This window comes from Cryptomeria japonica, chromosome 9 (genome assembly GCF_030272615.1).
Source record: "Cryptomeria japonica chromosome 9, Sugi_1.0, whole genome shotgun sequence".
NCBI lineage: Eukaryota > Viridiplantae > Streptophyta > Pinopsida > Cupressales > Cupressaceae > Cryptomeria > Cryptomeria japonica.
Genome location: NC_081413.1, coordinates 552,896,298 through 552,968,386, shown reverse-complemented (window position 1 = coordinate 552,968,386; position 72,089 = coordinate 552,896,298).

Here is a 72,089-nt window from a genome sequence, read left to right as displayed (position 1 = left end):
TGACTAAATACATGGTGTATTTTCAACCTTTTGAACACACTTAGACTTCTCAGGCCAATTTTCAACATTCTTTGGAGTGTTTGGAGGCCTAAGAATTAGTGAGTGATCCTCATTACCATCACCAAACTGATTTATAAAAAAATATTTTGAATTCCTCCTATGATGAAATACATTGCATGGGTAGAACACTGAACCACTCACTAACATCATCTTTCAAAGACCACACAAAAAGATTCATATCCACAACCTTTACATAGATTTGATAGTCCTCCATTGAATCACAAAGTGAATGCCTAATTGTTGATTCAAACTCCCTTCCATAGAATTTAGGCACATGCTCCCTAAGTTCACGAGGGAAATGATTTGGATAACCCTGAATGCTATTGAAATTTAGTGGGTTATATTTTTCCAAAGCTAATATACCTCGCTCTGTGGGTACATCAAGGGTTGTTCATTCTGCCCAGTTATATTTGAATCCCAACAGAGACACCGATGATACATCTTGATGTGCTTTCAAAAACATCTTATATAGGCTTTGTAGTTACTCATTCATGACTTTTTTTCCTTTTAGAACATGATACCTTAGCTATTACAATTCATAATCTGATTTCAAGTTTACTTAAGGTCTTATCACTATGAGCATATTTAAATGACAAGAATACTTAATTATGATATAATGAGTAAAATTTGTAATACAAAAACATACAAGTCTGCCTTTATTAACTCCCTTTCTCCTAGTGCTAACACTTCACCAAATAAGGGAACAAATTCATTCTTAAAACCTTTCACAAATAACCTACATATATAAAGCTTTCCTTCTTGAAGACAAAAATATGTAAAGTACCTAGAAGTATGTTGCAATTGTTGCAAATTCCCTTTGAGTGGAAACTTTGAGCACAAATTCTTCTTCACTCTTTTATTAGGTTCTTTTCACAAATAGAATCACCACCTCTCTTTATAGAGGGCTGAATTTTCAAGAAGCTAAAATCTCCCTAAAGATTACTTTCATTCTAGGGCTTCTCCAACAATAGAGTCACACATAGCTTCTTTAGATTTGTTGTAACAAAACCTCTTCTAAATTTTAAAACCTCAATACCAAAGAGTCTAGAATAAGAATTTGACAATACTTTCACTTCTTCCCCAACAAAGTTACCAATCTGTTGGTTCCCGAATCAACAAATCACTAAATCCTAGAAGTAAGCCACCTTTCCTGCTCAAATCTAGTGTAGGATTAAGCCAACAAATAGGAGATTAAACCCATATGCCCATTTCCCCTACAGTTTTGACAATACCAATGGATTCACTTAGATAACAGAAAGGGCATTGTGAAACAAATAATATTCTTGCAAAGTATGCTAAAGAAAATGAAAATTAACACAATATCAGTTTAGATCTTGGCTAATCATCAATTGTTTGCATAGAGAACACAATAAATATAAATAACTTATAAAACACAATTAAAATGATTTGTCAATTAATCTCAAGGTTAAAATTGATATCTATACATAAGCTTTCTAGACCAATGCCTTCTCAGGACTATAGAGTCAATTCATAACTAGCAAATGCATCACTCTAGCAATCAAAATCTTAACTAGTGGGTTATCAATATCATTTCCTTACAACAATACCCCTTATTATAAGATTTCTTGCAACCATATCCTTTAATCCTCTACATACTACTCACCATCCAAATGTTTTGTTCATAGCCATTTAATATTTTCCATGAAGTGAAGCAGAAAGCAAAACAAAAAACTGGAAGAAAGATTACAGAGATGAAATAAAAGACCCTCGATCAATTTTCTTTGAAGACATGGTGAATGTGCATTCAATAACATCTTAACAAAACATGAATTCCATTATGTACTCTAGTAAAGGACTTACTAGTTTAATGCTCACTTACATATCAAAATTTCATTATAAACCCTAAGTTACAACACATGTACAAAGAAGAACTTCTCTCCAACAAAATTACATTCAAGATCCTTTTAAATGATTGGAAATTACAATATAATCAGAAGATAAGAAAACCCTAAAGATTATCTGAAAAGAGACACTTGGCACTATCTTCTTGCTTGATTTGCAACATCTAGAATATTCTTCTTATGCACTCTTCTTGCCCTGCATCTACCTTTAACTTTGCAATTGAATATTTGTCTCATTCTTTCTTGCTTGTACTCCCCATGAACATATTCATCCTTTGTGAAAAACAATTTTAATGTTGCACTTTGCCTCTGAATGCTAAAACGAACCATTCCTGGGTGACAGTAATTCCATAAGCAATTAAAAATAATGCCACATCTACACATTTACCTCTATCATCAAATCCTAATAACTACTTTTACAAGGAAGGAGTAAGAGTCTTCTGTAAGTGGATTTTCAATTTTACTTTTACTGAGTGATTTTCATGAGTGGCAATGACTGCAATTTTTCCAAAATAGGCCATCACTTCAGCTCTATGCGTTAAAATAGTGAGAAGTAAGTGCACACCACCAATAAAACTCCTAGTTGCATCTCCTATGGTCAAGGGAGCTCTTAGACCAATTTTTTGAAATGAAGATAGCACATCAAAAGATAATGATATTTTCTCCTTTGACTGTTTGTAACAAATGCAGATTGAGAACTCTCATCTATTGAGAATATCTTTTTATTCTTTTGATTCAAATGTTTGAAACAATTTAGTTTCAGAGAAGCTTGTGTGCCCTCAACATTTGCATAAGGAGAAGAAAACCCTTTCATGTGTTCGTAGAAAACTTTTAGGTTTCCCTCGCCTATCAACACAAATGCAAAATACTGGAAGTGTATGTTGCAAGTTTATGGAGCACCAAAACTGCTTTGCACAAATTTTCCTTGATCATTCTTTTTTGACCTGTGCAGATGTGCAATAACCACATCAGTCAGTGCATTCATAAACTTATGAAAAATAAACTTTATAATAATAATAAAGTTTTTCCTGCGGCCAAAGTCAGATCATTCATAATTATTAATAAATGGTTCTCAAATTATTTAAAACATTAAATATTTTAAATAATCACATTTGAAACTTAGAAGAACTGGCAAATCTTTTAATTTTTCCTCATTTGCGTGAAGACTTCTGAGTTGCAAAATTTTAAACGATGAAGATAGGCTCCAAGGTAGATTGCAATAGGGATCAAACTTTGTCTTTGTCGCCAAACAAAAGGTGGATTGACACTTGAATTTTACAAAAAACTAAGGTGCCAACACATCCATCTTTTAATAAAATATTATCCATGGCTCACTAGACATTGCAGCAACAACAACTTAGAACCAAAATCTTGAAAAATAAATAAATATAAAATACATTATGTAACTATATAAAAGCTCCCATTGAAAGTGATACCGAGTTATATAGGGCATCATGACCAATATAGTAATCAAAACTCCTTCGAAACTGAACAAAGCTTCTCATGCACCATAAAATACTACTAAAACTCAAATGAACAACTATATTAGGTAATCCCAAAAACTCCTTTCTCACTTCAATTAACATACTAATGTAATAATGATCAACAATAAGGCCTACCAAAATTTACAAAATTTGCACATATGCAAGATTTGAAAGGAGAAATACATATTTAGTGCTCCAATCTCAATTAACTAAAAGATTCAACCTCACACTAGTATCATGCGGAACAAATATGATTAGGCATAACATATGGATTTTCAAGACTCAAACACCAGAATCAACGTTAGACATAATTTTTCAAACAAACGCATATAGGAGTAACCATAGATCAATAAGGAACCTCCAAGTAGCCATGCAAACTTGTAACTATCTTCATCTAAAACACCCAAAATTCAGTCGTATCTACATACCACATATTTTAGTTAACTTGTAAAACCTACAAAACCATCTTCGTAAAACTAAAATCCATTAAAAAATTTAGACATCCACATCTTACATGTCATCTAAGCAATGGAATAAGCATAGATCTACAAACCAATAGCTAAAAAATAAGAGAAACTACAAAACTAATAGAAAAAGCAAGTTGTCCAGGTACTTGTAACATATGAAAAATATTAGCTCCACAACTCATGAAGAGTTCAACAACTTATCTTCATGTTCTTTCATGTAACCAAGGGCTACAACCACAAATCTAACATAAGCACTCCAATTTTGTCCAAATAGATGTACTGTTTCTCCATGTAACAAGGAAATCATAAGTACCCATCTACTGTGAACACCTTCTCACTTGACATTACCACAAGGTAAAGGAACAAAACCACCAAATAAGAGGATACACACATATTATCAAGCAAGAGTTATAGGTTATCAAATAATAGCCAACTCCATGAAAATCCACAATCATGAGCTTACAATGCCCAACATATATCACATTGACAATATTTGAGGCTTCCAATCTCACAAATCTGCAAAATAAAGCTAACTCACAAAACATTCATTGCATCCCCAAAGGCCTCCAATAACCTTTAATTCCTTATAATATATTCCTTCAAGCTTTTTAAGCTAAGAAATAGAAAATAGAGAAATACCCTGAACCAATTATCCTTTAGCTTTGATACCACATGCTGAGAAATATACAGGCTCAATACCAAAGGTTGTAAAATTTAATCTCTATCCACATAATCAATCAAAGGATGAGATACAAGGCTTGAAGTACTCCAACATGAAAATTTGAAGCTAATATGAAAATATGAAATTAAGTTGCCTTAATGTGAAATAAACATGCTTAGATCCTTCTTCTTTATGATGCCAACACTCAACCTATATATCATGCTTATTAACACCACCTTATGTGAACATATAATAATAATAAATAATGAATAACATTACCATAAGATAGAAACAAAGAGACACAAATCAACAACATACAATCATCACATAACATAGGATTTACATGGAGAATACCTTGCACAATAAAACTATCTAGAAGAGTGACCAAGTATGAATTATCAACAAATAAATGTGATTACAATGCATTCACTTCCATTCTCCTATTTGCCTCCAATAAAATGTGTGTAGTGCCAAATTTTACTCCTTTAATTATGAGTCCAATTTCACACTCTCCCTATCATTTATTTTAATTTTCCCATTCCTCTAAGTTTCTTTGTACCTATTCTTTCCTTGAATTAATCCTCAATTCAAGAATATGAGTCTTATTTTACTTTAAAACTTCACCACATTCCGCTTTAGACCCTTATTTTAAGTATGCCCTTTCTTCTATATCATTTTAAGTCTATATGGGGTCCTATCTCATTTTAAAGTTCAAAGCACTTTTTCCCCCACTTAAATATCGTCATTTCTCATACAAATTACAAATTCAATATCAGGGCCCCAATATCTTGCATCCCTTAAAATTTGGGCCTATTTTCTCAAGACTATGTGGCTTCACCACATAGTTCAATGCTTTTTGGCTAAATTTTTGAAAGGATAATGTGTTAGCCTTTACATTTCTAGATCTATTCTCAAAGTTGGGATATGACCATTTTAAGTCACCCAAAAAGTGAATTTACCTTGAGAACCCTATATAAGACATCACTTCCTAATTCATTTCATCGTATCTCATTCTTACCTTTCAAGGGAAAATATTATTCATCAAGAGTAGATTTGATTTTAAGGAGCAACAAGCTATAGCAACTCATCTTCAATTATGTTTTCATGATGGGTTTTATGATAATTTATTATGTTATTATATCAACACATGTCTAGGATATATCCTAAGAGCATTGCATCATCAATATTGTGCTCTCACACAATGAGTTACCTCCTTTAGAAATTCAAAATCAATATTATTCCCTCATGTTTGTTGTGCTCATCAATAGTATTTCCATAAGACACACTCTAGTTGATAATGGACTAGGTCTTAATGTTTGTATCACTAAATTGTTGCATAAAATCAATGTGGATGCTTCTCTTATTCAATATAAATCTATCCCTACTTGTGGCTTTGATAATATTGGTAAGAAGGCATTAGATATAATTACATTTTCTATTAAAGCAGGTCGTATGATTCTACCAAGGCTTATTTATGTCATGCCCTATACTCCCACATACAACCTTCTTCTAGGTAGACCTTTGATTCATGCTATGAAAGTAGTCCCTTCTACTCTTCATAACAATCTCAAGTTTATCTACAAAAACAAGATGTATACCTTATAGGGTGATAAGAATTTATAGAGTTGTTTGTTAATGGAAACAAGATCTCAATCTCCTTCAATTTCTTCAATTCTTTCTCCAATACAAACAAATGCACCATATCCTACTAGAGATACTCCTCCACTTGGAGAGGTACTCTTAGAGGATAATTGGGGGTCATTAGACTTTACACCCCCCTTTTGTGGAGAATATAAAGTCTATGAATTCAAGACTCAAGCCTTGAAGGAGCCTAATGTGCCATTTGTTCAATCCATTCCAACTTCTTCTAACACATGTCTTGATGATGATTGGGGCTCTTTAGATTTTAACCAAATTGAAACTAAGAGTGAGTCTTTTGATATGCTAATGACAATGAAAGGAGGGTGATAGATCTCAACATACGAAGAGATGGTTAACTCCAACACATTCAAACTAAGATACCCAAGCCTGATTGTACTTCATTACTTAAATTGTATAGATTATAAACATTTCAATGGATGACAAATAATTTCCATATAGACAAAAGATATCACTAATTTAACATATGAAAAATTAGCAACGCTAACTTGGAAGTACATCTAGAACATCCGAGCTAAATGCGTTCTTTATTATCTTCATGAAAATATACAATCTCAAGAAGAGCATTCTTACAATGTGTATTTACGCAAAAGTCATCAAAGTGTCTCTCTAGAAATAATTTCTCTAGTGTTTTCCCCTTTGTCTGAGTCCCTTTACAAATGAAATAGACTTGTATTTATAGGCTTTAGAGGACAACTACTTTGTAACCACTTAGAATGACAAACTTAGGTGCTCACTTAGGATAACTACCCTAGGTACCCAATTAGAATAACTACCTAATTGACCACTTATAATAACTACCTTTAAGGGACAAGTTAGGATTTACCTAACTTTTACAAAAATAAAGCCCAAAATCTAACTTTAGTTACAATGAATGACATAAGTCACTTTTACAAAAAGATAATTTCGGACTTGTAACTTTGATGAAAACCAAGTTGTGAGTTATGCTGCTTGATACTTCTCCATCTTCATCTACTTCATTTGAACCTATAATCATTTCACCATCTAGTTGATAGCTTGGTATCTTGATTGTTGACATAGAGAGGTAGTCATTCACCTTTCAAGAACACACATCTCAACTTCATTAGCTCAACTTTGTTTTCTTTCCATGGATTCATAGTATTCCCAAGTGTTTGAAAAAGTTTGTCTTGTCTATCTCTTTTACCTCCATTTGTTCTTTGCAATGACAATTCTTGTCTTTCATGAATATACCATTCTTTTGAATAGGTGGAGGTTTGTATGATGCATGATAAATTGTCACACACTCATCTTTGTTGGCATCTTTGTGAAATATCTTATGAGTATTCTCAATAATGCCCATATTCTTCTCTGGACCATTTTCTTCATCCTATATTGGTAGGGGTCACACAATGTAGAAGTGATATCTTTATGATCAATAATTATTGGGTCTCCCTATTAACATCTTGAGGAATCATTTGTTCACCAATGACATTTGGGGAGATTCATTTCAACTTTATTTGTAAGTAATCCATCTACTAATAGTATTGGTGGCTGAAATAATACAATTAAATACATCAAGGACTGAGTTTATTTCAAAGAGCATTTCTTCTATTTCATGTAGCTTCCATCCTTTACTGTAGTTATTCATGATTGCGCTCCAAGTGATTAGATCTAGTTTGATATCTCCTCCATTAATTTCCAAACACAACCCAACATTTTCTTATAGGCTGCCAATATTTGAATAATGTGTATTCTATGAAATTTCAATCATGATAACAATCCCAAATTCTCATTTTCCATCTATTAACAATGGCTGAGCATTTTCCAAAGCGTTGAAAAGGTCATTCTTCCCATATCAGAATGCCATGAACATATCTTTTGTGAGTAGGTTTTGGACGAGAAATCACACAATTTGCATACATGTCTACACTGGTATTATATGGTATTATAGACAACAATGTCTAATAAAAAAAACCTCAATTCTGTTATGCTTTGATGGTGCTCCTTATATAGCCCAAGTATATTTCATTTTCTTAAAGTTTTTAAACTGTTTCAATAAATCCATTACATGCATATACGATTGTGATATTTGGCGGAAATCTGCCTTCTTTATTTGATATGCAGAGGCTAAGTCAGTTTTAACTGGTTGCACTTATATTTCTCTGCGTAGGCATTAGCATTTTTAAATTTATGACTCGGCAAAATAAGTTACGCCTTTACTTGGTCTTTCGCATCGTTGTTTTGAGAATGAATGCCAACTTCATCCGCATTTTGATTGTTTTGGGCAACTGCATGAAGTGAGCGATGGGTGCATCTTCATCGGTGGTTGGAGCCTTATCAGCAATTTGGTTTACTCGGGCAACAAAAATTAAAGGCCGATATCCACATTTTGAAAACTTAAACAAATTAATTAAATGGTTGATGGAGAGGATCTAGTAGTTGAGCATCTTAACTTTGTGCTTTTCAAAATCTTACATGAAAATTTCAAATCACTCCAATTTTTTATAGGAGTTTACTTGGCAAGTCCCTTGCTTATAACTAAGGTTTCAATGCCACATCATCAAATATGATGCCACATTAGCATGCTTCTTGCCAAGGTGTCCAAAACAGCCCCAAAAAAGGTGAGAGCAATAGTTGTGCATAGGGGTCCCCATACTTGTACAACTGATGTGGCATCAAATAATTGGTTGCTTTTTACAATTAAGGGTACTATAGACGTCTAAAAATGGTCAACGCTTGCGGAGTCATACTTTAACATTTGCGCATTGCCTTATTTTAGGGTTCTTGCGTCGCATTAACATTTCTTCTATGTTGCGCACTTGGTCTTTATCATTTGCGATCATCGAGTCCTTCTTCTGCATTCCTCATTTTTCTCACTTTTGAATTAGGTCTTGTCGATAGCAATCTTCAGTCATGATTTTGGTCGATCTTTGTCCTTGTCAATCTCGTCATTTTGCGATCAATTCGTCATCGATCCTTGTCCTTGTCAATCTTGTCATTTTGCGATCGATTCGTCATCGATCCTTGTCCTTTTCAATCATGTCAATTTGGATCGATTAGTCATTTTTCCTCGTCAATTGGCGCCTATCAATTTGATCTCCTTGTCAATCTTGGTCAATTTGTCATTGATTTTTGTCAACCAATCTCAATCATTTATCAACATTGGTCCTTTGCCAATCAAAATCATGATCAAACCTACATTAATTTCTAGGGTTTTATGATTTGTTCATTTAATCCTTTTTCTTCTTCTTTGTGGGTTAAATAAATCTATTTATTTAGTCCTAGGTCTCTTTTCATGAATTAATTAATGGATGAAAACCTATTAATTAATTCACCTAATTTCTATTTCATCTTTTTCCTCAATTTTCTAATTTGCTAATTTCTCCTAATTCCTAATTTCTATTTCTCCTATTTTCTTTAATTTTTCTAATATTTCCCCTAATTTCATTCCTTCATTTTCTCCTATGTTTATGCTTCCACTTGCCATAATTTGTCATGCATTTTGCATAGCAACTTGTCATAATTTGTCATACTCCTTACATAGCAAATTGTCATTTGTCATAATTTTGCCATTCTTGATTTGAATTTCCTTTCAAATCTCTTCATGCTAATCTTGTCCTCTCTCCAATTTGTCTATAAATTGGATGATTTTCTTCAATGAAAGAGGAATGAATCACATTTTCAGAATCAATCACATTTTCAATCAATCAACCATGCTTCTAGTATCCTTATGTTGCCATTTTTCTAGTCATCTTGCTTTCATACTATGCTTTTGCACTTGTAGGTGAGATCCACAAACACAATAATTTGAAGGAGAAAGAAGAACAATGGAGGAACAATGAAGGAGATACATGCTTTGGTTTGCATTTTATTTTAGTATTTCATCTTCATGCCTTTATTGATTGTATTAGGATTTCTTATCATTGCAATCTAGTTTTTTTGTGGTTGAGCTAGTTTACTATTGCTTTGATGCATCCCATTTTCCTAGTTATAGGTACATTTCATTCAATTGTGGGTATTAAAGTCACAACTATTGGTGCAATGTTGTCAAAAAAATTGGATATTAAATCAACAAGTATCGGTATTAAATCAACAACAACTATGACAACAATTGGAACACGCTCAACTATTGAGTCCTCTCCCTTGGTCATGTCTTCAAAATGCTTAACCTAACTTCCGAAATGATCGATGCATAATGTTTATGTCGGCTTTAAGGTGGTAGCTTTTAACACTATATCAAGCAATTAGTTTTCCTTTTGTTTGCATGTTAACACTCACAATTATCCCTTTCGCCAATGCATTGTTGATAACTTTGTGCACTTGCTAAATGAGAAAATAGGTGTAACTTTTGCTCAAATCAATGCCTTTCTGCAAAACTTGTGAGACTGTAGATAGTACTGTTATAACCAAAATCAAAAAATACAATTCCCTTGAAATTGAATGAAACCTTCATTCTAATTGCTCTTGTACATCCATTGATAAAAAAATGAAGTTATAATATCTCATCAATCAAGAGCCATTTTGAGCTAAAAATTCACCACTTTAGGTAAAATGCTATCAAGATAGCAAGAGAGCTAAAACAAAAGCTCAAAATTTTGAAAGTTTAAAATTGGGTCTAACACTAGCAAACTAAGGTTTTTCTTTGTAATCTTTCTTTTTTGGGTATGTGCAGGATCATGGTGTACCAAAATAGGCCCTTAAGTGGCAATGAAATTTGAGAAAATTAGAGTAATGCAACTTGACATGAAAAGCTGAATAAGTAGTGAACATTATTTTTAAAATATGTAAGAAAAGAATATATAGAAAATTGAATGTAGTTTCTAAGATACTAGTTGTTTTTTGGAAAGAAAAAATCCTATTTGATGAAAATTTCAAATTTCAATGCAGTGGTACTAAAATTTCAAGAAAAAATAAGAAGTACACGTATGTCTAACCACCCTAATCACAATCATATCATAATATTTTTTTATAATATTTATAATATAAGTATTAGACTCATGTCCGGATGTGACACATATTTTATTTTATTTTATTATAAAGTAGATAATTATTTATGATTTTTTTACTACAGCTTTTCAGAAATTCAGAAACTCCTATGTCTGACCACCTTAACTTGGTCAAAACATTATGAATGTTTTTTTTTAAATTTTTTTTGTGATAGTAGACGAAGCATAGGATGTGATGCATGTTTCAGATTCAAAAAATGTTATACCGTTTGAAAGTTATGAGTGTTTTTCAATCAGTATATCAATCAAGACTATTGTCAGAATTTAATTAGAAAATAAATAATAATTATTTATTAAAGTCAAAATAAGACAAGCCTTATATTGTTGGAAAGATGGGAACATCCTTAAAAAACCCTTTTTGTTTTATCAATTTTGGCTACAAAAAAAGTCGTCAGCCACCAGTGTAAAGTTTGAAAAATCAAGGAATACTGAAAAACACGTTTTTTCAGTTGCCTTTCCAGGCTTGTCACTTCCAAGCCAAATACCAAAGCATTCCCGAGCCGAAATTTGAAATTTTAAAATTAAAAATTTGATAACAAAAATCGTATATCCGATTTTAATCAGTAAATTCTCTAACTAGATTTGTTTATTAATATATTAATTTATAAATAAATTAGTATATGATATTAAGGAGAGGAAGAGGGAGAGGGGGGAGTGGGGGGAGAGAGAGAGAGAGAGAGAGAGAGAGAGAGAGAGATGGGGAGGGGGAAGGGAGAGATGGGTAGGGAGAGAGAGAGAGAGAGAGAGAGAGAGAGAGGGGGGGGGGGGGAGAGAGAGAGATTAAGACACCATAGGACCCAAAGTGACCTAATATGGTGTCATAACGGGTCGTATGGCATCCTAAGGGGTCATAAGGGTTCATGGGACACCATATGACCCCTTCAAACACCAAATTGTGTGTTATGGGTCATATGTTGTCCTAAGGGGTCGTAAGACACCATATGACCCAAAGCGACCCAATATGGTGTCATTAGGGGTTTAATGGTGTCCTAAGGGATCATATGACACAATATGACCCGCTAGAACATAATATGACCCATAACAACCAAATATGGTGTCTTAAGGGGTCATATGGTGTCCTAAGGGGTCGTAGGACACCATATGACCCCTTAGGACATCATATGACCCAAAGCGACCCAATATGGTGTCATAACGAGTCGTATGGTGTCCCAAGACACCATATGACCCCTATGGATACCATAGGACCCCTTAAGACACCAAATCATGTCGTTAGGGGTCATATGGTGTCCTAAGGGGTCATATGGTGTCCCATGGACCTTTATGACCTCTTAGGACACCATATGATCCCTAATGACACCATATTGGGTCGCTTTGGGTCATAATGTGTCCTAAGGGGTAATATTGTGTCCTACGACCCGTTAGGACACCATATGACCCCTAACAACATGATTTGGTTTCTTAAGGGGTCCTATGGTGTCATTAGGGGTCATATGGTGTCTTGGGACACCATATGACCCCTAATGACACCATATTGGGTTGCTTTGGGTCATATTGTGTCCTATGACCCCTTAGGACACAATATGACCCAAAGCGACCCAATATGGTGTCATTAGGGGTCATATGGTGTTCTAAGAGGTCATAAGGGTTCATGGGATACCATATAACCCCTTAGGACACCATATGACCCCTAACAACACAATTTGGTATCTTAAGGGGTCCTATGGTGTCCCAAGACACCATATGACTCCTATGGACACCATATGACCCCTAACGACACCATAGGACCCCTTAAGATACCAAATCATGTCATTAGGGGCCATATGGTGTCCTAAGGGGTCGTAGGACACAATATGACCCCTTAGGACACAATATGACCCAAAGCGACCCAATATGGTGTCATTAGGAGTCATATGGTGTCCCAAGACATCATATAACTCCTATAGACACCATATGACCCCTAACGACACCATAGGACCCCTTAAGACACCAAATCATGTCGTCAGGGGTCATATGGTGTCTCAAGGGGTCATATGGTGTCCCATGAACCCTTATGACCTCTTACGACACCATATGACCCCTAATGACACCATATTGGGTCGCTTTGGGTCATATTGTGTACTAAGGGGTCATATTGTGTCCTACGACCCCTTAGGACACCATATGACCCCTAACGACATGATTTGGTGTCTTAAGGGGTCCTTTGGTGTGGTTAAGGGTCATATGATGTGCGTAGGGGTTCATGGGACACCATATAACCCCTTAGGACACCATATGACCCCTAACGACACAATTTGGTGTCTTAAGGGGTCCTATGGTGTCCCAAGACACCATATGACCCCTATGGACACCATATGACCCCTAATGACACCATAGGACCCCTTAAGAAACCAAATCATGTCGTTAGGGGTCATATTGTGTCTTAAGACCCCTTAGGACACCATATGACCCCTAACGACATAATTTGGTGTCTTAAGGGGTCCTATGGTGTCCCAAGACACCATATGACCCCTAACGACACCATAGGACCCCTTAAGACACCAAATCATGTTGTTAGGGGTCATATGGTGTCCTAAAGGGTCATAGGACACAATATGACCCCTTAGGACACAATATGACCCAAAGCGACCCAATATGGTGTCATTAGGGGTCATATGGTGTCCCAAGACATCATTTGACCCCTAACGACACCATAGGACCCCTTAAGACACCAAATCGTGTCGTTAGGGGTCATATGGTGTCCCATGAACCCTTATGACCTCTTAGGACACCATATGACCCCTAATTACACCATATTGGGTTGCTTTGGGTCATATTGTGTCCTAAGGGGTCATATTGTGTCCTACGACCCCTTAGGACACCATATGACCCCTAATGAAATGATTTGGTGTCTTATGGTGTCGTTAGGGGTCATATGGTATCCATAGGGGTTCATGGGACACCATATAACCCCTTAGGACACCATATGACCCCTAACAACACAATTTGGTGTCTTAAGGGGTCTTATGGTGTCCCAAGACACCATATGACCCCTATGGACACCATATGACCCCTAACGACACCATAGGACCCCTTAAGACACCAAATCATGTCGTTAGGGGTCATATTGTGTCTTACGACCCCTTAGGACACCATATGAACCCCAATGACACAATTTGGTGTCTTAAGGGGTCCTATGGTGTCCCAAGACACCATATGACCCCTATGGACACCATATGACCCTTAACGACACCATAGGACCCCTAACGACACCAAATCATGTCGTTAGGGGTCATATGGTGTCCTAAGGGGTCGTAGGACACAATATGACCCCTTAGGACACAATATGACCCAAAGCGACCCAATATGGTGTCATTAGGGGTCATATGGTGTCCCAAGACATCATATGACCCTTATGGACACCATAAGACCCCTGACGACACCATAGGACCCCTTAAGACACCAAATCATGTCGTTAGGGGTCATATGGTGTCCTAAGGGGTCATATGGTCTCCCATGAACCCTTATGACCTCTTAGGACACCATATGAACCCCAATGACACCATATTGGGTCGCTTTGGGTCATATGGTGTCTTACAACCCCTTAGGACAACAGATGACCTATAATGACATAATTTGGTGTCTTTAGGGGTCATATGGTGTCCTAGGACACCATATGACGCCTATGGACACCATATGACCCCTAATGACACAATATGGTGTCATAAGGGGTCGTATGTTGTCCTTAGGGGTCATATGGTGTCCTAAGAGGTCATAAGGGTTATGGGACACCATATTACCCTCTCCCCCCCCCCCTCTCTCTCTCTCTCTCTCTCTCTCTCTCTCTCTCTCTCTCTCTCCTCGTCTCCCTCCCTCTCTCTCTCTCTCTCTAAAATATGACTAATAAAATCCAATATCCGATTTAATCGGATATCGGATTTTTGCCATGTGGTAGTTTAGCAAATAAATGGCGGCAACGGGAAAATTTTTGGGGACCACAAATTTTTGTACTAAAATCGGATATCCGATTTTAGTACCAAAAAAAAGAAAAAAAGGGTTTGTGGGCCATTTTGTAGATTCCAACGGCCCACAGTCTGCATATTCTGTTTTCTATCAAGGATCACGGGTTTTCAGACAGCTAGAGACAAATTTGTGCTTTTGGGAGATTCTTAAAGTGAAAACTTACATTGTCAATCACGAAGGAGCATATGGGTGGAGGGAAATTGGGAGTAGTAGTCGTCGGAAGTCTAAACGCAAAAGAAAAATTTCAAATGACCAAATTGAAGTGTATAGAGAAAGAGATAGAGAATGTCATAGGAGGAGAAGGCAAGGTATGTTAAATATTGCTAATGTTACTTCAACTGAAGAGGAAATTTTATTTGAAAATGTGCCACAAGTTATTGAAAATGAAAATGTAGATTTTGAAAGTGAAAATATTGAAAATGTTGAAAGTGATAATGAAAATGCTCAACATTTGGAAAATTTTGACATAGGAGGTGAAAATGTGAAAACTTTAACATTGAAGGTGGAATTGCTCAACCAAGTGAACCATATGTAACACCTAATTACTTTAGAAATGAAGACCCTCTCATGGATGAAAGACAAATTCCAAATCCAAGACCTTCAAGAACCCCAAAATGGTTATTTGAAATCGATGAGAACATTATTGTGAATCTTGAAGGCAAGAGGTCAACAAGAACTGTTCGGTTGTGGGATACACAACTTTTCAACTAAAATTTTAGCAATAAGACATTGACTGAGCAATGCCAACTCTTTGTTCAATTGCTAAAGATAAGGCCATTGATAAACAAATTGAAGATTCATATGAACAAGAAGATGGAGAGAAATTCTATTATTGCAAAAAATCTATTTGATGCTCTCAATTCTATTGGAAAGAATACCAAAGAAATAAATAAGAGAGTCGCTCGAAGAGTGATTACAACCTCCTTAGTAAGACATCAATTGAGGAAGGCTCGTCAAATGAGACAAACTTGTGTTGATTTTAACATAAACCGTAAAACTTTGGATAGAGCACTTGCACGAAGACAAAGACTTGATGATCCACTTCAACAAGATACATGGGCTTTTGGTGGGAGGCTTCCACGTGTTGATAGAAAGTTGACTGACAATGTGAAGGAGGAGATTCAACAATTTTGGCACTCTAATTCTAGAGTGTCACCCAATGTAAAGGACGTTTTGAAATTAATAATCGACAACCGAGACCGCACAGCACATCCCAAACATTTCTTGGAATCAAACCAAACAATGTTGTACAAAAGATTTTGTGAAGTACATCCAACTTTGAAAATATCACAAAGGGCCTTTGAATCTTTGAAACCATTTTATTGTGTTCCTCTTAAGATTCATAATACTTGTTGTTGTAAGTACCATGTGGAGTTTTCCATGTACCATGAACTTTTATATCATATTCGTTCTACGATGCATACTAATGAGATGTTGCAGGAGTGTGGTGCAATGCTATTTCCGAGATCATCAAGAGACTTGCAAGATCTATTTTTATGCCCTAGAGATGATGGCTTTTATTTCTATAGAAATGATTGTTTGAATGACAAGTGCTCAGAATGTGGTGGGTTGTCAAAGTTTGTTTCATGTTTTCATGAGGGCAGCGAACATGAGTTTGGAAAGAATTATGTTGAGAAAAAAAGATATGAGATAGTGAAATATACTTTGAAGAGTGGAGGTGAAGGTTCTAGATGCGAATTAGTCTCAAGAGAAGTGAGTATTGCTGATTTTATTTTGGATTTTAAGGAAAATATTTTCTACAAGTATGCAAGGCACACCCATTGGTCTTAATGGTTGGATCAACAATTCAGAATGTGTAAGAACTCTTTCCGGATTGGAACTATTCTATCAGTGGTTGATTTTACAGAGAACTATACATTTCAACCATAGAATGAGCTACCGTCTCAGTACTACAATTCAGTCCAGATTACTATTTTTGTTCACATTACATATATACATGCTCCTGATAGTATAGAAGAGGACAGGAAGATAATCAGGGAGTATCATTTTTATATGAGTGATGATAGATCACACTCCTCCGAGTATGTACAACATTCTTTCGAGATTTTTTTGAGTTCTTGCACGAGAAAGATATTGCAATTGAATGACATATAGTATGGTCAGATAACTGTACGGGTCAATTCAAGAATGCCCGTATGTTTTATTGGTTGAGTAGAATGCATGTGGAGAGGACCTCATATTTGGTGTTTTTTTGACGCAAGGCATGGGAAGGGAGAGCATGATGGAGCAGGTGCATGTTTGAAGAGAGCTCTAGTTAAGGAGCGATTGAGGATTTCAGGTGAAAATTTCTCTGATGCACGTTCTATTATTGATTGGTGTAGTTCAACATTGTCACATGGAGGTACTCTTGATTCAGCAGTGAGCAGATTCTTTTGGTTGGTTGAGGAGGGAATAGTGGGAGATAGATTGGATTGTCAAACAATTAAAGATTCTTCAAAGATGCATTCATTTCTCAGCTCAGATGCAAGTACATGGACCATTTGGACATGAGCGTTGGCTTGTTTTTGTCAGAGTTGTGTTCGGTGTGATTGGGATCAGTGCAAGTCAAGTGAGTGGGTTGATACGTGGGTTCCCTAGTATCTAACTCCTTTATCTCAAACAATATCCTTGTCAAACGATGACATGGAAAGTTCACTTGAGTATGATCGTCTATCAAATCTTGTATAGCCAGGACATGTTTTTGTAGTTGTTGCACCGCAAGGGAATGAAGAGAGATCAGAATATTGGTTGGCACGATGTGTATAGGGAAAACAAAAGCTAACACAACCAGTGACAAATGATGATGGGTTCACATATCCTACAGGTTCAGTTGTTGTTGTGGGAACTTGGTTGTGAACATACATGATTAGAAAGAATGGCATACCTGCATTTGAATACTATGAGAGACACAAAACCATTATAATGTATTCACACCTTATTATAGCTAGAAATGTCAATTTGTTGAAGCATCAAGCAAAACCGAAGACCAAAGAGCTATGGGCAGTGACCACTGTTGATCATGAAGCAATACTGGATACTCTTAAACAAAGAGATGACCCTTCAGGCACACTTGAGTAGTAGGTCTTTAATGGTGCCTTATTTTTTATCATGCATTTCATTTCAAACAATGATCATTAAACCTTAATGATCAAGTTTGTTACGTGTATATTAAGGATGTGTTGAAAATGAAGGTCTATTGATGAACGTTTTTTTTTGGCAACACGGTTTTTGCATGCACATAGCGGGTACACGATATAATCGGAAGGGACGTATTTTGCAACATGACTTATTATCATGTATTTGATGAGCTTTACAATTTTTGTTATTAGAGAACACTATCTGACAATTTTTGATGATATAATTATCGCAAAACCTTTATGCTCATGTAGGTATTTTTTGATGATATACAATAGTACATCACATTAAGATTTTTGATGATATATAGGTTCATGCTAGATCATTCGCCGTTGACTGGTAAGTTTCATAATTATACAATCTTGTGCATCTTAAAAATGTTTAAAATGATCTATTTATAATTTGCCAAACTAATTTGTATTAAGTGTTATAATTTGTTTCTTGTAGCACATTCATTCCGCATAAAAAGGTTACTTATTTTGGTCTTTATTTATATGCAGGCATTTGAATCTTGGTGATGGTACATATTCTTTTGTGCATTAATGAGATAAAATTTTGTGCATAAACATTAAGTCAAGTGAATGTATTGCTATTTAGAAATGACTATATCTACCATCATCTTCAACCATGAAGAGAAATGCAGTGAGAAGGGCTTTAATCAACATGTGTCTTTCTTCAAAGTTATGCTTGTATACTTTGTAGAGAAACTGGTAAGTTTCGTAATTATGCAATCTTGTGCATCTTAAAAATGTTTGAAATGATCTATTTATAATTTGCCAAACTAATTTGTATTAACTATTATAATTTGTTTCTTGTAGCACATTCATTCCGCATAAAAAGTTTACTTATTTTGGTCTTCATTTATATGCAGGCATTGCTGTATGTAAGCTTTTCTCTTAGGACATGAGGATGTCTGATGTAGATGAAGTGGGATGTTGTAATTGTATATGGATGTGAATTGATGTAACATTGTTATGATGATATACAATGTCCATGAGCAAATTGGTTTAGTTATATTGATGATAATGTCCATGTATCTATACATGAGTACATTGGTGTAGTTGTATTGATAATGAAAAAAAAATCATGTTTGCATATCCCTTCATGGATGTCACATGCAAGTATAATGGTAATTATGTGTATACAATACATGGAAATATTCATGATCATTATGTGTCTACAGTGTAATGCTTGTTTATATATAATTTTAGCACTTAGGGCGCTTAAGGGACGATGCCGGTAGGGTATGACCCCGAACGTTTGATCGAGTGGGGGGGCAAAATAGGAGCATGCGTAGGGTAATAATGCCTAATTGGACATGTCAGAGCTGATAGTTCATCATCGCGACGAGCAGAACGAGAAATCGACCATGCGACAACATTCGATTGAGTGAGACTGACGATTTTTTTGCCAACAGAAAAATTTCTGCCCTAATAAAACCGTAGGGAAACTTGAAAAACTGAGATAGGCTTTTGTAGGGACCCCTCTTGTGGCCCCATAGGTTCAAATGGATCCTTCGTAGGTGCCACAAATTCTGAGTTAGGGCCTGTCAAAGTTTGACAATTTTGAGCACTTAGGGTGCTCAAGGGACAATGCCGGTAGGGTATGACCACGAGCGTTCGATCGAGTGGGGGGGGGGGGGGGGAAATAGGAGCATGCGTAGGGTAATAATACCTAACTAGACATGTAAGAGCTGACGGTTCGTCATCGCGACGAGCAGAATGAGAAATCGGCCACGCGACAACATTCCATTAAGTGAGACTAACGATTTTTTTGCCAACAGAAAAATTGCTTCCCTAATAAAACCTTAGGGAAACTTGAAAAACCGAGATATACTTTTGTAGGGACCCCTCTTGTGGCCATGTAGGTTCAAACAGATCATTCGCAAGTGCCACGGATTCTGAGTTAGGGCTCGTCAAAGTTTGACAATTTTGAGCACTTAGGGTGTTCAAGGGACGACGCCGGTAAGGTATGACCGCGAACGTTCGATCGAGTGGGGGGGAAAAATAGGAGCATGTGTAGGGTAATAATGCCTAACTGGACATGTCGGAGCCGACGGTTCATCATCGCGATGAGCAGAACGAGAAATCGGCCACGCGACAACATTCGATTGAGTGAGATTGACGATTTTTTCACCAACAGAAAAATTGCTGCCCTAATAAAACCGTAGGGAAACTTGAAAAACCGAGATAGGTTTTTGTAGGGACCCCTCTTGTGGCCCCGTAGGTTCAAACAGATTGTTCGCAGGTGCCACAAATTTTGAGTTCGGGCCTGTCAAAGTTTGACAATTTCAAGCACTTAGGGCACTCAAGGGACGACACCGATAGGGTATGACCCCGAATGTTCGATCAAGTGGGGGGGCAAAATAGGAAAATGCGTAGGGTAATAATGCCTAGCTGGACATATTGGAGTTGAAGGTTCTTCATTGCGACGAGCAGAACGAGAAATCGATGACGCGACGACATTTGATTGAGTGAGACTGATGATTTTTTCGCCAATAGAAAAATTGCTGCCCTAATAAAACCGTAGGGCAAATTGAAAAACCGAGATAGGCTTCTGTAGGGACCCCTCTCATGGCCTCGTAGGTTCAATGGATTGTTCACAAGTGCCACGGATTTCGAGTTAGGGCCCGTCAAAGTTTGACAATTTTGAGCACTTAGGGCGCTCAAGGGATGATGCCGGTAGGGTATGACCCCAAGCATTCGATCGAGTTGGGGGGAAAAATAGGAGCATGTGTAGGGTAATAATGCCTAACTAGACATGCTAGAGCTGACAGTTCATCATTGCGAAGATCATAATGAGAAATCGGCCACGTGACAACATTCCATTGAGACTGACGATTTTTTTGCCAACAGAAAAATTGCTGCCCTAATAAAACCGTAGGGAAACTTGAAAAATCGAGATAGGATTTTGTAGGGACCCCTCTCATGGCCCCGTAGGTTAAAATAGATCATTTGTAGGTGCCACAGATTTTGAGTTAGGGCCCGTCAAAGTTTGACAATTTTGAGCACTTAGGGTGCTCAAGGGACGACGCTGATAGGGTATGACCCCGAGCGTTTGATCGAGTGGGGGGGCAAAATAAGAGCATGCGTAGGGTAATAATGCCTAACTGGACATGTCAGAGCCAAAGGTTCATCATTGTGACGAGCAGAATGAGAAATCGGCCACGCGACAACATTCCATTGAGTGAGACTGACGATTTTTTTGCCAACAACAAAATTGCCGCCCTCATAAAACCGTAGGGCAACTTGAAAAACCGAGATAGGATTTTGTGGGGACCCCTCTCGTGGCCCCGTAGGTTCAAATGGATTGTTCGCAGGTGCCACAGATTCTGAGTTAGGGCCTGTTAAAGTTTGACAATTTTGAGCACTTAGGGCGCTCAAGGGATGACGCCGGTAGGGTATGACCCCGAGCGTTCGGTCGAGTGGGGGGGCAAAATAGGAGAATGCGTAGGGTAATAATGCCTAACTGGACATTTCAGAGCTGATGGTTCATCATTGTGACGAGAAGAACAAGAAATCGGCCATGCGACAACATTCGATTGAGTGAGACTGATGATTTTTTCGCCAACAGAAAAATTGCTGCCCTAAAAAAACCGTAGGGCAACTTGAAAAACCAAGATAGGCTTTTGTAGGGACCACTCTCATGGCTCCTTCGGTTCAAACAAATTGTTTGTAGGTGCCATAGATTCCGAGTTAGGGCCTCTCAAAGTTTGATAATTTTGAGCACTTAGGGCGGTCAAGGGACGATGTCGGTAGGGTATGACCCTGAGCGTTCGATCAAGTGGGGGGGAAAAATAGGAGCATGCGTAGGGTAATAATGCCTAACTGAACATGTCGGAGCTGACGGTTCATCTTCGCGATGAGCAGAACAAGAAATCGGCCACGCGACAACATTCGATTGAGTGAGACTGATGATTTTTTTGCCAACAGAAAAATTGCTGCCCTAATAAAACTGTAGGGCAACTTGAAAAATCGAGATAAGCTTTTGTAAGGAACCCTCTCGTGGCCCCGTAGGTTCAAACGAATTGTTTGCAAGTGTCATGGATTCTGAGTTAGGGCCTGTCAAAGTTTGACAATTTTGAGCACTTAGGGTGCTCAAGGGACGACGCCAGTAGGGTATGACCCTGAGCGTTCGATCGAGTGGGGGGGGGGGGGAATAGGAGCATGCATAGGGTAATAATGCCTAACTGGACATGTTAGAGCTGACAATTCGTCATCACGACGAGCAGAACGAGAAATTGGCCACGTGACAACATTCCATTGAGTGAGACTAACGATTTTTTCGCCAACCGAAAAGTTACTGCCCTAATAAAACCTTGAGCGTTCGACTGAGGTGGGGGGTAAAATAGGACCATGCATAGGGTAATAATGAATTGTATGAAGTATTGTTCATTAAATGAATTGTATTGTATTGTTCATTAAATGAATTGTATTTATCATGAATTGTATTGTATTGTTCATTAAATGAATTGTATTTATCATGAATTGTATTGTATTGTTCATTAAATGAATTGTATTGTTCATGAATTGTATTGTTCATTATAAAAACAACACTTACGATGAAATGAAATGAATTGTATTGTTCATTAAATAGACATTATTAACCATTGTTAATTATTGGAATGAAGATTAAAGATTTCCATGATAACACCACGCACATATGAGCAACAATTTATATGATCGAATATCAACTTCTATATATATAAAAATGTCAAATGATTACCAATGTATGTCCATACATAAATATGGCATAAACACCAACTGAAACAAAATGTATGTCTAAATACGTTGTATGTCCATATACAAAATATACATGCCAACTAGACATGTAAGCATCCCAAAACTATCTATAACATCCTAAGCTGCTGATGGATCATCAAAATTGATCCTCTTTGCCGCACTGCTCGGCTCTGAAGGATCCTGCACAAGAAAAACAAACCACGATTAATATTAGTTATATTATATAATTCACATTTGAAAAGTTAACCTAAAAATGAACTATAATTGAACTATTCATGTTTACCTCATCTCCACATTTTCTCTTCAGCTTTGTAGGACTCTTGATGTATGTCTTCGGTAGAGGAGGTATGTTTTGAATATTTTCATACACAGCCTACATATGTTCAGAAACATGACATTGATACAAGTTAGCATATAATTGTCACTGATAATAAAAAATTATATCTACTAATCAAAAAATAATATAAACACACATCTACTCGAGGCATCTCTTCTTCTTCTTCAGGTATACTAGGTGTAGTCATCAAGGATGTGAAGCCAAGAATTCTCTGTATATATGCACAACAAGTATATGAAACTATCAATCTATGTCTAGACATGTATAATCACTATAAGTTATTTAAACTATTCATTCAATCATATTTGCATTCAATTACCTTTCCCTTGTCTCCAACTGCACTACCATATCCTAAATCACACTACCCCGCACTCGTGTTGCTTGTGCCCTACAAGAGTAAAATAAGATATACATGCAAGTTACTACATAATCTAATTAATAGCAATATAATTGATGAGCATGTGCAATAATATATGTACCGTCAAGCTATCAAGGCCAAATGAAATGGTTGACAAGGTGCCCTCCTGAATCTGTCTCAACTCCTCCTCAGTCATCAACTGTTAAATAGACCATGTAAATAAAAATTAGTACTTAATATTATCTAGATTATAAATATTCATTTAAATTATAACATGAACTGTGAAAATACAAATCTTACCACTACATCATAAATGTATGATGACGGTGCCTCCTTGCCTTTAGCATGTGAGGACTCCCCAGGGTATCCTCCAGTCTGTGTCATAACATCTGGTGCATCATGTATCTCATGCACCCCATAATCTGCACTATCTGCAGGAGGATCAATGGGTTGTCCAACTGGAGCCAAGCATACATGCCCACACATGACACAACTATGGGGTACACATATGTGTGGAGCCGAGGATGACATGTCAACACCACTGGATGCATTGCTACCATCAAAAGTAGGCTGAGCTACTGACCCATCCTGAGAAACCAAAAGGCTACTCAAAGAGTGAATAGCCGATATGGTCCGTGAAGCTGCCTCACAAATGATATCAGGATGCTGCACTGCAGGTGGGGGATCAATAGGAGGAGGGGGAACATATGGGCCCTGGACTACTTTGACTGCCCCAGGTCTATTTTGGGGCATACCTAAACCTACACCCTGGAAAGGTTGGATGTCAAAGTAGTTCACATGTTTGTGTAAAACAAACTCAACATACAATTTTTTTATGAAATAGAAGGGGATATCAAGATTGTTGTTGGGTGGTTTGTTGAAAACCATCCACCAACAATCCCAAAAGTTTAATAGAAAGTTTTGTTTTTTTGGGATCTACGGGCTGATCAGTACGGGGATTGACAAACAATGAGGCGATTTCGGCTTTGGATATCTTGAGATCCTTGATATCCTTATACGACAAGCCATTTGCATATTTTTCCCTCATAGAATCTCGCCACAAAAGGGTGGCATTGTGCTCCTCAGTCATGGTTTCCATACTTTTTATGATCAACATGAGAGGATCAAACATTGGGTTTAGACGAGGGATCCTACAATATACTTTTGCAATCCCCCTCAATTCATTCAAATTTTGTGCAATCAAATCCTGAATTGAGGGGGGGTTTAGCAAATGAGGGTTTGGTTGTTGCAGTTGTGGTTGGTTAGTGTTTTCATTGTTATCCCCAATTTTTAACCTAATTGAATGTAAACAATTAAATTTAGTTAACAAATTTAAACAATTAGGTATTTGCTTTAGAAAAACCTAGTTTTCATGAAAAAAACCACATTTTCAATGAAAAATCAAATAAACATTAACAAAAAATACAAAAAATGAATGAAAATGATTGAAAACGATAAAATTCTTACCTCTCAATCTATTTTTTAGCAATTTTTTGCCAAAACACTGTATATCAGGTGCATCGGATATCAGATTTTGATGAAATCGCGCAGCCCGTGAGTTAAAAATGACTCACGGGCTGTCACTGTCGTATTATATATTATATAATACGTATTGTATTATATTATATATTATAATATATAATATAATATAATATGATATTATAATATATAATATAATATAATATGATATTATAATATATAATATAATATAATATGATATTATATTATATATAATATAATATAATATAATATAATATAATATAATATAATATAATATAATATAATATTGTATTATATAATATATTATTATAATATAATATAATATAATATAATATAATATAATATAATATAATATAATATAATATAATAATATATTATTATATTATAATATAATATAATATAATAATATATTATTATATTATATAATACGTATTGTATTATATTATATTATATTATATATAATATAATATTGTATTATATAATACGTATTATATAATATATTATTATATTATAATATAATATAATAATATATATATAATACGTATTATATTATATAATATATTATTACATTATATATATTATATAATATAATAATATATTATATATTATATAATATAATAATATATTATATATTATATAATATGCAACATATAATATATTTTTTAAATTAAAATTACAAATAAAAATCAGATATCCAATTTGCATAGGTAATTACTAGGCCAAGGTGTACTAACACCTAGGCCAAGCAAAAAGTCAACACGGATTTTTGCATTTTTAGGCGAGTGAAGTAGGCTATTTTTTTCACATCGCCACTTTTTTGGCCCCCCTTGATCCTGCACTAACCCTTTTCTAACATGACTTGTAGTAAGCGATTTCTTGCTAGACCAAGAAGTCATATCTCTTCTCTTTCTCTCTTCTCATATGGTTCATAGCAAATAGTTCCTTGGTAGACCTAGATGCCATATATCTTCTTTTCTATTCAATTGGTGTACATCCTTTTTATTTCTATAAGTCCACTTGTACTCTTGCAATAACACATTGAGAATTAGCAGTTGAGACATTTTGACGTCAAGGTGTCTTCAACTAGTTGACTTGGAAAGGTCTTTTGTTTGATTTAGTACTAATGTTGTTTTCTTTGTGTATATTTAAAGGTTATTTGCATTGATTAATATGATCCTATGATTGAGGGCTTGATCATCCCTCAAACTTAGCGATATCCTATCCATAGCTTGTCTTGCTCTTAGATGTTCTCAGATGCTCTTTCTTCATTTCTACTTTACTGTAAGTATGAGTGTAAGTTCATACTCCCACTAAAGTGGGGGATAAATGTAGCATACTCAAGCGTACTCATTTTATTATGAGTCTAATCTCACACTCTTAGCAATTTTTATTTTCCCATTTCTCTAAGTATTTTGGGATCTATTCTTACATTGAATTAATTCGCAATTCAAGAAAATGAGTCATATTTTACTTTTTAAAAATTCAACACGTTCCTCTTTGGGCCCTTATTTTAAGAACCTCCTTTCGTCAATGTCATTTTAAGTCTATAAGGGTGCTATCACATTTTTAAATTCAAAACAACTTTCCCCTACTTAATGTTGCAGATATGGAGCAATATGTTGTCATTTATGTCTTGACCCATATGGAACAATGTGTTGCATGTTGTGGTTGTTGCATATTTGGAGTTTTGTGGTGTTATAAGTGTGTTGTCATTGATGTCAATGTATGATAACATTCGAATGTACTTGTTTGGATGCCCAAAAGGGGAGGTTTTTTTATAAAGGGGAAAAATCTGCATAAGATTATTATATCTAAGAGGACAGTGTAGAGTTGAATTGAAGAGTTGTAATATCTTTACCCTTGATGTTCATGGTTGGATGTTAAGTGTGTTGATATGTTATTCATGGTTGGATGTCAAAAGTGTTGATATGTAATTCATAGTTGGATGTCAAAATAATATGTTGGATGTCAAATATGCTAATAATGTCAAAATGTGGTTCATGGTTGGATGTCAAATATTCCCTAGTTGATAGAATATTGCAATGAAACAACTCAAGTATCTTGTGCCAATTTGTGGTGTCTTTGGCTCAAAATATTGTATCTCATTTCTGTTCCTTTGAAGATATGGTCTTGCATAATGGAAGTAAGATAGAGGTGCATGCGTTGTTTGCATGTTTCCCATTTTAGGTCACAAAAGTCAACACAATTATTTCGAGGGCATGCAAATTAAAGATAGTGTTGTTGCTTATCAGGATGGGTTAGATAAATGTTTCACACTTCTCTACAATCCAATATTTTCTCTTGCAGTTTTGGAGAATTGACCATATTTTTTTAACTCTACTTCTTCTTAAGTCTCAAATGTTTAGGTGTATCACAAGTATGAGATTACTTCTTAAATCTCAAGATTCGTTTCCTAGAACTTAACTATGCTATTGAGTTCAATATAGTTTTTCTTGTGCCAACTCATTTATTCATGATACTGTGAAGAATATTAAAAGAGCATTTTGACCCTCATATGATGTTTGTATATGCTCTGCACATTAGTTTTTGATCTCTTTGGTATTTCTTGTGCTTTGCATTGAATGTATGGAAGGTTAAGTTGTTGTCTAGACAACCTAGAATATTTGCATCTATGTTTTGAGGTTTGCGACAACATAGTGATGCTATCTCAACCCATATTTTTATTAATTAATAAAGTTATTTAATTTCATATTTTTTAAATTATTTATGGCCATTTTAGTCTTGAATTGATCTATTATTTAAAAATATTAAATGTCAAACCCCAAATGGATAAGATGATAAGAAAATACTAAATGATTTCTTATACAGGTCACTTAGGTAGTAGAGACTAATATTTAGACCTAATTTTGAAAAACAAGTTGCTTGTTGAGAATTTTGTTGAATTTACACATGTGAAAAATTGGGATCATGGAGGCTACATGCCTTACAAGGGGACATTTATCATGGGTAGAAGAGTCGAACTAGTACATAATTTCTATTTATTTATTTAATGTTTTTCCCTTGTTGCATGAGTTTGGGTAGTTAGGAAAACAACTATCTTTGGCCACGTAAGTGGAAGCATTGAGGGGAGTCTCTTAGTTCAAAACATCACTCTTTCTCTTAAAGATGCACAAGAGAAACTAGATTGCATGCTCAAGTCACTATGTTTGTGCCAAGAGAATAGAGCAAACAAAGAGTTTCATTAGTTAAAAAAATGGTTGATTACAAAGAGAGGGGGGCTCTGCACCTGGAAGGGGAAAAATGAAGATATTTGATTCAAGGGACACCCAAGCAAGACAATTGGGAATGCTTGGCCTTTTCTTACCATCTCTTCATGCACAAAACATCTGGATGACTTAAATCACACACACTAAGCTTTGACTTCTAGGCTTAAAAGTATTAAAAACTCAGAATTGACTGACATTCTATAGACTTAATATGTTGCTTAGTGTGCATGGTTTAAGATTAACCCAAACATGAAGTAATGAGAAATCAACCTCTCTAAAGTGGGTAGGAAAAGAACAACAAAGGAAAGGAGAGGAAGAATCAATCTGCATAGACACATAGGTCACATTATTTTAGCTACATGAGTCATTATTATATGTGGGAAGATGTTCTTGATAAATAATTGCTAGCGATGATCTCGCTTTGGAGGGAATCTTACCTCAAAAGGAGATCTCGATTGAAGATGGTGGCTATAGAGATCGAGTATGCTTGCACTCATTCCACAATTCTTTTAATGTTACCTTAGTAGATTGTTAAACTCATTGAATCTATCCTTAAATGATTTGGTTAATATAGGAGTAAATAGGATTTGAAAAGAATAAATATTGGGCATGAAATGGGGTAGTTGACAATAATTTGGCCTTATAATCGCCAATTGCATTTGCATGGACATTCCAAAAGTTTTCCACACTACAGGCATCTAAAAATGGTCAATTCTTGTGATGCCATACTCTAACATGTCTATGCGACCTTATTTTAGGGTTTTCGCATCAATTGACATTTATTCTATGTCGTGAACATGATCTTTATCATTTGTTGACACTTTTTCATTCTTCTATGCTTTCTTCCTCTTTAAATTGCATTTCTCGTATTTTTAATTAGTTCTTGTTGAGATCATCATGACTTTCAATCTTTGGTCATTATCAATCATTTTGTCTTGTAGAAAGGAAGACTAGTTGAAGATTCATCATGGATTTCTCAGGATGAGGTGGACCGTCTTTGTTTTCCTTTAGCCCCAACAAAGTGAGGGACTCACTTTTCAATCAACCCCAAATTTTTGATGTAGGAGCATCCCTTGTTCTTGGCAATATTGCATCAACCAAAAACATTTTCTTTTTAGTTTGTTCCTATTTTGCAGTTCAACATTTCATTTTGTGTTTCTTTGAATTTTCTCATTGGATCTTGCAGAGTTGGATTTCGATCGTGGAAATGTTCATCTACCTTATCCTTGGTCTATGGGATATTTGGATCTTTTCTCGACAAGTTATCACTTTTGAAATCTGAGACAATTTTCTGGCTTAGAACACCAGAATTGCTTGGACCTATTTGATATTGGCAAATCTTGCGGATCTCTTATGTATCTTTTGGTGCTTCAGTAAGTTGTTTCCAACATTCCTTGGTATGTCGCCGATCTTCCACTAGGTCCGCACTTCATCCTTTGGATTTTTCTAGAGGGATATCTTTGGCAGATGCCAACCTTGTTGTTTTACACATTTCATCTTGTTCATCGGCATTTATTTCATCTTGGGTCAACACAGATCTTCCTTGATCATATAAATCAATGTAATTAAGCATTTAGTAAGAGGTTTTGAGAACATAAAAGATAGATCTAAGGAACAGGAGTTTTAGAGTTGTCTTGCATTCTTGGTTGAGCTGGATGTTGCATAACATGCATGTTTTGTACTCAATCTTGTGAGCCGAATGTTGTAGTCTGCATGTTGCCTGCAGTTTGTAATCAATTTCTTTGATTTAATAAATCTAATTCTGTATTGCCTCCATATTGTGTTGATTGTGTTGTGTTTATTACTGCATGATCTAGATTGTTCTCCTTGAGGATCCTCGTAACCGTGACTGCACCAGTGCTCTGGAAGCTATAGTGATGGATACTCTTGTTCTGCTGAAAGCAACCAAACAACAGATGTCTTTCCTAGGTGAAATTTTAGAAAAAAAATGTCTACTCATGGTGATGGAGTCAAAGCATCCCCTAATTCTGTATGTGATAGAGAGGGTTCAGAGTACTGAGTTCTTGCGAGCGACCCACAAATACAAAGTAAACTCGAGCATAATGACAATGTTCTTGGTGATTTGCATCCAAATGGGTATTTGCAAGCCTAACATGAAGAAAATGTGGCAAATGCTTTTTCGACATTCCCTTCTTAGAGAAATAGATGTAGTTCTGGACAATATTGATGAGTAGAAGTACATTTCGCTGGCTTACCAATATTAAATGTCTCGGGATGCTGGGGGATGTGAGGACATTTTCAATTGTGCAAATGATAGAGCTGGGAAACTTCAATCGTAGTTGTATGGAGAAGAATCAAAACTTGGCATTTTTTCTCTTTGTGACAGACAGTCTGGCCAGGCTAGAGACTTATGATTTGGGGAAGTTCACGAGGGAGGAAGGCCTACAGGGTCGTAGGGATATTGGGGTAGATGAAAATGGTGTGATTGAGGCAGGGAATGACTGGGGCCTAGGCAAAGGGGAATTATGGATTCCAAATGACATGAGACTCACCAATGAGATAGCTGTAGGGGAGGCACATGTGGGATGTGGTCGAGACTGCCTGATCATTGCTTAGGCAGTTGCAACACAGAGTTTGTATGAAAATATCTCAAGCTCTTTGGAGAGTGAGTGACCTCGCTTTCCTTTTCTTTGGCAAATAGATCCTTTTTTTTTTGGTTTGTTTTGTTATAGGTTTGTGTCTAATACTTTATAAGCAGTTGCAGAGAATGTATGGTGAAGATGTTGAAATGTGGCGACTGATCAGCAAAGTACTGTACACTCAGCACATATCCTCGTCGGGGTCGAGGGCCGAGCTGGGCCCTGGGCAGGGGTTCGGGGGCGGGAGCCCCCGAGAAATTTTTTTTTTGGGAATTTTTTTTGATGAAAACCGACATTGTAATAAAACCCTAAAAAGGCCGACTTTGTTTTTGCCCTAAAAACGCATGTTATAAGCGGCTGGGATGCTTAAGGCATTGAAAGGTTGATGTACTATTTTTGCTGGATAATAAGAAAGATTGGATGACTGTGTATGGTGGATGTAACCCATTCTGGGTGAACCACGTTAAATCTCTGTGTTATCTATGTCCTGTTTTATTTCTTTATCTTTTGTATTTAAATCTGCATATAATTGTTAGTTCATATTTGCTTCGGATCTGCTTGAAACCCTAACAATTGGTATCAGAGTGAGTTTTTCTGTAAATTGGTAGGACTTTCAGATTTGAGTGGGAGCAATGGAGGATTCCAAATTCAAGGTCAAAAAGTTTAACGGCCAAAATTATCAGTTATGGAAAATGCAGATGGAGGATTACCTGTATCAAAAGGATTTGTGGTGGCCATTAGAAGGAAAGGCAAAGAAAGCGACCACAATATCAGATGAAAAATGGGACATTTTAGATAGAAAGGCACTAGGATCCATTCGATTGTGCCTTGCACCATCTGTAGCTTTCAATATAACAGAAGCAAAATTGACTATAGATTTGATGGTGACATTGGCTAAGTTGTATGAGAAACCCTCAGCTTTGAATAAGGTATTTCTTATGAAGCGTTTGTTTAATTTGAAAATGAGTGAGGGAGGATCTATAGCGGAGCACTTAAATGAATTTAATACAATTACCAGTCAATTGTCTTCGGTAAAAATTACCTTTGCAGAAGAGGTTAGGGCTCTCTTGATTTTATGTTCTTTGCCAAAAAGCTGGAATAGCTTGGTTATGGCTATAAGTAACTCTATCTCTGGTAAAAATACTTTAGTATTTGATGATATTGTTGGTGTTATCCTAAGCAAGGAAATGCGAAGGAAAAGCACAGGTGAGACTCCAACATCATCGGGTAGTGTTTTGAATGTGGAGAACAGAGGAAGATCAAAGGAAAGAGGAAAATGCCCTTGGAATGAGAAGTCATGAGGGAAGTCAAAGAAAGGACACTCTCAATCTAGAGGAAAGAAAGATTGCTGGTACTGCGGAAAGCCTGGTCATCTAAAGAAAGACTGTTGGTCTCGGAAAAACAAAGGAGACAAAAATGAAAATGATAGTAAGGAAGCTAATATTGCAAGTAATACTTTACAAGATGCTTTAATCTTATATTTGGATAATGTTAATGATTCCTGGGTAATAGATTATGGGGCTTCATTTCATGCTACACCCCATAGAAAATATTTTCTAGATTATGTTCAAGGTGATTTTGGACAGGTATATTTGGGTGATGATGAGCCCTGTCAAATTGTTGGAAAAGGAAAGATAAAGATCAAGTTGCAGAATGGTAATGACTGGTTTCTGTAGGAGGGAAGACATGTTCCTAACTTAAGAAGAAATTTAATTTCTGCAGGGCAACTAGGTAGTGAACGTTGCATAGTTACCTTCTCAGACAGTATGTGGAAGGTCAGTAAAGGATCATTAGTAGTAGCTAAAGGTACGAAGGTAGGCACATTATATTTGTGTACTGGTAACACTTACTCTACCTTAGCTGCTACAGATAAAGTTACTATAGGGATATCAACAATAGATGTTGCAAGAACAGATTTGATAATGTGGCACCATAGGCTTGGGCACATGAGTGAGAAAGGGATGAAAATCCTTCACTCCAAAAATCTATTGCCAGGACTAAAGAAGATTGATTTAGAGTTCTGTGAAAACTGTGTTTATGGAAAACAGAAAAGAGTTAGATTTCTCAAGGTTGGGAAAGAGAAGAAGAGTGAGAAGTTAGAGTTTGTGCATTCAGATGTATGGGGAATGACTCAAGTATCATCTCTTGGTGGCTCTTGTTATTATGTTATTTTTATTGATGACTCAACTAGAAAAACATGGGTATATTTCCTAACGAAAAAATCAGATGTTTTTGAAACTTTTAAGAAATGGAAAGCTTTGGTTGAGAATGAGACAGGAAAAAGGTTGAAGTGTCTCAGATCGGATAATGAAGGTGAGTATTGCAGCAAGGCATTTGAAGATTACTGCTCCTTAAATGGGATTAGAAAGCAGAAGACAGTTCCAGGAACTCCATAGGAAAATGGTGTGTCAGAGAGAATGAATAGGACTATCATGGAACGCGCGAGGAGCATGAGATTGCATACTAGATTGCCCTTACATTTTTGGGCAGATGCTTTGCATACTGCTGTCTATTTGATAAATAGAGGACCTTCAAGGACTGGTAAAAAGGTAAATTATTCTTTTCTGAAAACCTTTGGTTGTGAAGCTTTTGTCCATGTTGATAAAGAAAACAGAACCAAGCTTGATGCTAAATCTCAGAAATGTACCTTCATTGGATATGGGATAGATGAATATGGCTATCGGTTATGGGATTTTGAAAATAAGAAAATAACTAGAAGTAGAGATGTTATATTCAATGAGAAGGTTATGTATAAAGAACAAATGCAGGAAAAGAAGCATGAACAAGACAAGCAAGAATATGTGGTGTTGGATGAGATTCCTGGAAATGAATTGCCACAGGTACTTGATGCTCAGTAACAACAGAATGTTCCACAAACTCCTGCAAGTGTTAAACATTCTACGAGGTCAAGTAGACCCCTTGAAAGATTTTCTCCTTCTTTGTATTCTATATTATTAACTAATTCTGGTGAACCAGAAGAATATGAAGAAGCAATGCAGGTAGATGCCAAACAACAGTGGGAGCTAGGCATGAAAGAGGAGATGGACTCCTTGATGAAAAATAAGACTTGGGACTTAGTCCCTTTACCTGCAGAAAAAAGAGCCTTGCCTAACAAATGGGTTTATCAGCTGAAGGAGGAGGAAGGAGGTTAGAAAAGATATAAGGCTAGACTTGTGGTAAAAGGTTTTGCATAGAAAAATGGTGTAGATTATGATGAAATATTTTCTCCAGTTGTAAAATGACTTCAATTAGAACTATACTTAGTCTTGTGGCTGCAGATGATTTACATCTTGAACAATTAGATGTGAAAACAACTTTTCTCCATGGAGATTTGGAGGAGGAAATTTACATGTTGCAACCATAGGGATATGAGGTCAAAGGTAAGGAGAACTTGGTGTGCAGGTTGAAGAAAAGTCTGTATGGCCTAAAGCAAGCACCTCGACAATGGTATTTAAAATTTGATAGTTTCATGGCTGAACACGGTTATCATAGATGTCATTCTGATCATTGTGTATATTTTAAGAGTTTTGAAAATGGCAATTATATTATCCTATTGCTTAATGTTGATGACATGCTTGTTGCTGGGTCTAACATGCAACATATAAATGATCTTAAACAGAAATTAGCCAGGTCATTTGCTATGAAGGATTTGGGTGCAACTTATCAAATTCTCGATATGAGGATTACACAGGACAGGAAAAATAGAACCTTGAATTTGTCCCAAAGTGAGTATATAAAGAAGGTGTTGAAAAGATTTAACATGCAGGATGCAAAAGCAGTTAGTACACCTTTGTCTAGTCATTTCAAATTGACTAAGGAGATGTGCCCAAAGGCACAGGAAGAGGTTAATAAAATGTCTAACATCCCGTATTAATCAGCTGTTGGTAGTCTGATGTATGCAATGGTATGCACAAGGCCAGATATTGCACATGCAATGGGAGTTGTGAGCAGGTTTATGAGTAATTCGGGTATGGAACATCGGAATGCTGTGAAATGGATTCTTCGGTATTTGAAAGGAACTACTACGAAGGCATTATGTTTCAAAGGATCTAATGCTGCTCTGAATGGATTTGTTGACTCTGATCTGACAGGTGATATTGATTCACAGAGGAGTACTACAAGGTATGTTTTTACTATAGGGGGAACTGTAGTCAGTTGGATTTCTAGGCTGCAAAAGGTTGTTGCACTTTCAACCACTGAAGCTAAGTATGTTGCTGCTACAGAAGGCAACAAGGAGATGATTTGGTTGCAATATTTTCTGGAGGAATTGGGCCAGACACAAGAGGATAGCCCATTGTATACTAATAGCCAGAGTGCCATTCATCTTTCAAAGAACTTTGCTTTTCATTCAAGGACAAAGCACATTCAGCTCAGGTACTACTTCATCCCGACTATTTTGGAGGAGGGTCAGTTACGGCTTGAGAAGATTCACACAAGTGAGAATCTTGCCGATATGTTCACAAAGGCAGTTCCACAGAAGAAGCCGATTTCTTCATCAGTTTCTGTTGGTCTTCTTGATTTATAATTGTGGAATTTATACCAGTCGAGTCCTAGTTTTTTATCTAGTGGATGTTGCATGTACAGTGGTGTCATGTAGTATGAGTCTCCAAGTGGGAGATTGTTCGGTGTGGAGCCTGATCAGTCTCCAAGTGGGAGATTGTTGAAATGTGGCGACTGATCAACAAAGCACTGTACACTCAGCACGTATCCTCGTCGGGGTCCGGGGTCGGGCCGAGCCCCAGGCAGGGGTTCAGGGGTGGCAGCCCCCGAGAAAAATGAGGGTTCGGGGGCAGGAACCCCCGAGAAAATTTTTTTCTGGGAATTTTTTTGATGAAAATCGACATTGTAATAAAACCCTAAAAAGGTCGACTTTGTTTTTGCCCTAAAAATGCATGTTATAAGCGGCTGGGATACTTAAGGCATTGAAAGGTTGATGTACTATTTTTGCTGGATAATAAGAAAGATTGGACGACTGTGTATGGTGGACGTAACCCATTCTAGGTGAACCACGTTAAATCTCTATGTTATCTGTGTCTTTTTTTATTTCTTTATCTTTTGTATTTAAATTTGCATATAATTGTTAGTTCATATTTGCTTCGGATCTGCTTGAAACCCTAACAAAAGATAGGTAGAAGTTTAGTCATATGTAGAAGGTCTAGCTTTCTTTGTGCCCAAATTTTGCTGTTAAATGGGCAGAGAATGTCAAGCAGACATAGACTGCCTCTTTGGTCATTTTTGGCTCTATGTCTGCATTTTGGGTAGGAGGGCAATGACACACAGTCACCTCCTGTAAATGTACAAACTTTATTATCAATACAAGTGCTGGCCTATCCAACTATTTACTAACTAAAAATAAAATCATATCTTAAATACATCTATTTAAACAACATTGAGAAATATCATTCATAAATTATTTTATTTATTTAAGAGTTATTTTATTTAATTTACATTATTTATTGTAGAGTCATTTTTATCAATAATTATTTTATTTTACTTTGAAATTATTTTATTTACCTAATTATAACATAAATCAAAATTATTAAAGATATTACAAGAATTAATAAAATGTCTCTTTTATATATTGAAAAACCAATAAAAATTAATATATTATATTTGTTATTTAAAATATGATTAGCTTTATAAAAATCAATATATTAAATTTATTAAAAAAATAAAATAACTTAAATATAATTAAAAATAATATTTAACTAAAATAATATGAAAAACCATTGAAAATCACAAACCTTAAGAAATTTTAAAAATAATGGAAATCCTCCTCAATGTAACAATTGAGGGGTGAATTATTTAATTACATTCTTTGAAGTCTGTATTCAACTTTTTTAACTCTTATTCATAATCCATAAATTGGACAATTATTACATTACATTTTTTCAACTCCATACTCAATTTTTTTAAAAACTCTTTTTCATAATCCAATTACTGTACAATCATTTCCTTTGAAATTATCGGGAAACGAATCTTTTAAAGTTGAGGATCAACCTGTCAAGCAAATCTCCTTTAGCTCTATTAGATCAGCAAAGCTTAATGGCCATTTTTCTAACCTAGAACAATCCTCCAAATCTAGCTTTTTTAAATTTTTGAGCTGACCAAAGTTTGAAGGCAACTTTGCTGATCCAGAACAACCGCTCAATTTTAACACTCTTAAATTTTTGAGGTGGCCAAAGTCTGAAGGCAACTCTTTTAACCCAAAACAGTTGTACAATTGTAACTCTTCTAAATTTTTGAGGTGGCCAAAGTCTGAAGGCAACACTTTTAACTCAGAACAATTGTACAATTGTAACTCTTCTAAATTTTTGAGGTGACCAAAGTCTAAAGGCAACACTTTTAACCTAGAACAACTGTACAATTGTAACTCTTCTAAATTTTTGAGGTGGCCAAAGTCTGAAGGCACCGCTTTTAACTTAGAATAGTTGTACAATTGCAACTCTTCTAAATTTTTGAGGTGGCCAAAGTCTGATGGCAACGCTTGTAACCCAGAACAGTTGTACAATTGTAACTCTTCTAACTCTTTGAGCTAGCCAAAGTTTGAAGGAAATGAACAAAGATGTCAAATTGCTAAGTTTGTCAAAGTTTGAAGGCAACTCTTTCAATTCAGTGCATCCATTTAGTCTCATCTATTTTAGATTCCCGAGATCTCCCAATTTGGAAGGAAGTTCCTTTAACTATGGCAGTTCCATAATCTTAAGTCTTCTAACTTTGTTAGCATTTCCATTTCGTCTGACAACCTTTGCATATTTTTGAAACCATACAAGTCTAATGTTACAAGCAAAGAAGCTAGAGTGACTTCGGGAGAACTTTTAGAATGTTCAACTCCGTTCTCAGAATAATCCTTAATGTATGCAATGCGTAGGCTTGGAGGAAACTACATATTTGCACAATAATTATGAAAAAGGTTGTCAGTTGTTGTTATATAATCTAATTGAAATGATAAATATGCTTTGAACAAGGTAGATCTTACCTCATACAAACTCATGCCTTGCATCAATGGGCCATTGTAGTAGATGAGATGGTCAAGTTTGTCAAACTCCATTGGTAAATCAAGAACATCGACATCAATTCTAGGGTGTATGAGTAAGGAGAAAGAGAGAGAAAGAGAGATAAAGAAATAGAGTAGGAGAGATGGAGGGAGATATGAAGTTAATGAGAAAGGAATGGTATAAATAGCAATAGATAGAGAGAGATACAAAGAGGCAGATATAGATAAAGAGATATAGATAGAAAGAGATAGAGAGGAGTGAGTGGGATATATATATATATATATATATATATATATATATACAGAGAGAGAGAGAGAGAGAGAGAGAGAGAGAGAGAGAGAGAGAGAGAGAGGTTGGAAGAACTTAGGTAATAAAAATATATATTTAAAAATTTGTTTGTTTAATTTTATTTTTATATATATATATATGATTTTTTTTTTTGCTCGGTAAAAGGCCGAAGCCATATTTTATTAAATAATAAATAGAATTACATTCTCCGCTTAGTGCGGGTGCCGGTAGGAAAGAGGGGAGAGGAGAAAACCTTCGGCCTTGCCCAGGATATTAAGTCCAGTCAAGTAATGGTACTAAATCTCTGCAACATTTAAACATTACATAATTTCCTTCTCAAGCCCCTCATCTTGGGCTAAACAGGCCCATCATAGGGATTTTCTACATTCTGCCTCCAATCTTTGTAAAAACTTGCCTCCTTTATCTAAGTTCACAGACTTCTAGCTAGCCCTATAACCTGCAAAATAGATTCTCAACACAACCTTGCTGCATACCAGTTCATGATTTGTTAGTGCCGAAAAAAAGGACTACTTTTATATCAACAAGCTTATAGTATACTTTCCACTACTGCTAATGCAACCAAGACATCTTTTATATTGAGACAACAAAGAGTTCCTATACTATCGACTACAAGACGAAAGATTACCCAGGTTACAATAACATTTTTGAGAAGTATACTTGCATATCACATAACCGATATTTCCATATGTCTTGTTATCCATGTTAGCACCTTATTTGCTACTTAAAATTATAATCAAAGAAGTCTCTTAATGTAAATGATTCAATAAAAACTAAACCAAATAGGCTAGTTCCATGGTACAGTCTGGAACATAGTGATACATACATACTTACCGCATTTACATACTGAAGATAAATATATCCAAGAGTAACCATAATTCATACCTGGCTATGTTAGGCCCACTATGGAAAGCTAATGTACTGAGAGGGGAGGGGTGAATCAGTACTTCAAAACTTTTCTTCAATAATAACTTTATTGCTTATGCATAAACAGAATAGTGCAGTAACATAATATAAAGCTAAAACAAATAGATAACAATCATACATGATTCACTCCATAACACATATATTTTGGTTACACAGAAACTCTTGGTTAGAGAGAAAAACTGCGGTGGGGATGGCACCCACAACTTCACTACTGCAATAATAAAGAGTGCTCAGTTAGAGCTACATGTTTAGCTATTTCTGATAGCTTACCCTGTTAGGAGTAACAAGATCTGTTAGATCTACCTTGCTAAAGGATTTTACAACACTTATTCTAAATGTTGCACCTTGTTAGAGGCTTTACAATTTATAGATTTGATTAGAGTCTTTTAGCCTGTTAAAGGTTTCTCTTACAACTTCAAAATATTACAATAAATCATTACAAATATCTGCAACTTTACATCTGAAATGTTATAGCAGATTCTATGTACTTAGAATAGATTACCTTGCTTACAACATACCTCGGTAACCCATATAGTAACTCGGTAAACCCTTCTATTTACTCTGTTCTTTGACTGTTCTTTTAAATCCTTCTCGGTGACCTCTGTGTCTCTATAGCAGTCTTCTTACACTCATGCACACACCTTTTTAATTCTTAACTCATGCTGTATAAATAGATCTCTTATGTCGGTGATCCATTCATTGCTTTGATCTTACAAACATGTTTTATCGAATGAATAACCATGCAAAATATTTCATTGGTTAGATGACCTCAAAATCATACACAATCTTTAAGTGCAATTTCCAATGTGATAACGGTTCTATGTGCCTCGATCTTGTAACACATTTTCATATGTATGTCCAGGTTCAGTGAATCTGGTAACACGTTTCACTCGGTGTATATCAACTCGGCGTGTCATCTTTGCAGCTCGGTAGACATGAAATGATACTCGGTGTAAACTACGCTCTGAGACTACTTTCTTCTGTAACCGACTAGACTGTGCATACCGACTGAATATCTCGGTAGTAGTAACCGACTAGAGTATATAGAATAACTTTGAACATAAAACTAATGGCAACTTGATAAGTAGTAACAGGCTAGTCATATCTGAGATGCTAATATAAGAAAACTATCATTAGAGTATATGCATTACTGTAAGAGATACCCTAATTGTGACATACGCTACTTCAGTATTGTGAGATTTTGCCAAGATCAAGAGCTCAATGAAAAGTACAATAGGGGTTAGTGCAGGATCATGGGGGGCCAAAAAGTGGCGATGTGAAAAAAATAGCCTTCTCCACTCACCTAAAAACGCAAAAATTCATGTTGACTTTTTTCTTGGCCTGGGTGTCAGTTACCTTGGCATGGTAATTACCTAGGCAAATCAGATATCCGATTTTTATTTGTAATTTTAAATTAAAAAATATATTATATAATATATAATGTAATATTATATATTACATGTTATATAATATATAATATATATTATATAATCTATATTATATAATTATATAGAACGAGGAACTAGGAGTTGGTTCTAAAAAGTTAGGGGTGGCGCCACGTTAGTCGAGAAGGAAGGCGAGCTATATATATATATATGTACATATGTACATATATACATATGTACATATATACATATGTACATATATACATATGTACATATATACATATGTACATATATACATATGTACATATATACATATGTACATATATACATATGTACATATATACATATGTACATATGTACATATGTGATTTCCACTACTCTAAACGATCTGTCCAATTGGGCGAGACTCTCTAGTCTATGACCGCTCCTTTATGGTACTAGTTGTTGTTTTATCGAATTTGCTTCATTAATAGGTTCGCGATTAGACTTTGATCGTTATGGTTTGGTGCCAAGATCCAGTCCTAGGTAAGCCGACTTACTTATAACAGCCGAAACCGTGACCATGAAAATGGCTCCTTCTTTAGTGAGATTATATGAACAAATGCCTGAACCAAAATATGTAATTGCTATGGGAGCTTGTACTATTGTTAGTGAATAGATTTGCTCTTTATTTTTAAATGATTAATCTTAAATTTTTTTACCTTATTCTAAGAACAAATGATTCACTGAATAGTTGGGTAAGTGTTGTTCAAATCACTTCCCTCTGAATTTTTGCATAGGTACAGCTCTCTATCTTGGTTTTTCATGGAATGTGTTTTGTTTTTATCTGAATGAAAGCTTTTAACCAGAAAGCGTGTAAGGCCACCTATTTCATTCTTGGATGAAAGGCTGAAATTTTCCACATGTCTCACAAACAATGTAAGTTATTTTCCTTAATTTTTCAATGCATGCAACAACAACAATTGAAACAAAGTTCAATATACTTTCTCCACCTAAATTAACAAAAGATGAACAGATTCAAGAAAAATAAATCCGCCCTCAATCATGAATCTTTTCTAGAGTAAACAACACATTCAAAGGAAAGAACATCAGAGGAAGAATGAAATACTGTAATGAAATGATCAATTACTGTTACTTGATCAGATGAACATATGCAAAGACATGTTATCTATTCAGATTCAAAATACACAGTTCTTCCTTCTCCCCCAAAACAATACGATCAGATTTCATATATATATCCTTATGCAACAATGACACAAAAATACATCTGCCAATCTTTTTCCATAACAGATCTCAACCATCTGATTCTTCCTTTGATTAAAAACAGAAAATGCCAAAGCAAAAATTTGAGTCAAAGCTCACAAAATTAGTTACTAAAATCTAACCCTTCTACCATCTGTTTTACTTAATTTATAGTTTAAACGGGAGCGCTCTCCCTAAAAACTCGACCACTCCCCGGTAAAACAGTTACAAAACCAACAAGAAGTATTTTGGGACAGATGTCCCGAAGTCTTTGCATAACTATGAGAAATGTTTTAAAAATAAAGGAAACTAGTCCTAAATTGGTGCATTATGTCATATTCCATCATTGTCATCTTCCCCATCTTCGCGGGTGTCATGAGAAGTTGTAAGTTCTTGAACCATGGATTGGCTTGAGACTTTCATTGCATTGAGTTTCACCTTTGCCACCTCTTTATTCCACCTATGTTGCACCATCTTCTCTGAGTGTTTCGGCAGCTGATCATTCCTAATGAAAATGATAGATTCGATCCTAGCCACCTTGGTTATATCCTCCGGTGTGAAGCTACCCTTGACTCTGATCTTCTCCATGTTCAACCGGAAAGATTTGATTTCTTCCTGTGTGCTTGAGCCGCAGATTCCTAACTCCCAGTCATGATCGGGATTAACCACCTTATTATCCTTGACTATACTACTTTGCAGATCCTGGAGTTCATAAATAGAGGTCCTTGCATCTATAATTATCGACTAGAAGGTAAGCACTCGCCAAATGATAGTTTTCTTCAGCACGAAAAGCTGACATTCATCGGCCACTAGCTTAATTGAATGTTCTGTCAGAAACCTGGTAGTCCCATATTCTTCTATTTTGGCAAACAGAGGTAGGATATTTTGCCATTTGTGCTCTTCTTTCTCCCATGACATGAGCTGGTTTTGAATTTCAGAAATAAGGCTTTGTATTTCATCACACAATCTTTGGGAGTCAGTAATGTACTTCTCACCGTCTTTGATTATTTGTTCAATCCACTTCTCAACTGCTTCAGTAGTGCTCTTAGCCCGTTGAACTTGGTTCATCAACCTCTTGTTTTCCGGAGAAGTTGGGTTGAAGTTCTCAGCAGCATGGGATATTAGAATTGCTCCAAGGCAACCGATACTATCGATGAACTGAGCCAAAACACTTGTGTGTCGTTTTAGTTCTCTTTTCTCCCGTCCATCCTTCTCTGACCTGGTAAACATTTTCTTTGCTGACACTTGGAAAAAATGGTTGTCTGTATCTCTGCTCATTTTTCCCAACTCTACTTTTGTGATCTCAAAATCATCAGGACCAGCCTCTCTATTTTCATCTTTCGGTTTGTATGATGCAATTTTGGCCATCCATTTTCCAGTTTCTTCATCATTGTTTAGGTGAGCGGTGGTCTTGAACCTTTTCGGCTTTGGATTCTTCTGTGTGTACTTAGCAACCATTTCCTGAATTGGAATGGTCACAAGAAGAAAGCTCCTTTTCTTGTTCACTGAGGTTGTTAACCATTTAGGAGTCACAGCGGAATGAGTAGCTCCTTCAATCATCTTTGGCGGTGGTGTCATAGCCACAGTCACTATTTGGGAGTCCAGAGCACAAGCAACTTCACCATCCAAATCTTCAATTTCAAAAATCTGAGCCTCAAGCGCACAACATCCTTTACTCCCATATCCTTGACCTGGTCCATCTTCCTCTGGGCGATACTTCGTGATCAAGTATGCCAAGGGGTACTAAAATCCAGAGTTGGACTAGATCTGCATCTAGGCTGAGGTGACTTGGTATCCTTACCTGCACAAACAAGAGCACTGTTAGAAGGACATTTTGGTGAAGATGGAGGATCCTTATTATTTCTTGCAGAAAGGGACTTGGCACCTGACTTTATTGCTTTCTTTTTAGCCACCCATGCCACGGTTCTTTCTAGAACTTGTTTGGTCCTCAATTGTATGTCATCATTTTCCTCCTCATCCCAATTAATTGGGAGCATTTCAGTCTCTGCATGAGCTAAATATCTTGGTTCAAACAATTCAAGATAATCCTCTTCAAGCCCTTTAGTGTCTAACTTTATTTGCAAAGAGACAACCTGTTCTAGCACCAGTCTCATGTTTTCCCTTTTTAAAACTTCAAGTTCATCTGTACAGTCTTCCCAGAAATCTTCTAACTGTGGCGTGGGAAGATAAGGCATTAGGCCAAGGCTCCGAGAAAATCCCTTATTGTCAAACCCTTTCCTTTCAGAATACAGAGAGAAATTAAAATTCCTAAGGTCTGCTCCTATACTTAGTGCATCAGACATTGAATTACAAGACAACACTCCCAATTGTATGGGAAAATGACCTTCCCACTTGTCCTTAGGCTGTGCCTTCTTGATCACAGAGGTTAGTTGCCTGCATACTTTTGTTAAAACAAAACAATCAAAATAGAAGTGAGGGAGTTTGAAGGGTTCCTCTTCAAAGCCTCCTACCCGTATATAGCAAAAGCGTGGGAACTAGATGTAAAAACTACTGAACTTCTTAATCAAGGTCTGTGCATCATCTGAAATCCATTTAGCTTTTGTACTCTTCAGTTCATGACACATATCACCCAGGAATGCATTGTGTATCCTTCTGAAATCTTGTAGGGCGTTGTCTTTTTGCAGCATAGGATAGAACTCATACACGGGAACATCTTCCTCAGTGAGCTGCTTTGGTACACCTCTTAACTCCTTAACACAAGCTAGACAATACAAGAGATATGAGGACATGAAGAAGTTTTGTTGAAACTACTTGGCTAGACTCAACTGCTCTCTCATTGAATCAACAATTAACTCTGCCCAATCCAAATATTGTTTTCCTTCCAGAACTAATTGCACATAGCAATAAATCCAATCATCAAAACTATAAGCTTCGATGGAACCTCCGGCTCGATGCAACAGAAGCATCACATCATGGATATGTGGCAACATGTGGTTCTTGTTAGGATTTTTGGGTAACCTAGAACCACCTCTCTGAGGGACCTTCAACCAGAACTTTGCCACATTATTTTGGTGTCGGGCTCTGTCTGCATTGAACTCACTGATTGACTGGGCAGGAGAAAAATTAAAAAATTGGTAATCCGGTATCTTAAAAATTGAAGCAATCACCTCACGATTAATGGCAAGTAGGGTTTCGCCAATATCTCTCTTAATAGTTTCAGATACTGGGTCGTATCTAGCAATACATTCCCGAACTAACTCTGGGCAAGGAATTGCTGGAGGAAAGGCTGTGGCTTCTAAAAGTCCACTACTCAAAATGTCTATACAAAAAGACTTATCAATACCCTTGAACACCCTTTCTTTCAACTCTTCAAGGCTCTCTCCTTTCAGGTCAGTATCACTAACTATGGCTTCTGTGGATGCCAAGCTAAAGACGTTTCCAAACAAATGCAGAGTGGACTTCATAACTTCAAAACAAGAAACCTAAATTTGATTCCAATGAAACCTTCTGTATGAGAGAAAATGCAAGGGAAAACACTGGAGAAAATAAGGAAAGACTCACCTTCACAGTGGTATAATTGGACGACGGCTAGCAGCAAGAAAGACTTCTATCCAGGGATAACATATACAAAAGTCCAGCAGCAAGTAATGAATGCAGAACACAAATAATTTTCATACCTTACTAGCAAAGGTAATGATATAGATACATTAACTGCAATGATTTCACAATTTCAGTCTGGACGTGGCAAGTTGGCGGATTAGACCTTCGCACGCATGCATTGAATGCATGGCGGCGTGCTTTAAGAAATTGCCAGTTCCCAAAATGTTTACTTACTTTGAAAAATCCAAAGAATGACATCACTTTAAGATATGGTTCTACCTCCCTGTATTTAGCAATGAATGCACTTCCCAAAACATTAGAAACTGCGGGACCCACCAATATTGAACCCATATGAACATCTTAAACCAACTTCTTGAGTGTTCAAGTAGTTCAAGATGTACGCCGCATCAAACTGTTGACCACTTGCTGTGTTGAACATATTTGACCCTTTGAACTCAGTTCAATAAGTTCAAATCAAATGCTATATCACCGAACAGGAGGAACTTTTGGAAGAGCCGCTGCAAAACACTTAGAGAAAATGTTAGTACGAGAAACTTTTTCTGAACACCTTGGAACCTATGGAACCTAATGAACCTATTGAACCCAGTTCAAAATGGTTCAACGTGTTCAAAGAGTTCAATCAATTGTCTGAACTTGACTTAAATGACTAGAAAAAGGATTTGAGGACACATTAAAGACTTGAACCAAGGTAATATAGCACGAATTAGGACTCCAACACAAAAAGGGAAAGATGACCCACTCTTGCCATGAAGAATAAATGATGCGGTACCAACTATTACAGGAGGAATGTTTGCCTGGGATAAAAGGATGGATGAGGGTTGAAAGCGGAGATGTTTATCGACAGGCACTTATTAGCCACCGTGGATTTTGGCCTAATCACAATAAGTATATAATGAATCGTCGTTTCATCCCTCTCCCGGTTAGTAAGGTCCATGGGTTCGAGGTACCATGAGCGGTTCAAGCGGGACAAGGGTCCCAATAAAGCTCAGACAATCCTCAATGGCTGGTGGAATTGAGAATGAGATGGCCCTACTATTCTATGGGGGTCGGAACCGGTCTTTCTTAAAGATTTGGATGTTAAAATGCAGCTTCTACAACATAACATTTCCCCCCCCTTTCTAGTTCGATAGAAGTGAGGCCCTATAGCCTATCCTTTTGGGGCATGGGAGTTATAGCGTATTTCTTGTTTCTCGACGTGTATGAAAGGCACCCCGCAAGCTTAATCTACGTGGGTTGAACTGTCTTCCCCTAAAAACTAACACCTTATGCGGGTTGAACTAGATCGATCATGCAGATGTGTTTCTGCCAGCTGACCACGCTGGCATTACTGAGGGTGAATTCTGTGCATGCTTTGCTCGGGTTCACAGTAAAAGACCTTCCATGAGGAGACCAAACCCACCCTAGATGGTGAACTAAGAGGAGAATAGACTTGCCGTGCCGATGAAGAGGAAATCCTCCCCTTCTTGCTGATGAATGCATGCAGATGAAGGGTTGGAAAATGGGTCACCTTACTTTCACCCACCCCATGATGTCCTCCCAGCTTACCATCAGGAGTGAGGAACCTCAACCAATTTACCCGAACTGGTGAACACTTTCTCAGGAAAAGAGATGGATAGGTAGAGCAGATATAAGAAACATACAAGCGGGAGAGGGGCGGATGGATGGACACCGATACAGATGGATATGGCCAGCTGACCACACATTGATACAGATGGATGCCTCCCACTACTGAATGGATCTGAGCACTCATCACTATTATTAGATGGATGGATATGGCCAGCCGGACAACTAATATAATAGGGGGGGATTCGATCCAGCGCAGGAGTCACTAGAGTTTCCCACCCCGGATTAATTAACCTGCCTTAATTAATTAGCTCGCTAGAATAAGCCTGTCTTGGATTAATTAACTTGCCCCAGATTAATTAACCCCCAGCCGAATAGTAGGGCGAGCAACTTTCCCCTTTTGTCCTCCCTCCCACCCCGTACAGTAATTAAGAAGCCTGCTAGAAATCAGTGAATTCTTGACTGGAACCTGCTAGTCTCTTATTATATTATATAATACGTATTATATAATATATTATTATATTATATTATATATATTATATAATATAATATAATAATATATTATATATTATATAATATAATATAGTAATATATTATATAATACGTATTATATAATATATAATTATATTTTATAATATAATACAATATGTATTATATAATATAATAATATATTATATAATATATTACTATATTATATATGTTATTTTAAAGTAATTTAAGTATAAAAATTGGATATCCAATTTTTTGAGACAAATATATTTCGATAGTGACAACCCGTGAGTCATTTTTAACTCACAGGCTGCATGATTTTATAAAAATACGATATCCGATTGTACCCGATATCCGGAGTTTTGGCAAAAAATGGCTAAAAAATAGATTGAAAGGTAAGAATTTTATTGTTTTCAATCATTTTCATTCATTTTTTGTATTTTTTGTTAATGTTTATTTGATTTTTCATTGAAAATATGGTTTTTTTCATGAAAACTAGGTTTTTTAAAATCAAATACAAAATTGTTTAAATTTTTTAACTAAATTCAATTGTTTACATTCAATTAGGTTAAAAATGGGGGAACAATGAAAACATTGATGAATCACAACTACAACAACCAAACCCTCCTTTGCCAAACCCACCCTCAATTCAGGATTTGATTGCACAAAATTTGAATGAATTGAGGGGGATTGCAGATGTATATCATAGGATCCCTCGTCTAAACCCAATGTTTGATCCTCTCATGTCGATCATAAAGAGTATGGAAACCATGACTGAGGAGCACAATGCCACCCTTTTGTGGCAAGATTCTATGAGGAAAAAATATGCGGATGGCTTGTCATATAAGGATATCAAGGATCTCGAGATATCCAAAGCCGCTATCGCCTCATTATTTGTGAATCCCTGCACTGGTCAACCTGTAGACCCCAGAAAAACAAAACTTTCTATTAAATGGTGCACAAATGATGGTATTGTGAAATTTTTTTGGGATCGTTGGTGGATGGTTTTCGACAAACCACCCAACAAAAATCTTGATGTCCCCTTCTATTTCATAAAAAAATTGTATGCTGAGTTTTTTTTACGCAAACATGTTAACTACTTTGACATCCAACTTTTCCAGGGTGTAGGTTTAGGTATGCCCCAAAATAGACCTGGGGAAGTCAGAGTAGTCCAGGGCCCATATGTCCCCCCTCCTCTTGTTGATCCCCCACCTGCAGTGCAACATCCTGATATCATTTGTGAGGCGGCTTCACAGACCATATCGGCTATTCACTCTTTGAGTAGCCTTTTGGTTTCTCAAGATGGGTTAGTAGCTCAGCCTACTTTTGATGGTAGCAGTACATCCGGTGGTGCTGACATGTCATCCTCGGCTCCACACATATGCGTGCCCCATAGTTGTGTCATGTGTGGGCATGTATGCTTGGGTCCAGTTGGACAACCTATTGATCCTTCTACGGACAGTGCAGATTATGAGGTGCATGAGATGCATGATGCACTAAATGTTATGACACAGACTAGAGGATACCCTGGGGAGTCCTCACATGCTAGAGGTGAGGAGGCACCGTCATCATACATTGATGATGTAGTGGTAAGATTTGTATTTCACAGTTCATGTTATATTTTAAATGAATATTTATAATCTAGATAATATTAAGTACTAATTTTTGTTTACATGGTCTATTTAACAGTTGATGACCAAGGAGGAGTTGAGACAGATTTAGGAGGGCACCTTGTCAACCATTTCATTTGGCCTTGATAGCTTGACGGTACATATATTATTGCACCTAGTCGTTTGTATTTTATTGTACATACATGCTAATCATTTATATTGGTATTAATTAGATTATGTAGTAACTTGCATGTATATCTTATTTTACTCTTGTAGGGCACAAGCAACATGAGTGCGGGGCATTGTGATTTAGGATCTAGTAGTGCAGTTGGAGACAAGGGAAAGGTAATTGAATGCAAATATGATTGAATGAATAGTTTAAATAACTTATAGTGATTATACACGTCTAGACATAGATTGATAGTTTCATATACTTGTTGTGTATATATACAGAGAATTCTTGGCTTCACATCCTTGATGACTACACCCAGTATACCTGAAGATGAAGAAGACGAAGAGATGCCTCGAGTAGATGTATTTATTTTATTTTGTGATTAGTAGATATAATTTGTTATTATCAGTGACAATTATATGCTAACTTGTATCAATGTCATGTTTCTAAACATATGTAGGTTGTGTATGAAAATATTGAAAACATACCTCCTCTACCAAAGACATACATCAAGAGTCCTACAAAGCTGAAGAGAAAACGTGGAGATGAGGTAAACATGAATAGTTCAATTATAGTTCATTTTTATGCTAACTTTTCGAATGTGAATTATATAATATAACTAATATTAATCATGGTTTGTTTTCTTGTGCAGGATCCTTCAGAGCCGAGCAATGCGGCAAAGAGGATCATTTGTGATGATCCATCAACAACTTAGGATGTTATAGATAGTTTTGGGATGCTTACATGTCTAGTTGGCATGCATATTTTGTATATGGACATACATTCACGTATTTAGACATACATTTTGTTTCAGTTGGCGTTTATGCCATATTTGTGTATGGACATACATTTGTAATCATTTGACATTTTTATATATACAGAAGTTGATATTTGATCATATAAATTGTTTCTCATCTGTGCGTGGTGCTATCATGGAAATCTTTAATCTTCATTCCAATAATTAACAATGGTTAATAATGGTTATTTAATGAACAATACAATTCATTTCATTTCATCGTAAGTGTTGCTTGTATAATAAACAATATAATTCAATTAATGAACAATACAATACAATTCATTTAATGAACAATACAATTAATTTAATCAACAATAGAATACAATTCATGAACAATACAATTCATTTAATGAATAATACAATACAATTCATGAATGTAATACAATTCATTTAATGAATAATACAATACAATTCATTTAATGAACAATACTTGATATAATTCATTATTACCCTATGCATGGTCCTATTTTTCCCCCCACCTCGGTCGAACGCTCGGGGTTTTATTAGGGCACCAATTTTTCGATTGGCGAAAAAATCGTCAGTCTAACTCAATCGAATGTTGTCACGTGGCCAATTTCTCGTTCAGCTCATCGCGATGACGAATCGTCAGCTTTGACATGTCCAGTGAGGAATTATTACCCTATACATGCTCCTATTTTTCCCCTCCACTCGGTCGAACACTCGGGGTCATACCCTACCGGCGTCGTCCCTTGAGCGCCCTTAGTGTTAAAAATTGTCAAACTTTGACGGGCCCTAACTCGGAATCCATGGCACCTGCAAACGATCCATTTCAACCTACAGGGCCATGAGAGGGGTCCCTACAAAATCCTATCTCAGTTTTTCATGTTACCCTACGGTTTTATTAGGGCAGCAATTTTTCGGTTGGCAAAAAAATCGTCAGTCTCATTCAGTCGAATGTTGTCACGTGGCCAATTTCTCGTTCAACTCTTCGCGATGATGAACCATCAGCTTTGACATGTCCAATTAGGCATTATTACCCTATGCATGCTCCTATTTTTCACCCCCACTTGGTCAAACACTTGGGGTCATACCCTACTGACATCGTCCCTTGAGCGCCCTAAGTGCTAAAAATTGTCAAACTTTGACGGACCCTAACTCAGAATCCGTGGCACTTGCAAATGATCCATTTGAACCTACGGGGCCATGAGAGGGGTCCCTACAAAAGCCTATCTTGGTTTTTCAGGTTGCCCTACGATTTTATTAGGGCAGCAATTTTTCGGTTGGCAAAAAAATCGCCAGTCTCACTCAATCGAATGTTGTCGCATGGCCAATTTCTCGTTTTGCTCGTCATGATGACGAACCGTCAGCTCCGACATGTCTAGTTAGGCATTATTACCCTATGCATGCTCCTATTTTTCCCCCCCACTCGGTCGAACACTCGGGGTCATACCCTACCGACGTCGTCCCTTGAGTGCCCTAAGTGCTAAAAATTGTCAAACTTTGATGGGCCCTAACTCGGAATCCATGGCACTTGCAAATGATCTGTTTTAACCTACGGGGCCACAAGAGGGGTCCCTACAAAAGCCTATCTTAGTTTTTCAAGTTTCCCTAAGATTTAAAAGGGCAACAATTTTTCGGTAGGCAAAAAAATCGCCAGTCTCACTCAATCGAATGTTGTCGCGTGGCCAATTTCTCATTTTTCTCATCGTGATGATGAACCGTCAGCTTTGACATGTTTAATTAGGCATTATTACCCTATGCATGCTCCTATTTTTCCCCCCCACTCGATCAAACACTCGGGGTCATACCCTATTGGCGTCGTCGCTTGAGCGCCCTAAGTGCTAAAAATTGTCAAACTTTGACGGGCCCTAACTAAGAATCCGTGGCACCTGCAAATGATCCGTTTGAACCTATGGGGCCACGAAAGGGGTCCCTACAGAAGCCTATCTTGGTTTTTCAATTTTCCCTACGATTTTATTAGGGTAGCAATTTTTCGGTTCGCAAAAAAATCACCAGTCTCAGTCAATTGAATGTTGTCGTGTGGCCAATTTCTCATTCTGCTCATTGTGACGATGAATAGTCAGCTTTGATATGTCCAGTTAGGCATTATTACCCTATGCATGCTCCTATTTTTCCCCCCCAACTCAGTCGAACGCTCGAGGTCATACCCTACCGACGTTGTCCCTTAAGCGCCCTAAGTGCTAAAAATTGTGAAACTTTGATGGGCCCTAATTTGGAATCCGTGGCACCTGCGAATGATCCATTTGAATCTATGAGGCCACAAGAGGGGTCCCTACAAAATCCTATCTCAGTTTTTTATGTTTCCCTATGGTTTTATTGGGGCAGCAATTTTTCGGTTGGCAAAAAAATCGTCAGTCTTAGTCAATCGAATGTTGTCGCGTGGCCAATTCCTCATTCTGCTCATTGCGATGATGAACCGTTAGCTCCAACATGTCTAGTCAGGCATTATTACCCTATGCATGCTCCTATTTTGCCCCCCCACTCGGTTGAATGCTCGGGGTCATACCCTATCGACGTCGTCCCTTGAGCGCCCTAAGTGCTAAAATTATAGATAAACAAGCATTACACTATACACACATAATGATCATCACTATTTCCATGTATTGTATACACATAATTACCATTACACTTGCATGTGACATCCATGAAGGGATATGTAAACATGATTTTCTTTTTCATTATCAATACAACTACACCAATGTACTCATGTACAGATACATTGTATATCATCAATATAACTAAACCAATTTTCTCATGGACATTGTATATCCTCATAACAATGTTACATCAATTCACATCCATATACAAATACAACATCACACTTCATCTGCATCAGACATCCTCATGTCCTAAGAGAAAAAGCTTATGTACAACAATGCCTGCATATAAATGAAGACCAAAATAAGTTACCTTTTTATGTGGAATGAATGTGCTACAAGAAACAAATTATAACACTTAATACAACTTAGTTTGGGAAATAATTAATAGATCATTTGAAACATTTTTAAGATTTACAAGATTGTATAATTACAAAACTTACCAGTTTCTCTACAAAGTATACAAGCATAACTTTGAAGAAAGACACATGTTGATTAAAGCCCTTCTCACTTCATTTCTCTGCATGGTTGAAGACGATGGTAGATATGGTCATTTCTTAATAGCAATAAATTCACTTGACTTAATGTTTATGTACAAAATTTTATCTCATTAATGCACAAAGGAATATGTACCATCACCAAGAGAGGGTCTTGTCAACGGCGAATGATCTAGCACGAACCTGTATTTTTAAGAATTGTTAGTCTACACATAAAATGCATGGATGAACATAAAGGCTTTAAGATAATCACTTCAACTAAAATGCATGATAATAAATGAAAAGGTGGGATTATATACCACAAAAATACGTCCCTTCAAATTATATCAACAAAACCCACTATGTTGACGCAAAAATCATAATGTGATACTGTTGTATATCATCAAAAAAGACAACCGAACCTGTAGGATATGTGAACCCATCATCATCTGTCACTGGTTGTGTTAGCTTTTGTTTTCCTTGTACACATCGTGCCAACCAATATTATGATCTCTCTTCATTCCCTTGCAGTGTGACAACTGCATAAACATGTCCTGGCTGTACAAGATTTGATAGACGGTCACACTCAAGTGAAATTTCCATTTCATCGTTTGACAAGGATATTGTTTGAGATAAAGGAGTTAGATAGTAGGGAACCCACGTATCAACCCACTCACATGACTCACACTGATCCCAATCACACCAAACACAACTCTGACAAAAACAAGCCAACACTTGTGTCCAAATGGTCCATGTACGAACCGTCGGCTTTGACATGTCCAGTTAGGCATTATTACCCTACACATGCTCCTATTTTTCCCCCCCACTCGATCAAACGCTTAGGGTCATACCCTATCGACGTCGTCCCTTGAGCGCCCTAAGTGCTCAAAATTGTCAAACTTTGACGGGGCCTAACTCAAAATTTGTGGCACCTGCAAACGATCTATTTGAACCTACGAGGCCACAAGAGGGGTCCCTACAAAATCCTATCTCGATTTTTCAAGTTTCCCTACGGTTTTATTAGGGCAACAATTTTTCTGTTGGCAAAAAAATCATCAGTCTCAATGGAATGTTGTCACGTGGCCGATTTCTCATTATGCTCTTCGCAATGATGAACCGTCAGCTCTGGCATGTCTAGTTAGACATTATTACCCTACACATGCTCCTATTTTTCCCCCCGACTCGATCGAATGCTTGGGGTCATACCCTACCGACATGTCCCTTGAGTGCCCTAAGTGCTCAAAATTGTCAAACTCTGACGGGCCCTAACTCAAAATCTGTGGCACTTGTGAATGATCTATTTGAACCTATGAGGCCATGAGAGGGGTCCCTACAAAAGCCTATCTCGGTTTTTCAATTTGTCCTACGGTTTTATTAGGGTAGCAATTTTTCTGTTGGCGAAAAAATCATCAGTCTCACTCAATCAAATGTTGTCGCGTGGCCGATTTCTCGTTCTGCTCATCGCAATGATGAACCGTCAGCTCCAACATGTCTAGCTAGGCATTATTACCCTACGCATTTTCCTATTTTTCCCCCCCACTTGATCGAACGTTCGGGGTCATACCCTACCGGTGTCATCCCTTGAGCGCCCTAAGTGCTCGAAATTGTCAAACTTTGATAGGCCCTAACTCAGAATTTGTGGCACCTACGAACAATCTGTTTGAACCTATGGGGCCACGAGAGGGGTCCCTACAAAATCCTATCTCGGTTTTTCAAGTTTCCCTACGGTTTTATTAGGGCAACAATTTTTCTGTTGGTGAAAAAATCATCAATCTCACTCAATCGAATGTTGTCGCGTGGCCGATTTCTTGTTCTTCTCATCGTGATGATGAACCGTCGGCTCTGACATGTCCAGTTAGGCATTATTACCCTACACATGCTCCTATTTTTCCCCCCCACTCGATCGAACGTTCGGGGTCATACCCTACCGGCGTCGTCCCTTGAGCGCCCTAAGTGCTTAAAATTGTCAAACTTTGATGGGCCCTAACTCAGAATCCGTGGTACTTGTGAATGATCCATTTGAACCTACATGGCCACGAGAGGGGTCCCTACAAAAGCCTATCTCGGTTTTTCAAGTTTCCCTACGGTTTTATTAGGGAAGCAATTTTTCTGTTGGCAAAAAAATCGTTAGTCTCACTCAATGGAATGTTGTCGCGTGGCCGATTTCTCATTCTGCTCGTCGAGATGACGAACCGTCAGCTCTGACATGTCCAGTTAGGTATTGTTACCCTACGCATGCTCCTATTTCCCCCCCCCCCCACTCGATCGAATGCTCGGGGTCATACCCTACCGACGTCATCCCTTGAGCACCCTAAGTGCTCAAAATTGTCAAACTTTGACAGGCCCTAACTCAGAATTCGTGGCACCTACGAAGGATCCATTTGAACCTATGGGGCCACAAGAGGGGTCCCTACAAAAGCCTATCTCGGTTTTTCAAGTTTCCCTAAGGTTTTATTAGGGCAGAAATTTTTCTGTTGGCAAAAAAATTATCAGTCTCACTCAATCGAATGTTGTCGCATGGTCGATTTCTTGTTCTGCTCATCGCGATGATGAACTGTCAGCTCCGACATGTCTAGTTAGGCATTATTACCCTACGCATGCTCCTATTTTTCCCCCCCACTCGATCGAACGCTCGGGTCATACCCTACCAGCGTCATCCCTTGAGCACCCTAAGTGCTAAAATTATATATAAACAAGCATTACACTGTAGACACATAATGATCATGAATATTTCCATGTATTGTATACACATAATTACCATTACACTTGCATGTGACATCCATGAAGGGATATGCAAACATGATTTTTTTTTCATTATCAATACAACTACACCAATGTACTCATGTATAGATACATGGACATTATCATCAATATAACTAAACCAATTTGCTCATGGACATTGTATATCATCATAACAATGTTACATCAATTCACATCCATATACAAATACAACATCCCACTTCATCAACATCAGACATCCTCATGTCGTAAGAGAAAAGCTTACGTACAACAATGCCTGCATATAAATGAAGACCAAAATAAGTAACCTTTTTATGCGGAATGAATGTGCTACAAGAAACAAATTATAACAGTTAATACAAATTAGTTTGGCAAATTATAAATAGATCATTTCAAAAATTTTTAAGACGCACAAGATTGCATAATTACGAAACTTACCAGTTTCTCTACAAAGTATACAAGCATAACTTTGAAGAAAGACACATGTTGATTAAAGCCCTTCTCACTGCATTTCTCTTCATGGTTGAAGATGATGGTAGATATAGTCATTTCCAAATAGCAATACATTCACTTGACTTAATGTTTATGCACAAAATTTTATCTCATTAATGCACAAAAGAATATGTACCATCACCAAGATTCAAATGCCTGCAATGCCTGGATATAAATGAAGACCAAAATAAGTAACCTTTTTATGCGGAATGAATGTTCTACAAGAAACAAATTATAACACTTAATACAAATTAGTTTGGCAAATTATAAATAGATCATTTTAAACATTTTTAAGATGCACAAGATTGTATAATTATGAAAGTTACCAGTCAACGGCAAATGATCTAGCATGAACCTATATATCATCAAAAATCTTAATGTGATGTACTATTGTATATCATCAAAAAAGACCTGCATGAGCATAAAGGTTTTGCGATAATTATATCATCAAAAATTGTCAGATAGTGTTCTCTAATAACAAAAATTGTAAAGCTCATCAAATACATGATAATAAGTTGTGTTGCAAAATACGTCCCTTCCAATTATATCATGTACCCGCCATGTGCATGCAAAAACCGTGTTACCAAAAAAAAACGTTCATCAATAGACCTTCATTTTCAACACATCCTTAATATACACGTAACAAACTTGATCATTAAGGTTTAATGATCATTATTTGAAATGAAATGCATGATAAAAAATAAGGCACCATTAAAGACCTACTACTCAAGTGTGCCTGAAGGGTCATCTCTTTGTTTAAGAGTATCTAGTATTGCTTCATGATCAGCAGTAGTCACTGTCCATAGCTCTTTGGTCTTCAGTTTTGCTTGATGCTTCAACAAATTGACATTTCTAGCTATAATAAGGTGTGAATACATTATAATGGTTTTGTGTCTCTCATAGTCTTTGAATGGTATGTACTTGCATCTGAGCTGAGAAATGAATGCATCTTTGAAGAATCTTTAATTGTTTGACAATCCAATCTATCTCCCACTGTTCCCTCCTCAACCAACCAAAAGAATCTAGTCACTGCTGAATCAAGAGTACCTCCATGTGACAATGCTGAACTACACCAATCAATAATAGAATGTGCATCAGAGAAATTTGCACTTGAAATCCTCAATTGCTCCTTAACTAGAGCTCTCTTCAAACATGCACTTGCTCCATCATGCTCTCCCTTCCCATGCCCTGCATCAAAAAAACACCAAATATGAGGTATACACCTCTCTACATGCATTCTACTCAACCAATAAAAGATACGAGCATTTTGAATTGACCTGTACAGTTATCTAACCATATTATATGTCGGTCAATTGCAATATCTTTCTCATGCAAGAACTCAAAAAAATTCTCAAAAGAATGTTGCACATACTCGGAGGAGTGTGATCTATCATCACTCATATAAAAATGAAAACTCCCTGATTATCTTCCTGTCCTCTTCTGTACTATCAGGAGCATGTCTATATGTAATGTGAACAAAAATAGCAATATGGACTGAATTGTAGTACTGAGATGGTACCTCATTCTGTGGTTGAAATGTATAGTTGTCTGCAAAATCAACCACCGATACAATAGTGCCAATCCAGAAAGTGTTCTTACACATTCTGAACTATTGATCCAACCATGAAGACCTATGGGTGTGCCTTGCATACTTGTAGAAAAGATTTTCCTTAAAATCCAAAATAAAGTCAGCAATACTCACTTCTCTTAAGACTAATTCGCATCTAGAACCTTCACCTCCACTCTTCAAAGTATATTTCAGTGTCTCATATCTTTTTTTCTCAACATAATTCTGTCCAAACTCGTGTTCGCTGCCCTCATGAAAACATGAAACAAACTTTGACAACCCACCACATTCTGAGCACTTCTCATTCAAACAATCATTTCTATAGAAATAGCAGCCATCGTCTCTAGGGCATAAAAATAGATCTTGCAAGTCTCTTGATGATCTCGGAAATAGCATTGCACCTCACTCCTACAACATCTCATTAGTATGCATCGTAGAACGAATACGATATAAAAGTTCATGGTACATTAAAAACTCCACATGGTACTTGCAACAACAAGTATTGCGAATCTTAAGAGGAACACAATAAAATGGTTTCAAAGATTCAAAGGCCGTTTGTGATATTTGCAAACTTGGATGTACTTCACAAAATTTTTTGTACAACATTGTTTGGCTTGATTCCAAGAAATGTTTGGGATGTGGTGTGCGGTCTCGGTTGCTGATTATTAATTTCAAAACGTCCTTTACATTGGGTGACACTCTAGAATTAGAGTGCCAAAATTGTTGAATCTCCTCCTTCACATTGTCAGTCAACTTTATATCAACACGTGGAAGCCTCCCACCAAAAGCCCATGTATCTTGTTGAAGTGGATCGTCAAGTATTTGTCTTCATGCAAGTGCTCTATCCAAAGTTTTACAGTTTATGTTAAAATCAACACAAGTTTGTCTCATTTGACGAGCCTTCCTCAATTGATGTCTTACTAAGGAGGTTGCAATCACTCTTCGAGCGACTCTCTTATTTATTTCTTTGGTATTATTTCCAAAAGAATTGAGAGCGTCAAATAGATTTTTTGCAATAATAGAATTTCTCTCCATCTTCTTGTTCATACGAATCTTCAATTTGTTTAGCAATGGTCTCATCTTTAGCAATTGAACAAAGAGTTGGCATTTCTCGGTCAATGTGTTATTGCTAAAATTTTAGTTGAAAATTTGTGTAGCCCACAACCAAACGGTTCTTGTTGACCTCTTGCCTTCAAGATTCACAATAATGTTCTCATCGATTTCAAATAACCATTTTGGGCTTCTTGAAGGTCTTGGATTTGGAATTTGTCTTTCATCCATGAGAGGGTCTTCATTTCTAAAGTAATTAGGTGTTACATATGGTTCACTTGGTTGAGCAATTCCACCTTCAATGTCAAAGTTTTCCACATTTTCACCTCCTATGTCAAAATTTTCCACATGTTGAGCATTTTCATTATCACTTTCAACATTTTCAACATTTTCAAAAATTTCACTTTCAAAATCTACATTTTTATTTTCAATAACTTGTGGCACATTTTCAAATTCAATTTCCTCTTCACTTGAAGTAACATTAGCAATATTTAACATACCTTGTCTTCCCCTCCAATGAGATTCTCTATCTCTTTCTCTATACACTTCAATTTGGTCATTTGAAAGTTTTCTTTTGCGTTTAGACTTCCGATGACTAATACTCCCCATTTCCCTCCACATGGATGCTCCTACATGATTGAAAATGTAAAATTTGACTTTAAGAATCTCCCAAAAGAACAAATTTGTCTCAACCTGTCTGAAAACCCATGATCGTCGACAGAAAATAGAATATGCAAACTGTGGGCTGTTGGAATCCACAAAATGGTCCACAAGGCTCTTTTTTATTTACAAAAATGATATCTCAATTTTATCGGATATCCGATTTTAATGTATAAATTTGTGGTCCCAAATTTTTTTCCCGTTGCCGCCTTTTTTTACTGTTGCCACATTAATGGCAATGGCAAAAATCGAATATCCGATTAAATCCGATATCTGATTTTATTAGTCATATTCCTTAGGACATCATATGATCCATAATGACACAATTTGGTGTCTTAAGGGGTCATATGGTGTCCTAAAACCCCTTAGGACACCATATGACCCCTTAAGACACCATATTTGATCATCATGGGTCATATTGTGTCATATGACCCCTTTAAGACATCATATGACCCCTTAGGATACCATATGACCCCTAATGACAACATATTGGGTTTCTTTGGGTCATATGGTGTCTTAAGGGGTCATATTGTGTCCTACGACCCCTTAGGACACCATATGACCCCTAACGACACCATATGGTGTCATAAGGGGTTGTATGTTGTCCTTAGGGGTCATATGGTGTCCAATGAACCCTTATGACCCCTTAGGACACCATACGAGCCGTTATGACACCATGTTGGGTCACTTTGGGTCCTATGGTGTCCTAAGGGGTCGTATTATGTCCTACGATCCCTTAGGACACCATATGACCCCTAACGACACCATATGGTGTCATAAGGGGTCCTATGGTGTCCTACGACCCCTTAGGACACTATATGACCCCTAACGACACCATATGGTGTCATAAGGGGTCCTACGATGTCCTACGACCCCTTAGGACACCATATGACCCCTAACGACACCATATGGTGTCATAAGAGGTCCTAGGGTGTCCTACGACCCCTTAGGACACCATATGACCCCTTAAGACACCACATTTGGTTGTTATGGGTCATATTGTGTCCTAGTGGGTCATATTGTGTCCTAGTGGGTCATAATGTGCTATATGACCCCTTTAAGACATCATATGACCCCTTAGGACACTATATGACCCCTAATGACACCATATTGGGTCTCTTTGGGTCATATGGTGTCCTAAGGGGTCATATTGTGTCCTACAACCCCTTAGGACACCATATGACCCATAACGACACAATTTGGTGTCTTCAAGGGTCATATGGTGTCATAGGACTCCATATGACCATTATGGACACCATATGACCCCTAACGACACCATATAGTGTCATAAGGGGTCGTATGTTGTCTTTAGGGGTCATATGGTGTCCCATGAACCCTTATGACCCCTTAGGATACCATATTGGGTCGCTTTGTGTCCTATGGTGTCCAAAGGGGTCATATTATGTCCTATGACCCCTTAGGTCACCATATGACCCCTAACGACACCATATGGTGTCTTAAGGGGTCCTATGGTGTCCATAGGGGTCATATGGTGTCCTACGACCGCTTACGACACCATATGACCCCTTAAGACACCATATTTGGTTGTTATGGGTCATAATGTGTCCTAGTGGATCATATTGTGTCATATGACCCCTTTAAGACATCATATGACCCCTTAGGACACCATATGACCCCTAATGACACTATATTGGGTCTATTTGGGTCATATGGTGTCCTAAAGGGTCATATTGTGTCCTACGACCTCTTAGGACACCATATGACCCATAACAACTCAATTTGGTGTCTTAAGGGGTCATATGGTGTCCTAGGACACCATATGACCCTTATGGACACCATATGACCCCTAACAACACCATATGGTGTCATAAGGGGTCGCATGTTGTCCTTAGGGGTCATATGGTGTCCCATGAACCCTTATGACCCCTTAGGACACCATACGACCCATTATGACACCATATTGGGTCGCTTTGGGTCCTGTGGTGTCTTAATATATCTCTCCCCTAATCTCTCTCCCTCTCCCCTAATCTCTCTCTATCCCTCTCCCCTAATCTCTCTCTCTCCCTTCCCCCCTCTCTCTCTCTCTCTTTGTCTCTCTCTCTCCCCTAATCTCTCTCTATCCCTCTCTCTCTCTCTCTCTCTTTGCTAATCTCTTTATCTCTCTCCCCCTTCCCTCCCCTCCCTCCCTCTCTCTCCATCTCTCTCTCTCTCCCTTCCCCCTCCCCATCTCTCCCTCTCTCTCTATCCCTCTCCTCTCTCTCTCTCTCTCTCTCTATCCCTCCCCTCCCTCCCTCCCCCCCCCTCTCTCTCTCTATCCCTCCCCCTCCCTCCCTCCTCCCCCCCCCCTCTCTCTCTCCCCCCACTCCCCCATCTCCCTCTCCCTCTCCCTAATATCATATACTAATTTATTTATAAATATATTAATATATTAATAAACATTAGATTAATTATGTGCAAATTTAGTTAGAGAATTTACTTATTAAAATCAGATATCTGATTTTTGTTAAAATTTTCAAATTTCAAATTTCTGCTCGGGAATGCTTTGGTATTTGGCTTGGAAGTGACAAGCCTAGAAAGTCAACTAAAAAAACATGTTTTTTAGTATTCCTTGATTTTCCAGACTTTACACTGGTGGCTGACGACTTTTTTTGTAGCCAAAATTGATAACAGAAAAAGGGTTTTTTAAGGACGTTCCCAGCTTTCCAAAAATATAAGGCTTGCCTTATTTCGACTTTAATAAATAATTATTATTTATTTTATAATTGAATTCTGACAATAGTCCTGATTGATAGATAGATTGAAAAACACTCATAACTTTCAAACGGTATAACATTTTTTGAATCCAAAACATGCATCACATCCTGTGCTTTGTCTACTATAGGGAAATTTAAAAAAAAAAATAAATTCATAAGGTTTTGACCAAGTTAAGGTGGTCAGACGTAGGAGTTTTTGAATTACTGAAAAAGTTGTAGTAAAAAATTCATAAATAATGTAGTCACATAAATCTGTCCACTTAATTAAATGAATACTTAGTATTTATTTGATTATTTAACCATCAATTAATAATTAATTAAATTAATATTTAATTAATTCATCTTAACCCTCTTCTCCTATTAATTAAATAAATTATTCAATTTATTTGATTTAATTCACTTAACCAAATTCAGACCATTAATTAAATAAATAAATCATATTTACTTAATTAAATCTTCTCTCACATTTAAATAAATTAATATTTATTTAAATCCTCCAAAATCCCACCTCTCACATTTAAATAAATAAATCATTTATTTAAATCACCTTTATCCTCCACCCACTTGTATTTTCCTACAAAAGCAAGTTGCACAATTATTTTAAATAAATAATTTATTTAAATCATCTTTATCCTCCACCCACTTGTATTTTCCTACAAAAGCAAGTTGCACAACTATTTTAAATAAATTATTTATTTAAAATCCTATTTATCCTCACCCACTTGAAACCTTTAATGGTTTCCCTTAAAGTATTCAAACTTGATGGCTTTAAAGTCTTCAAACTTGATGGCTTCCTTCTATAGTCTTCTTAAAGACTTTAATGGTTTTCCTTAAAGTCTTCAAACCTTTAATGGTTTCCCTCAAAGTCTTCAAGCATTTTAAATGCTTTATCTTCTTTTTCTCATTTAAATAAATTAATATTTATTTAAATATTTATCCAAATTCAACTTACACCATTTAATTGAAATAAATGATTTTATTTTAATTGAAAATACCAAAATTTCTCCCACTTGCATTTTCCTACAAAATCCACTTGTATGCCTAAACCCCTTCTAAATTCTTCTAAACCCTTCCTAATTAGCCTAATCCATCCCCTAAATATTGTCACATTCCTAAGCAAATTGGAGTCACTTCTCAAAGACTCCAAAGTCTTTGAAAAGCAATTAATGCTTTGTGTGTTCAACAAATTAACCCTCAAAGTCTTGGATAACCTTTGAAAGCTTTCAACCTTCAACCACTAAATGGCTCAAAGTCTTTGAAAACCATTGAAGGCTTCCAACCTTCAACCACTTAATCCCCAAAGTCTCCAATAACCATTAATGGTTAATTCAACCCTCCCACATGGTTAAAACATTTGTTTTGACTCAACCTCTACCCAACCCAAAGGTCTCATCAGGCCATTAATGCTTTGACCATGATTATCTCTTAATCATTTGCACAAAGGTTTATCCTTGGATTAACTCTTAATCCAATGGGTAATCTTAATTTAGACTTGACCCTTACCTTCTAGATAACCATGAGGTCTTCTCAGGCCTTTAATGCCTCCAACCTCTTCTCTCAACCCAATCCTATGTTGACACTTGTCACCATTTTATTGGTGCCAATTGTGCACATGGATCCCCAACTTTCAAGCTTGGCCCTTGATTAAACCATTCAATCTTAACCCTTCATTTCCCCATTTCTTCTATAAATAGAACCCTTCTCCTCAAGCAAAGGAGGAAGCATTTTAGAGTATTGTTGTTATACTGGCATTAGCATAGAGCTTTTTCATAGCATCACTATCTACTCTTGCATAGTATTTGCTTATCATATTCAACCATCTTGAATCTCCATATGGCATCCATGGCTAGTGCTAAAAGTTGAGAGCTACACTCATTTGGGACTTGGAGAGGAGAGAAACAAGGGAGAAGCATCAAAAGGCATCATGGAAGCATCTTAGGGAGGCTCTTCTCCTTTCTTTTATTTTGTTAAACTTCTTTCATGCTTTTTGAAATCTCTCTTGATATGTTTGGAATGGTTTTTAGTTCTTTGTTTTGTTTTTATGGTTGAAACTAACTTATTAACATTGAACTTTGTTGTTGCCTTGTCCCCATTTCCATGACATCAAATAATTATTTAATTTATAAAAAATTAAAAAAAAATATGTGTCACATCTGAACATGAGTCTAATACCTATATTATAAATATTATAAAAAATATTATGATTTGATTGTGATTAGGGTGGTCAGACATACGTCTACTTCTTATTTTTTCCTGAAATTTTAATACCACTGTATTGAAATTTGAAATTTTCATCAAATAGGATTTTTTTTTTCCAAAAAACAAGCAGTAGCTTAGAAACTACATTCAATTTTCTATATATTCTCTTCTTACATATTTTAAAAATAATGTTCACAACTTATTCAAATTTTCATGTCAAGTTATATAACTCTGGTTTTCTGAAATTTCATTGCCACTTAAGGGCCTGTTTTGGCACACCATGATCCCACACATATCCATAGAGAGACACAATATTGATAGGAATAAACTGTATTCTATCAAGATGAAAATACTGATCAATTGGATCATCAATCTTTACATACAATGAATATGAGCCTACTTATATAGGCAAGGCTATATGGATATGTGAGCACACAAACATGACATGTGACTCAATAAGAAACAAGGGTAGGTAGGAAATAGGTGTGGGTAGGTAGGAGAAACAAAATAATATTACATATGAGGTGGATTGTAACAACAAGATAAGATCAACACCATAAAAGATGGAAATTCTCCTATACACAGTATCCCAATGTGGCACAAACACCCAAGTGTCTCATACCCAAACTACTATTAAATGCATGTACCTAAGTAAACTTAAGTAAGGTGTAATAATATCCAAGATGAATAATTATTTACACCAACACCCCCCCCCCCCCCTTAAGTGCAACTTAAGGGAATGCACTAAAGTCTATAGTGCAACTAAGCAATGCAAGATGGGTCCCGCCTACAAGGCCATGTTAGGTACCCATGTACAAATGCAAATGCAATCTCCCACAAACGAGGAAAGAGAGAAAACCCCAATGGGAAAAAACCCTCTTCCAAAAGAGAGATTAGAAAGCATACAATGCTCTCAATGATGAATGAGAAGAACAAAAATATGTCCCCCCCATAAGAGAGAAGAAGAGACCATGAAGCCCTCCCTCAATGTTGAATCTCCTGCAAAGATGATCCAATGATGATGACCAAAATACCTCCTCATAAGGAAGAAAGAGAGCCAATGCTGCACCAATAATGTCAAAGTGTGACAAAACCAGGTACCAAGTCGATGACGATGAATCACTCGCTGCAACAAAATGAAGATCAGACATGGAGACAACCTACTTTGAGCATCATCTGGATACTCAGAAATAGCAAAAATACTAGTACAATACAAGTCTCACAAGATATTCCTAATCTATGTGTACAAGAGGATTACATCAAATAGTCAACAATGACAAGATACAAAGAGGTGTGGCACTTTATGATAGTGCGAGTACAACATTGCTCATGCAAGAGCATACAATGTGATAGTGCAAATCTGGAAACATGAAGATGATGCCACCAAGAAGCATTGTAGAATACTGCAGAAAAAGATGCCTTTGATTGGGATGTGGCCAAGATATATAAAGGAGCAAATCACCAACCCCCCTGACTGCCGGTTGGAAGAACTGCAAGACAGATGTGAAGTGACAAGAAAAAAAGTGTTCCCAATTTGACTTATTAAATGATGTTTGTGTTTTTAAAAGATTTTTAAAAATCTAAATAAAAACAATTTATTAAAGCCCATAAAAAAACTTTATTAAAACATAAAGAAAAAAAATAATTAAAAAAGGCGATAGTCATTTTTTTTAAAAAATTGAAAAAAAAACTTTAATAATAATTTATTAAAGAAAAAAACTGTGAAAAGCTTATCTTTTTAATTATTAAAAAAAAAAAGAAAAATTGATTTTTTTTATTTATTAAAAAAATTAATTAAAAAAAAAAAAACACAATGTACCCCCCATACGGGGAGGGGCCCGTAGACAACTGCAGGACCACCACAAGTACACTGTGGGGCCGCAGTGCTTGCGGTTACCCGCAGTGACTGCGGGACTGCAGGTACAATGCAGTTACCCGAGGCTGCAGGTACTGTGGTGACTCCCCGAAATTTTTCGTTTTTTTTTTTAAACAACAAATCCCCCCCCCCCCCCTTTATTAACAAAAAAATTGATTTATATATATATATATATATATATATTTTATTTTCCAAAAATAATTAAACGATTTTTTTTTCTTAGACCTGTACCTGCAAGTCCATACAACGGGCTAGGAGGGGAGATTTTTTCAACTTGGGGTAACAGAGGCTGATTTTGACGAATTGACAATTGATCTTGGGGTTTTTGGGCCTTTTGAGTGCAATGGCGATGACAGATTTGGCCAAAAATGCTCCAAAATTGCAGATTGTTGTTGGGACAAGTCACCACCCTCCACCTTCAAACGACTCTAGATTTGGCCTTGGATGTTGGATTTGAATGAAATAAAAGACAATTCTTAATTGCTTGAGCCTCCTCAATCCAATGGTGACCTCATATCTGACCCAACAAGATCCAATAATAACCTGCAATAGAAAGATCCAAAATGGAAAACCCCAAATTTCTCTGAATTGACAAACCAATGGCACTCTAATGGCTCTGATACCATGTGAGATTTTGCCAAGATCAAGAGCTCAATGAAAAGTACAATAGAGAGACAAAATATTGATAGGATTTAAATTGTTTCTATCAAGATGAAAATACTAATCAACTAGATCATCAATCGTTACATACAATGAATATGAGCCTGCTTATATAGGCAAGGCTATATGGATATGTGAGCACACAAACATGACATGTGGCTCAATAAGAAACAAGGGTAGGTAGGAAATAGGTATGGGTAGGTAGGAGAAACAAAATAATATTCCACATGAGGTGAATTGTAACAACAAGATAAGATCAACACCATAAAAGGTGGAAATTATCCTATACACAGTATCCCAATGTGGCACAAACACCCAAGTGTCTCATACCCAAACTACTATTAAATGCATGTACCTAAGTAAACTTAATTAAGGTGTAATAATATCCAAGATGAATAATTATTTACACCAACAAGTACACACACACACATGTAAATGAAAATATTATCAGTGTCCTTGCCCTTATTTATCTATGCTATAGCAGTATCAATATCGTCGTATGCATGTTTCTGAGTATTTAGCATATCCAAGTCATCCCCTTTGTCGAAATGTATTCATAACCAGGCATATGTATAAAGTTTACTATCTATAGATCTTTCTTACCTATATAACAAAGTTAATTATATTTGAATTCAAAAACCTTGGTATGAGGATATCCTTATCCCTCATTGTCATTTGCAGCTTCCGTGCTAGAATCCTATGCCTCTGCAACCCCCATGTCGTTGGGGTTTTCGGCTTGTATCAGGGTGCAACCCTCATTGGTCATATAGTTGACCCACCATTCTTCTTTCGGTACTTTTACCACACCAAGCCATTGTTTGAGGAATGTGATATTCCTTTTTATATCTGGTTGCCACTGCAGAAAGGATTTCTAATCCTTGATAATGAGAATGAGCCTCTTAAAGTCTATTTTGAGTGATTCACCTTTGTCTATGGCCTCAGAAGCCCTAACGTATTCTTTCGGGTAGGGGATACAGAGATTGTTATCTACACAGTTAATTGTCATCTCTAGATTTACTAGGTATTCATTGTTAAATATTAACATGCACAATGAGGCTGTAGCTACCTTATCCTCTCCCATTGTGAGTAGAATGGTTGCAAACCCAACAAGGATGTCACTATTAACGTGTTTCCTATGTTGTGTATTCATAAGCTCATTTCCCAAAATCCTCTTGGTCGCATGGATGACCAAATCATCCTCTGACCTCAGAATAACTGACCAATATTTCTTAGACATCTCTCCAACAAAGGATATCTCTCATTTTTTTGGGCACAAGCAAACTCCAGAATCCATTAATTATGGCAGAGTGCAATGTTGAAATGCAGGTGTTACCTCCAGATATACTAGTTTTGTTAACCGACTCTATCACTTGATACATAGGTTAACAATATACCCCAACGAAGAGATAAGCTATTCTACAATGACTGACTCCTCGCCTCATGATAGACGAGTATAATTATTATCGGATAGGTCTGGTAGGTCTCTGTGTCGAAGATGCCTTGTTGGACTGAATCCAGAGTTTGTTATTATTTACTTATTAATGATCGTCTATTAACCCTTCGCTCTGGCGTCTCCAGTGCATGATTGCTTCAAGCAACCAAATGATACCCACATAGGAAGGCCTAACATATGATGATTGATACTCAGATTATATGTGTCTATATGTGTTAGGCTGTATATTTCTAAATACACACACACACACACACACACACACACACACACACACACACACACACACACACACACACACACACACACACACACACACACACACACACACATTACAATTATATTTATTTTATGAATGATAATTTGTTAATTCTAAGTTTAAAATCAATTGGAACTATATATTTAGTTTCTAGAAGATTTATATTATAATTATATTTATTGTTATATATATATATATTACAAATATTTATTTATATAATGTAAATATAAATATATTTTACAATAAGATAATAAAATTATATATTTTAAAATATATTTATTATTCAATTTTTATTTACATTTAATAGTATATTATAATTACAACATATATAAATAATAAATATAATTTATAAATAGTTAATTATATATTGTTAAATTTTAAATATTATTTTCATTTTTCGTTTTAATAAATTTTATATTTAAAATTAAATTTTTTTAATTATAGTATTTATTTATATTTAATAGTATATTATAATTACAACATATATAAATAATAAATATAATTTATAAATAGTTAATTATATATTGTTAAATTTTAAATATTATTTTAATTTTAATTTTAATAAATTTTATATTTAAAATTTAATTTTTTAATTATAGTATTTATTATATTATAATATATAAATAAGATTATGTTTTATATAATATTTTATTAAATGTAAATATGATTTACTATAATTAATATATATCCTCTTTTATATATAGTACTAATTAAAATATTATGTTTTTATGTATGTATGTAAATTTTTATATTTACGATTGAAAAGTATATTTAATTTATTGGAAAAACTATTTAAAATATATTTATTATTACATGGCTATATAAAATTATACATTATTAAATATAAATATTAGATAAATTATATATTCCATAGATAATATATATAATATATATGAAGATCTAATTCAACTGAAAATATCAAGGGTGGAACTAGAACCAACCAAGAGGGTAGATTCATGTCTATTATGTAGTGATCTAGAACTTCCTAACTTCCAAACTCAGGTTAATCTTTATATAGCACCACCGGGATCATATGATGTGATCTTAGGTATCAATTGGTTAACTAAGCATAAAGCGGTAATAAACTGTGAGGATAAGGTTAGTTTTTTAGATGATTATGGAAGTCCAGTTGAAATTCATGGGTCTCAAAAGCCTCTTGAATTGAGACACATCTCAACTATGCAACTTAAGAAAGCACAAAGAAAGGGATGTTCCATTTTTTCTATTATTGTTAGTGACTTGGATAATGGCAAGAAGAGTCCTAAGGATTATCCAGTTCTTAGAGAGTTCTTAGATGTCTTTCCTGAAGATCTTTCAGAGTTACCACCTAAGAGTGTTTGATTTTTCTATTTAAATCTTACCTGGAACTGAGCCACAACCAAAGGCTCCTTACAAAATGACTACCATGGAACTATATGAGCTCAAGGCTCAATTGCAAGAGCTAGTTAAGCAGGGTTTCATAAGACCAAGTGTATCCTCATGGGGTGCTCTAGTAATCTTTGTGAAGATGATGGTACCTTTAGGTTATGTATTGATTACAGGATGTTGAACGAAGTAACTATTAAGAACAAGTATCCTTTTCCTAGGATAGATGAGTTATTTGATCAGATGAAGGGTGCAACTATATTCTCTAAGATCAACCTTAGATCATGATACCATCAGTTGAGGATAAAGGAAGAGGATATCCCAAAGACAACATTTTGAACTCAGTATGGACACTATGAGTTCACTGTAGTACCTTTTGTCTTGACAAATGCTCTAGCAATATTCATGAACCTTATGAAAAGTATCTTTTGAGAATACTTGGATGATTTTGTGCTTATATTTATTGATGATATATTGATCTATTCCAATAATGAAGAGGAATATAAGATGCACTTGAGAATTGTTTTACAACGGCTAAGAGATCTAAATCTTTTTGGTAAGTTTTTATAGTGTTCCTTTTTTCAGGAAAGGGTACACTATTTAGGTCATGTTATATTTGCAAAGGGAGTTTTTGTTGATCCTGCAAAGATAGAGGCAATTGTAGATTGGCCAACACCTCAAAGTGTTACAGAGGTCAGAAGTTTTATGGGACTTGTGGGATACTACATAAAGTATGTGGAAGGATTTTCTAAGATTGCAACACCTATTACCTCTCTTCAAAAGAAGGGAAATAATTTTGAATGGACTGAAAAGTGGTAAGAGGAATTTCAATTTTTGAAGAAGAAGTTGACATGAGCACCAGTCTTGACTATACTAGATCCTAATGGACACTTCACAGTGATCACAGATACTTCGGGTGAAGGTGTAGGAAACTAAAACAATATGAATTGAACTATGCACCACATGACTTAGAGATTTTGGCTATTGATCATGTATTACAAATATGAAGGCATTATCTCCTAGGGAAAGCATTTGAGTTGAAGACAAATAATTTAGGATTGAAGTATATCTTTTCACAACATAACCTTAATGCAAGACAAAGAAGGTGGGTTGAATTTCTAAGTGAGTATGTTTTTGGTATTGAGTATATCAAAGGAAAGGAGAATAGAGTAGAAGATGCTCTCAGTGGAAGAAGACATTTATCTGCTATAGTTACAACAAGGTCAAATTTGAATCAAAAGGCGTTACAAAATCTTCCAAGAGATGAACATTATGAAAGAGTTAAGCAAGCCATAGAGGTAGATCCTTCAGATCATCGATTTGATGGTTATGTAATGGAACCCGATGGTATTTTGAGATACCAAATAAGGATGTATATTCCTAAAGGCAGAGACTTAAAGAAGATGATCTTATAGGAGGTGCACAATACACCTTACTCAGGACATCCTAGAGTTACAAAGATTATAACAGAGTTGAGGACTTTGTACATTTGGCCTAAACTTAGGAAAAATGTGATAGAATATGTGGCACAATGTTTAGAATGCTAGCAAGTGAAAGCTGCGCATGTTCATCCAGCAGGATTTTTATTTCAACATCACATACCTGAGTATAAGTGGCAAGTAATCAGTATGGATTTTATCCAAGAATTACCTATGAGCAAGAACAAGCATGATACCATCTTGGTAGTTGTTGATAAGTTGGCAAAAGTAGCACATTTCATACCTAGGAATATTAAGGACAGATCATTTATTCTTGCAAGGAAATTTGTGCAAGAGATATTCCAATTGCATGGTGTACTAGAAACCATAATATTAGATAGGGATACTAGGATGACATCTAGATTTTGGATAACATTGAATGCAGTTGTGGGAACTAGATTGAATTTCAGTACGACATATAATCCATAAACAATGG